Source organism: Coregonus lavaretus (assembly GCF_964263955.1).
Source record: "Coregonus lavaretus genome assembly, chromosome: 1".
NCBI classification, from domain to species: Eukaryota; Metazoa; Chordata; class Actinopteri; order Salmoniformes; family Salmonidae; genus Coregonus; species Coregonus lavaretus.
In genome coordinates, this window is record NC_139988.1 from 48504864 (window position 1) to 48576952 (window position 72089).

General features: G+C 40.9%; 1 protein-coding gene across 1 annotated transcript; it reads right to left on the bottom strand.

The window, feature by feature from the left end:
• Positions 1-16346: 16346 nt before the first annotated feature.
• On the bottom strand, positions 16347-53360 carry LOC311102523 (enolase 4-like; the record flags this gene model as incomplete). Its single annotated transcript, XM_084143895.1, has 13 exons — positions 16347-16411; positions 16949-17066; positions 19498-19559; positions 35860-36055; positions 36162-36287; positions 36378-36542; positions 38014-38082; positions 38526-38657; positions 38979-39148; positions 39655-39791; positions 45140-45339; positions 52493-52621; positions 53184-53360. 13 exons carry the CDS (start codon positions 53358-53360, stop codon positions 16347-16349), a joined length of 1746 nt encoding a protein of 581 aa, XP_084000021.1.
• Positions 53361-72089: the final 18729 nt, after the last annotated feature.

Genomic DNA, 72089 nt, shown 5'->3' on the forward strand with positions numbered 1-72089 from the left:
CTTTTCTTTTTCTTTATTGTTTTAAATAAACACCCTTGAAACTGAGGTATCACACTTGTGTCTAATCTGTGTAAACGTCTAGATCAAACCCCCTAGTCTGCCACACCAGTCATATGAAATCCATAGATTACGTCCTAATGACTTTATTTCAATTGACTGATTTCGTTATATGAACTGTAACTCAGTAAAATCTTTGAAATTGTTGCATGTTGCGTTTTATAGTATCAACGACTACGGCCAACTGATGCTTGCTCTCCTTGGAGCTGTTGTTTTCAGCCCGTGGATAGCTCAACAGCTCAGTGTTGAAACAGAGTCGATGACCTGGTCAATACCTTTCCCTGCTTCATTTTCAGCAATCTGCAGTCTGACATTGATTGACAAGCAGTAAACATTCTGCCGATCAGGGCGGCCATGTAATTACCCGGAGCCATGCTGTCACTTTTTTTGTATTTTGGTGAGAGCCATCTTTACCGTTCCCAATTTCTGTTGCCATCAGCCAATACAATGAAACGTTTTGTTTTCCCCCCCAGAGGGATTGACATATAGGAATCCCCTTTTTAGTGTGTTTAGGAAACACTCAATTTAGCCTATTGTGTAATTTAATTTATTTTACAAACAGAGTAATTGCCTGGTAGGGAGCCATGGCTGCTCAGGGCTGCTTTGTTTCTGCCCACTATGTCTGGCTAACCACACTCATTGATTAGAGGATGTCTGTAGATATCCTGTGTACTCCCTATCTCTCTCTTTCTTTCTCTCCTTCCTTGGTTTGTTTGGATGTTCAGTAGATGGCTGTATGAACAAAACAGAATATTCTCAAATGTGTATCAACAATTTCTATTACAGTTGAAGTCGGAAGTTTACATACACTTAGGTTGGAGTCATTAAAACTCGTTTTTCAACCACTCCACAAATTTCTTTTTAACAAACTATAGTTTTGGCAAGTCGGTTAGGACATCTACTTTGTGCATGACACAAGTCATTTTTCCAACAATTGTTTACAGACAGATTATTTCACTGTATCACAATTCCAGTGGGTCAGAAGTTTACATACACTAAGTTGACTGTGCATTTAAACAGCTTGGAAAATTCCAGAAAATGATTTCATGGCTTTAGAAGCTTCTGATAGGCTAATTGACATAATTTTTGTCAATTGGAGGTGTACCCGTGGATGTATTTCAAGGCCTAACTTCAAACTCAGTGCCTCTTTGCTTGACATCATGGGAAAATCAAAAGAAATCAGCCAAGACCTCAGAAAAAAAATTGTAGACCTCCAGAAGTCTGGTTCATCCTTGGGAGCAATTTCCAAACGCCTGAAGGTACCACGTTCATCTGTACAAACAATAGTATGCAAGTATAAACACCATGGGACCACACAGCCGTCATACTGCTCAGGATGGAGACGCGTTCTGTCTCCTAGAGATGAACGTACTTTGTTGTGTAGTGTCTAAACAGTTTATGACTTTGTTGATGTTTGCAAATGGTGTGTTAGAGGAAGTCTGTTAGGTGGCCTCCTGGGATTGGTTTATGGGAAAACACCCATATTATGTTACATAGGGCATAGGATATAAATACCATGGTTGAAACAAAGGACGGAGAGTAACAACATATTAGAGATTGGGTCAGTTGTTCTCCAGATGTCTGCAGAAGTCTGTAAATTGGGGCTGAAATCTTCGATGTAATAAACTATTATAATCGAGGACAGTGTCAGTGGATTCCTTGTCCTCACAGCATAATTAGCATCATTATTTAGATACCACAGAATGGCGACGAGGACCTTTGGGACGTGTTGCGTCTCTCCAGCGTTCCATTCATGAGCTACGAAGTGACTCCCGCTCAAGACGCCGGCACATAAGATGAGATTTCTCACAATTTTGTGCGCTGGTCGGTTCGTTTGCTTATGTGGGTGTGTGCGCTGAGGAGATGTACCGTTTGAAAGACTTATGTGTGCACTTTGCTGTTATTTGCTGTGGGATAAGAGTCCGTTCTACATTTCTAAATTTGTTTGCGCTGGAAACAATGCAAACAGGGGGGAGTGTCTATAGGAATTGATAATACTGGACACAGGGATATTTTGCTTGAATAAAATTCAAAAAGAATACAATGAAGGAATAAGGCCAAGGAAAATGTATACATATTAGGACGTCGTTGATCTATGGAAAGCCCTCAAACGAGGCGATCATTAGGATGGGCCGAAAATCCTGAAAACTCACTAGGTTGATTTTTGAGGTCAGTTCTGGGAATTGGGGTTTGTGGTAGATACATTCGGTTGAAAGTTACCCCTCGACTTATAGTTGACGAGGTATATGTTCGAAGTAACCTCTCATTGAATATCTGCAAACTCGAGGTAGCATAAATTTAGGAACTATGAAAAATAAGGAACGACGGTAGCATGCTTTAGAGGACCGTAGGAACGGATGCATTCCTCTTGAATTGTGTGTGTGTGTGGGGGAGAAAAATAATAATAAAATAAAGATGTCTCTGTTGTGTTTAAACTGTGTGTCGACTCATGTTAGGATAAGATTTATGTTAGAGATATATACATACAGTGGGGAAAAAAAGTATTTAGTCAGCCACCAATTGTGCAAGTTCTCCCACTTAAAAAGATGAGCGAGGCCTGTAATTTTCATCATAGGTACACGTCAACTATGACAGACAAATTGAGATTTTTTTTTCCAGAAAATCACATTGTAGGATTTTTTATGAATTTATTTGCAAATGATGGTGGAAAATAAGTATTTGGTCACCTACAAACAAGCAAGATTTCTGGCTCTCACAGACCTGTAACTTCTTCTTTAAGAGGCTCCTCTGTCCTCCACTCGTTACCTGTATTAATGACACCTGTTTGAACTTGTTATCAGTATAAAAGACACCTGTCCACAACCTCAAACAGTCACACTCCAAACTCCACTATGGCCAAGACCAAAGAGCTGTCAAAGGACACCAGAAACAAAATTGTAGACCTGCACCAGGCTGGGAAGACTGAATCTGCAATAGGTAAGCAGCTTGGTTTGAAGAAATCAACTGTGGGAGCAATTATTAGGAAATGGAAGACATACAAGACCACTGATAATCTCCCTCGATCTGGGGCTCCACGCAAGATCTCACCCCGTGGGGTCAAAATGATCACAAGAACGGTGAGCAAAAATCCCAGAACCACACGGGGGGACCTAGTGAATGACCTGCAGAGAGCTGGGACCAAAGTAACAAAGCCTACCATCAGTAACACACTACGCCGCCAGGGACTAAAATCCTGCAGTGCCAGACGTGTCCCCCTGCTTAAGCCAGTACATGTCCAGGCCCGTCTGAAGTTTGCTAGAGTGCATTTGGATGATCCAGAAGAGGATTGGGAGAATGTCATATGGTCAGATGAAACCAAAATAGAACTTTTTGGTAAAAACTCAACTCGTCGTGTTTGGAGGACAAAGAATGCTGAGTTGCATCCAAATAACACCATACCTACTGTGAAGAATGGGGGCGGAAACATCATGCTTTGGGGCTGTTTTTCTGCAAAGGGACCAGGACGACTGATCCGTGTAAAGGAAAGAATGAATGGGGCCGTGTATCGTGAGATTTTGAGTGAAAACCTCCTTCCATCAGCAAGGGCATTGAAGATGAAACGTGGCTGGGTCTTTCAGCATGACAATGATCCCAAACACACCGCCCGGGCAACGAAGGAGTGGCTTCGTAAGAAGCATTTCAAGGTCCTGGAGTGGCCTAGCCAGTCTCCAGATCACAACCCCATAGAAAATCTTTGGAGGGAGTTGAAAGTCCGTGTTGCCCAGCGACAGCCCCAAAACATCACTGCTCTAGAGGAGATCTGCATGGAGGAATGGGCCAAAATACCAGCAACAGTGTGTGAAAACCTTGTGAAGACTTACAGAAAACGTTTGACCTGTGTCATTGCCAACAAAGGGTATATAACAAAGTATTGAGAAACTTTTGTTATTGACCAAATACTTATTTTCCACCATAATTCGCAAATAAATTCATTAAAAATCCTACAATGTGATTTTCTGGATTTTTTTTCCTCATTTTGTCTGTCATAGTTGACGTGTACCTATGATGAAAATTACAGGCCTCTCTCATCTTTTTAAGTGGGAGAACTTGCACAATTGGTGGCTGACTAAATACTTTTTTCCCCCACTGTATATATGTTTTGGTTGAGAACAGGGGTTTTTGTTTTTTGTAAGGAAATATGTAAGTTAAGGTTAAAATCTTATGAGTCTCCGTTGGTGAGAACGTTAATAATTGTTAACTATATATGAGCCCCCTGGGAGGACGTTAAAGTTAAAATCTTATGAGTCTCTATAAAAAGAGAACGTTTAATAACTGTTAGAAAAAGATGAGCCTACAGGGAGGAGTTTCAAGAGTGTATAGATATATTTTGGAATGGATAAGAAAATAACTATAAATCTGCAGATTAGGATAAGTGAAGTTAAGAAACTTCAAAGTAGGATTTGTGTTTATGTTTTGTGTTGGTTTGTGAGTTCTGTTAAGTGTTACTGTTTGTCTGTGTTGGGGAAATAACGGAGGGACAGCTGGTCTGTCTACTTTCTGTTGTTTAGCTTGGAGAGAGCTGCTTGGGAGCTCTTCTCACTCTGAAATCGTACTGGTGAATGAACTGCGCATGTGTGGGATGTTATGAGTTTAGAGTTACATAGAGCAAATATGCCACTCCCCTGCCTGCACTGAGCTGCTGTGACATGCAGACAGAGAAGGAGGGGGAGACTTACACACGAATAAAGTATTCTGTTTGTTAAATCGGCTGTTGCTTAACGATGAAACTATTTGATTGAGATCTATTGAATTGATAATTGAGAGATATGTTGACGGATTAAAAATAAATAAAATAAAATGTTATTGAGCTATTTATAATATTCCTGAGTTAAGCTGTTTGCTTATTTCTTAGCGCGAGTGTGAAAATAAGTATGACTAGAGGGGTATTGCATGGTTGAAATAACCCAGTGAGTGCATAAAATACTAAATTCTTGTCTGTTCATTTGTTCTCCTGTGAAATGAGAGACGAGAAGGAGGAGACAGAGAGAGAGAGGAGGTGCTGACAAGTGCGTCACGCGACAGTGTGGGCTGCAACGGATCCAGTCAAATTAAGGCCAGTACTGTTCTGTTTACAAAACTTACCTTCCCATACAGGATATTTTGTGTGCCTAGCATATTTCATGTTGTGACAATTTGATAGGGACTTGGCAACAGACTGATCAATTGATGTCATTAAGAATTGCATATTGGAGTTTTTTGTGCATGAGTTGGTTTGATTAGAGTTGTGTTGGAAATCCAGCACTGACATTATTCTGTAAAATTAAGGTAATTGGGTGCTTATTAAGCAATTGGTTTGTGGGTGCTGTAGTGTTGCTGGATTAGAGGTCTTTCTTTTTTGGATTGCTCTGAAGTTGACTACTTTCCTTTACTTTCCTGATCGGATGTGGTAAGATTGCCACTAATTAATAATTTGGTAAAATAAATCAATTAATAAAAATAAAAAAAAAAATAAAAAAATATATTGATTGATTAATTGATTAATTAATTAATTAATTAATTTATTTATTTATTTTAAGGGAGGGAAACATAAGCTACATAGTCTAAAATAATAAAATAATTCACAATAAAGGAATATAAAAGAGTTGTTACAATGGGGAAAAAGGACATAAAAACGATGAAAGTAATTACTCATGTTGATGTAGTAGAAAATAGTAATCCTCTGGTTAATGGTATTGCAAGGTTATCTGGAAAATTGAATAAATGTTGGCCTGACATTGAACAACCATGGCCAGTGGAAGGGACTCTTAACCCTGACGTCATCAACATAATGAAAGTCCTTGTGTCAATTTATAAGGCAGATCAAAAGAAGGGAAAAAAAAGGGAAAAACGTAAAGAAAAGAGACAAAGAGAGCTGGGTGTTCTTAAGCTGTTTGAAAATGAAGGACAAAAACTGATAAAAGATACCAACGATAAAAGAAACAGATGTATAGAGAAAATGGTAAAAGAGGTGAAGGTGACAGAAAAACTAATGGCAGAAGTCAATACACCTTTCTCACATACGGATTCAGCAAAAAGACCCCCACCTTACGAGAAAGAAGTAGAGTTTAAGGACGTCTATCCTCAGCTTCCAATGATCATTCAGGAGGGTGATTATTGCATCAGAGATGAAGATGAACGAATAATAGAGAGAGGACAAGCAGAAACGACCATAAAGATGAATCCAAACTCCAAAAGTAAGAAGAAAACGAGATGTCTGGAAACTAAGGGTGGAGTGAGGTTCAGGAGGATGGAACTTGAAGATGATGATGAGAAGAGATCATGGCTGGATATGACTCTGTGATCAGATGGAGGTTGGCAAGAGAGGAAAGAAGGGGTGATGGAAGTTGGAAGAAGAAGAAGAGATTCGATCTCTGATGAAAGTGAAGATGGAGAAAGCGATGAAGATTTGGAGATTAAAGGTGCTTCATGTTCAAGAGGATTTTATTCTACAATGATTAGCACAGAAGAAATAGAAAGGGATATAGATCATCAAGTGGATCTGTACAGGAAAAAGGAACACAACCAGAAAGAACAGGACCAAGAAACTCTCAGAAAACTCAATCAAATACAACTGGTGGAGAATAAGAAGGAGAAGAAACAAGCTTTGGTTATGCAGAATCAGTGTGCACCAAATCAACAATCACTGCCACAGCTTCAACCGGACCAGTTCCAACCGCAATTGTACCAGCCACCAATAGCGGTAACAGTTGTTTCATATCCACAGCCAGTCTCTGGACAGACACAGAATTGGAGAGGAAGAGGACGAGAAGACTTAGAAAGAGGAAGAGGAGGAAGATTTAAGCCATACTTCCAGCAATCTTCAGAAGTGTGTTATAATTGTGGACAGGTTGGTGACTTTGCTATGAGTGTAATGGGCCAGGAGGAAACATCAGAGGGAATTTCAGAGGAAGATACAGGGGCCAGTCAAGATCATCTGGAGGACCGGTGAACCCCTATAGGGGCCCGGAGCAAGGATTCTAGAGGTGCCCAGAAGATCCGAAAGGGGGGTGTCAGCTGGTAGCATCAGGACCGGAAAAAGATCCAACAATTGAGGTGAAAATAAACAACCGACCATTGGAAGTGATGGCGGATAGCGGAACTGCTTTTATCTGTGTTGGGCCTGAAGATGTTACACATCTCACTATGTCCAATCAACTAATTAGGACAGGGATTTGAGGGAGTGAAACAGCTGATTCCTCTTACGGAACCAATTGAGCTCTGCTATAAAAATCAGAGAATTACAATACCCATACTGGTATCAGAACATACACCTATTGCATTGTTGGGAAGAGATGCATTGTGTAAATTGAACTGTACAATAAAATGTACACCAGACGGCTGTCTGGTAGAAGTGCCAAAGGAAAAGGTTTACCAATTGTTGATGATGACAGAGATGGATTCTTCTACAGTTTTCTGGATTGAAGCAGGCTAAGATATGGGAGAAATATATTGCGGCAAATATGCCAGATGCGAGGCTTCCGGAATATCCATTTCATTGTACGCTCAAGTATTTCAAGAATGCTGCCCAATCGAACTCAGAGGAATGGTTGAGTAATCAACCAAAGAAAGTTTAACTCAGCTCATGTTGAATAATTTTAGGACCACAAGGAGCAGCTATGAAGATAAACACAGACGATTATCTGGATAAAGAATTGGAAATTGAGAAGAGTGTGTTGGTTTCTGAAGGCTATGAGCAGAAGCAAATAGGAGAAATGATGACAGAAGCAGAGAAAGTTGTTTTCGTACCGATGAAAGAGAATTTGGGGATTTGGAGGAGTGAAGATCAGCGATTTCTCAAAATAATGATTTCGGCTCAAGGAAAAGGAGAGCCACAAGCTGTACGGATGACACATGAATCTATTTGCAGTGTGAAGATGGATTCAGACCCTATGAAAGAGGAGATGTTGAAACAAGTTCAAGAATGTTTGTTGTCTTTGGAGAAACCATGAGGGGTTGATAGTAGCGCCTCTAGACCTATTAGGTCTGATGATTCAGGAAGCACATGGGTTAGTTAATGTTGCAAGGGGGGAGGTTAGGAGAAAGATCACAAAGGAGTATGGGTTTTTGGGCACCATATTTGCTTGAACAGGTTGACTATGTCATAGGCAGGTGCACAATCTGTCTGAAAAATAATGTTTGCAGGGGTGTGACTGTTATTCTTGGTTACATTCCTACACCAAGAGGTGCATAGGATGTCAAACTAAGCTAAAATGTGCTCAATTGTTTGCCAAGTTATTGTGTAAAGAAGTCATAAGCAGGTGGGGTCTTCCCGATCAAATATCCTCAAATTAGTGGGAGAGAGTTTTGTGGATAAATCAGTGAAATGGATTTTGAAAAATTGGGGAGAAAAAAGTCAGACTAAAAAAGTTACGAAAACTAAGGTTGAAGTAACTCTAGGACAGTCAGCTCAGCTTCCATGTAAGTGCACGAGAGAGAACAGTGGTGAAGGGAAATTTAGAGTTCAGGAGAAGTATATTACAGTAGCCACTCCAACAGTAAATAATACACAGAGGACATCTGTCACTTTCCCACTGGAAATAATTAAGAGTGTTAATACATCAACTAAAGCAACTATTTTAACAGTAACTTTGAAAGAGATTAATGTTACGAAGGCAATAACAAATTTAGGAAATGTGACACAGACACCAACAACAACTTTTCTGAAACTAAAGGATGTAGTAAGAGTGACTCAGAAGTTTATGATACGGATGGAGAGTGCTGTGAATGGTAGTAAGGATAGTGTTGAAATAGGAGAGCAGATGGTAGTAGAAAATGATGTAGATTCATCTGAAATAGTGAAGAATACTATCCTGGAGGTACAGGATGAGTTCTTTGATTTTGATGGAAGACAAGAAGATATATCTGATCAATACCGCTCGTTAGGGAAGAGAGAAACTAAATGGAAGGCATATGGATTTGATTCTTCTGTTTTGCAAATTAAAGATGGCTGGGCAGGTAGGAATCTTTGGTTCCAGCAGTTAACTCATTCTGTAAGATCAGTGAGGAATCTTGAGGGTCCATGTCTATTGAGAATTCCAGCACCAGGCACATGGGGTTCAATCTTAGAGACGGTGGCTCAACCTCTATCAAGTCTGTGTCAATCTTATGCTTTATCATGTCTGTTGTATCAGCAACAATCATTAACAGATATAATAATGTCATTGTCGAAGCATTTGTTTAGGCCTAGGTTTAAGTGTTCTTGGTTAAATGAATTACCCTATGTGAATTTGTTAGATGGGAAGGAAAATCAGTTAACAGCGATTCCTGAAGCATTGAAGGTGAAACCCGTGAGGGCTAAAAGCTGTTTTTGTTCAAATAAAACATATGATGGAAAGGGTATGTTTATGGGAATATCAGATTGTGATGATTATATGATGACTTTGGGTAAGCATGAACGTAAGGTTAGCAATGAGAAATATAATGTAACTTTTTATGTTCCAGTTAGTAAGAAGAGCAGGACTTTGATGGTGAAAGATCAGCTTTTGCCTGGCAATGTGACTATTGGGAATTTTAGAGATATTTGGTGGGTTTGTGGTGATAAAGCATATATATTCTTACCCTATGGATGGACAGGATGTTGTTACATGTCGACATTGAAGCTTCCATATGAGGTTTTTACCATTAAAAGAGGGGAAGCACCGGACACAGATACATCTGATTCTAGGTTTGGAAATAGGGTGAAAAGGGACATGGCGAAATTTCATAGTCTGGAAGCCTACCATTGGAGGATAAGTCTAGGAGAGAAGTGGGGACTTGGACTTTTTCCATGGTATGGTGTAACATTTTTGGCAGATCACATTGATAATATTACCTATACTTTGCAGGGTTTTGCAAATGAAACGATAAGAGGGTTTAACCTTCTGTCAAATACTCAAAGAAGCCACAGACTGACGCTGTTGAAACATGACATGGCTCTTCACTATATTTTAACAAAACAAGGTGGATTATGTTTGGCTATGAACTTGACGGGGGATGATTGTTATACTTTAATACCCGATAGTTCCGATAATATCACTAGTGTTATAGATGCATTGAAGAATATAAGGGATGCGTTTGGTAGATCTGAAGGAGCTGGATGGTCAGCGAAGGCTTGGTTGCAAGATCAGTTAGGCCCAGTGGGAGCAGTGATAGTTCAGATTTTAGTAGCAGCTCTTATAGCGCTGTGTGTGATGTTTTGCTTTTGTACTTTGTTATTGACTTTTGCGAAGGCTATGATATTGAGATGGGTTGGAGTTGTGATGCCTGGAGAAAACACTCAGATCCCGTTGTTAACTGTTACTGATCTAGATGGAGATGAACAAGTGGGACTGGATGGAGTATTGATGGATAGATATCCATTTTGAATATCCGATCATTTTTCACATGTTTTTACATATTATTGTGATATTTAGTATTATGTTATGAATCAAAGGGGGGAAATGGAATGTGATTCATTTTATATATAATTTTTATATTATTGTTGATATTGATGTTTTAATTTGCATGTGTTGTTTTGCAAAATATACTGTTTGGTCTTTTCTTTTCTTCCAGAAGCATATGGGGGAATGTGTAGAGGGAATTCAAATACTCAAACATAGACAATATGAATGGACTGGAGGAAGTGGAACAAGGAAGGTGTGGAAATGTTCAGATTCCATCATCGACATTTCATTGAAAGTCGACACTGCTGAGGAGATGCAGTGTAGTGGACTACATTCCAGTGTCTGCAATGATATATGTACATATTTGCATGTGTAATACATAATTTGTGTCATATTCTTTGTTGGGTACATGTGGGGATCTCAGATGTTTTTGTTTATTTAGTGGATGCTTAGGGATATTGAGTCTATGCAGGGACAGAGAGAATCCACAGGAGGGTCCGATGGGTCGACCAGCCTGAATGTGGACATTTTTTGATTGTATTTTGTTTTCTTAGGCTTTCATGTGTATTCAATTGCATCATAGTTTAAAATGCATTGATAAAGATTTATGAATTGATCTGGAGTACTTAGATGGTTGCCTGGGGCAGAGGGGCCGTGAGAGAATTTTACTGTCTTGATTGATTGATGGATATTTGGAAAGAAAGCAGCCAGACAGGTTTTTCGCTCTCACACTCCATAAAGATTTGTTCATATTTCATATACATTTATTCACACTCCATAAAGATTTGTTCATATTTCATAGAAATGTATTTACACTCCATAGAAAAATGTGTTTACTCTCCATACATTTTGGTTTATTGCTAAAGTTACTCAATAAGAAAAATTGTTATTTGTCATAATCCTATTCTTTTTGTTTTCGAGACTTAATTAGTCTCGAAGGGGGGAAATATGTAGTGTCTAAACAGTTTATGACTTTGTTGATGTTTGCAAATGGTGTGTTAGAGGAAGTCTGCTAGGTGGCCTCCTGGGATTGGTTTATGGGAAAACACCCATATTATGTTACATAGGGCATAGGATATAAATACCATGGTTGAAACAAAGGACGGAGAGTAACAATATATTAGAGATTGGGTCAGTTGTTCTCCAGATGTCTGCAGAAGTCTGTAAATTGGGGCTGAAATCTTCGATGTAATAAACTATTATAATCGAGGACAGTGTCAGCGGATTCCTTGTCCTCACAGCATAATTAGCATCATTATTTAGATACCACAGTTGCGAAAAGTGCAAATCAATCTCAGAACAACAGCAAAGGACCTTGTGAAGATGCTGGAGGAAACAGGTACAAAAGTATTTACAGTGAGGGAAAAAAGTATTTGATCCCCTGCTGATTTTGTACGTTTGCCCACTGACAAAGAAATTATCAGTCTATAATTTTAATGGTAGGTTTATTTGAACAGTGAGAGACAGAATAACAACAACAAAAATCCAGAAAAACGCATGTCAAAAATGTTATAAATTGATTTGCATTTTAATGAGGGAAATAAGTATTTGACCCCCCTCTCAATCAGAAAGATTTCTGGCTCCCAGGTGTCGTTTAAACAGGTAACGAGCTGAGATTAGGAGCACACTCTTAAAGGGAGTGCTCCTAATCTCAGTTTGTTACCTGTATAAAAGACACCTGTCCGCAGAAGCAATCAATCAATCAGATTCCAAACTCTCCACCATGGCCAAGACCAAAGAGCTCTCCAAGGATGTCAAGGACAAGATTGTAGACCTACACAAGGCTGGGATGGGCTACAAGACCATCGCCAAGCAGCTTGGTGAGAAGGTGACAACAGTTGGTGCAATTATTCGCAAATGGAAGAAACACAAAATAACTGTCAATCTCCCTCGGCCTGTGGCTCCATGCAAGATCTCACCTCGTGGATTTGAAATGATCATGAGAACGGTGAGGAATCAGCCCAGAACTACACGGGAGGATCTTGTCAATGATCTCAAGGCAGCTGGGACCATAGTCACCAAGAAAACAATTGGTAACACACTACGCCTTGATGGACTGAAATCCTGCAGGTCCCCCTGCTCAAGAAAGCACATATACAGGTCCGTCTGAAGTTTGCCAATGAACATCTGAATGATTCAGAGGAGAACTGGGTGAAAGTGTTGTGGTCAGATGAGAACAAAATCGAGCTCTTTGGCATCAACTCAACTCGTTTGGAGAGGAGGAGGAATGCTGCCAATGACCCCAAGAACACCATCCCCACCGTCAAACATGGAGGTGGAAACATTATGCTTTGGGGGTGTTTTTCTGCTAAGGGGACAGGACAACTTCACCGCATCAAAGGGACGATGGACGGGGCCATGTACCGTCAAATCTTGGGTGAGAACCTCCTTCCCTCAGCCAGGGCATTGAAAATGGGTCGGGGATGGGTATTCCAGCATGACAATGACCCAAAACACACGGCCAAGGCAACAAAGGAGTGGCTCAAGAAGAAGCACATTAAGGTCCTGGAGTGGCCTAGCCAGTCTCCAGACCTTAATCCCATACAAAATCTGTGGAGGGAGCTGAAGGTTCGAGTTGCCAAACGTCAGCCTTGAAACCTTAATGACTTGGAGAAGATCTGCAAAGAGGAGTGGAACAAAATCCCTCCTGAGATGTGTGCAAACCTGGTGGCCAACTACAAGAAACGTCTGACCTCTGTGATTGCCAACAAGGGTTTTGCCACCAAGTACTAAGTCATGTTTTGCAGAGGGGTCAAATACTTATTTCCCTCATTAAAATGCAAATCAATTTATAACATTTTTTACATGCATTTTTCAGGATTTTTTTGTTGTTATTCTGTCTCTCACTGTTCAAATAAACCTACCATTAAAATTATAGACTGATCATGTCTTTGTCAGTGGGCAAACTTACAAAATCAGCAGGGGATCAAATACTTTTTTCCCTCACTGTATATCCACAGTAAAATGAGTCCTATATCGACATAACCTGAAAGGCCGCTCAGCAAGGAAGAAGCCACTCCTCCAAAACCGCCATAAAAAAGCCTACTACGGTTTGCAACTGCACATGGGGAAAAAGATCGCACTTTTTGGAGAAATGTCCTCTGGTCTGATGAAACAAAAATAGAACTGTTTGGGCATAATGACCATCAATATGTTTGGAGGAAAAAGGGGAAGTCTTGCAAGCCAAAGAACACCATCCCAACCATGAAGCACGGGGGTGGCAGCATCATGCTGTGGGGGTGATTTGCTGCAGGAGGGACTGGTGCACTTCACAAAATAGATTGCATCATGAGGAAGTAAAATTATGTGGATATATTGAAGCAACATCACAAGACATCAGTCAGGAAGATAAAGCTTGGTCGCAAATGGGTCTTCCAAATGGACAATGACCCCAAGCATACTTCCAAAGTTGTGGCAAAATGGCTTAAGGACAACAAAGTCAAAGTATTGGAGTGGCCATCACAAAGCCCTGACCTCAGTCCTATAGAACATTTGTGGGCAGAACTGAAAAAGCGTGTGCGAGCAAGGAGGCCTACAAACCTGACTCAGTTACACCAGCTCTGTCAGGAGGAATGGGCCAAAATTCACCCAACTTATTGTGGGAAGCTTGTGGAAGGCTACCCGAAATGTTTGACCCAAGTTAAACAATTTAAAGGCAATGCTACCAAATACTAATTGAGTGTATGTAAACGTCTGACCCACTGGGAATGTGATGAAAGAAATAAAAGCTGAAATAAATCATTCCCTCTATTATTCTGACATTTCACATTCTTAAAATAAAGTGGTGATCCTAACTGACCTAATACAGGGAATTTCTACTAGGATAAAATGTCAGGAATTGTGAATAACTGATTTTAAATGTATTTGGCTTAGGTGTATGTAAACTTCTGACTTCAACTGTATATACCATAGTAGATGAGGCAATGCTGAGCTAAGCACTTCATCATCAAGTCCATTTTATAAGTTGATATTTCAATTGAAATGCAATTTACTCACGCTAAAATGTTGTAATTATGCAGGTATGCTCGATAATAGGGGTAATTGTGCTTTGTGCCATGTGCTGCTATTACAGATAGAACAATAGGCCTACGTAAGTTACAAGTTCAGCCAAGTTAAGTAAAATATCTAATTGAAGTTTGGAAAATTTTGTTAAATCATAAATCAAGTAAATTCATAGGTGAAATACAGTAATTATTTGATAATCATGTCCCTAAATCAACGTTATCTTTAGAGTTGAGAAGAGGCATGAATAAAGGAGAACTCCTTTGCCAGGCTCTGTTGGTGCACAAAGCAGCTTTGAAGCCTCTACTTCCCACTGGAACAACTGCCCCCTCTGTTACCCTGGCGTAGTGGATGGCACAACTGTTTAGACTGGTGGTTTTGTCTAAAAAGTGTACTTAATTTCCTCTAGGAACTGTGTTGTGGGGTCGGATGAGGATATGACAAATTATGAAGGGGCCCTTTCTCAGTGTGTTGGCTTTACTTGGTGGTCAGCATTGAGTTGCTGTATGCTTTAGGCAGTTTAGCGTTCCTTTGCGTCAGCTCTTTCAGATCCATCCGTCATCTTCTCAACATTGCTTAAAAATAAGATGTTTCCTCTATAATAACTTATATCAGCACTAACATGTTACATAAAGACATTGAGTAATAGTGAGTGCGACTAATATAACATATTTTTCTGTCAGTATCAAACTATTCCGGTACTCCTACTTCCAGGATTCTTACTCGGGGTCCACCTGCTTTACGCTTAAAGGCCCAATGCAGCTGTTTTTCTCTCAATATTAAATCATTTCTGGGTAACAATTGGGTCACCTTATTGTAATAGATTTCCATTAAAATGGGCAAAAGTATATTTTTAGCAAAAAAACGATTTCTCAAGCCAGATTTTTGCTAGGACTGTCTGGGAGTGGTCTGAGTGGGGAGGGGAAAACTGAAAACTAGCTGTTATAGGAAGAGAGGTTTGGAACTCTTTATTGGTCTATTAACCAATTCACCGTATGGTGATGTCACCATGGAAAGCCGAAACTCCCGCCTATGCAAACCTGCTGATTAGAAAGTCCTGTGGAGATTGTATTTTCAATCAGCAACTATCAGGAAATAACACTGATCCCATTTTTTCCACACTTTTACAGTATTAGATTCATCAGCTGTTGTACAATATGATATAAAACACAGGAAAAACTGAATTTTGACTGCACTGGGCCTTTAAAAGCTTGTAAAGACAGTGTAGAAATCCTTGGTCATGCTCAGCGTCTCATCTATACTGAACAAAAATATAAACAAATTTGTGCACAAAATTTGAGAGAAATAAGGTTTTTGTGTGTATGGAACATTTCTGGGATCTTTTATTTCAGCTCATGAAACACGGGACCAACACTTTATATGTTGCGTTTATATTTTTGTTCAGTGTATATGCCTTTTTATCTATTCATCTTTATACAACAGACCTGCACCTGTCAATGCTGCAGACAGCTCTCTGGTGAAGGAAAGAAGACTGTTATCCCCACTGCACTATACCAATAATGGAAAAATTCATAAACCACACCAAAAACGATGGTTATTATATGGACAGGTTTATTCAATATAATGGTGACCACAGTGTCTGACATTGCATTTTTGGAATTTGAAAATATATGTTTAAAAATCATTTTCAGTTTATTTCAGAGTTTGCATTGCAAAAGTATTGATTCCTTTATGTGGTAATTTTGATCAATTCAGTTTTGTTGCTAGGGGAAAATACAGACGAAGGCTACATTTGGTTAGAGTGAAACCTATTTGCACTAAGTGAAGACTGAAAATCCATTCAAAAATGTAATGGTGTATCATTTAAATAGATTGTATGAGCTATTCATTTTAAGTCTTGGAATTACATTAGATTGACGTGAACATAAATAGAAAATGTCATTTTGGAATAAAAACATTATGGTTTTTGTTTAATCCCCAAGAATATTATGTAGATGACTGCCCCTCCGTTTCTCCAACAAAGAGAGGGGATGTGTGTTGTGTTCTTGAATCTGCAGACAGAAAAAAAAGTGAAATAAGTTGAATGGACAACAAAGGCTTTAAAAAGGCCAAAGAGAAACTAGCCCCTGTATGACAGTCTATTGAACGAGTTCTGTAGAGGTCTGTGTGCATTGAACATGTCCCTCCTCACTCCAGGCCCCTCTATTCTAGGTCTGTGATGTGTTCTACTGCTTTGACAGTACTAAAAATATATATTCCACAGAGCCAGAACCAAACGGTATACAAGAGTCCTGTATATGCAATTGGTGCACAAGTTAATTATTTATTTTATACAAAGATTAACTTGCTTTTCAGTAAGGGAGGGGGGGGGGGGCGTAATTAGGTGACCAATTAACAGAACCAAGGTAGATTTTTTTTTGCCAGCTCCTTCCCCCCCCCCCCTTCATGATTCCTGACACACAGTTTCCTTTCACGGGCAGGGAGAGATGTGTTCTCACCAGCCCAGCCATTACTGCCTCTCCTCCCCATAGCTTTGTCTAGCCTCCTCTTTCTACCAGCTGAAAAGACAAGAGAAGAAAAAGCCATACCCAGTATTCCCTGCTGGGCCAATTCTTCCTCTATAGAAATCAGACGGTTGTATTTAGTCAGCCGCTCTCCACGACTCAGACCTCCCAGTTTGACATACCCAACTCCCAGGCCTACGACCTGAGGGAGAGAGCGAAACACACAATGACAACAGTTTACAGGCACAGAGCGCCAACATGCGACTGCTCATCGGCAAGGGAAGGACAAGACGCCGTCAGTTAGCTTTGTTGTGGTGCGAGTACACAATGACAGGCAAACTGTTTATGATATCTCTTCAACAGAGGTTTTTAGGCCTTGTCAATACAGACACTTGTATTGTAAAACTCGTGCAGAACAGAATACATACATAATTGCTGAGTCACTGCAATTGATTGTGGGTCGTTCCATGAGTGCCTTTTGCGTCCCTTGGATATTTTAAGTAGAAATTGTGTGCAAATATTGAATTTTAAAATCCTGTTATATAAAATGAAGTGCCCTTTAATATAGACCACATTGAATATTCAATCAATCAGATTTTTTATAAATTAGACTTGCTAAAGAGCCCAAATTCTGCATTTTGACATCTCTCTGTACATCCTCTGTAACTTCTAGGAAGATTTTAACTTAATTAACATAAACACTTCTCCAAGTTTTCACCATCATTCTAAAGCCCTAGTTATTTTGACAGTCATTTATTTCTAAAGATTATTTATTTTGTGTTATTAGTGATTCATTTTAAGGACAACCCAATTACGTGAACTGAACTCTTATTTTTATATATTTTTTTTTTCAAAAGAGGCATTAAACATCTAATAGTCAAATCATAGTGTTTTGTGGTGATAAAACAGAGTGGGTCGAGCATAACACCTCAACCCTGTTACCCATTGATAGATGGGCTAGAAATGTTTTAACAACTAAATTGTTTTAGTGAAGCTTGCATTCAATTGTCCCTCCTGGTTGCACACAACAAGCTTCCATTCCCCATGTTACAAGAGGATTTATGGCTGTCAACCCTGTTATGGTCAACCCTGTTACTTTATTTGGCACTTATTAGGCACTTACTATAGTTCTTTTTTTATTTAACCTCTTGTGAAGGAAAAATGTTTTTTTCATTAAGTTGAACATGTGCTTTTTATGACAGAAAGTAAAAATTAGGTGAAATAAAATAAAAACATCTCCAAGTTCCACTACGTAGCCCTTTACACTCGTACCCGTATATGGGTTGAAAATGGTAGATTTTGGCACCGGTAAGCGGCTAAATTGGAACGCAGTGGCTGTACAATAACATGCTCTACATGACGTCAGAGCTCAGGCTCTGCGCTTCATTCACAGCATTGTTGGGTTTTGACTGACAGCCGTTCTGATCTTGAGCACTGCACGCGACAAGATGTTGCCCCAATCCCTCCGGCTAATTGGGCAACTTTTGCATTTTTTTGTAGTCTGAGTCAGGGAAATGCTGTAAATTAAGAGGACTCAATTTATTTTGAAAGATGAGACATTGAGGATTATAATAAACACCCCTTTGATGTCATACAAGCAAGCCAAACACCCGTGAGTCTAAATGTGCACTTCAATTTTTCCATATCATAAAACTCATGTCATATACAGTGTCAATATTTATGATCACTATGTTTAATTTACAGTTACAAGAGGACATGGTGTCATAACCTGAATACACTTATGACTCCTTTCTAAACGCACCAAAATAACTATATGTTTTTCTGAATTGCCCTGTAAGATCATATTTTATAACTTAGCTAGTCATGTTGGCAATAGAACAAGCTTTCAAATTATGCCCACCTGACCCAGATTGCGATTTATAATGGGCCGTTTTTGGACTGCGTAAGCAACAACAGTAATTATATGATGGCGGGACGCAGGGATGTGTTCCAAACAAAACAACTACAAGTGTGTTTGCTCTAGTTCCTCAACGGCACAGCTAGGAGAGCTCAAAAAAGCACCTTATAGTTGAAGACTCTTCTTTGAGTCATAAAAGTGCATTGAAATGACTTAGGAACTGTGCACACTTTGGAGAGGTGCGATGCCACTTGGAGACACCGGTTAGTTCTCTCACTCAAACCCTTGTAACTTTTTTTGTCTTATGTTGCACCTACCCCACATTTTCCAGGAATAAGCTTATCATGTTACTGACTGTATCCAGAATATTTTCAGATTGTGTTATTAACTAATGCGGCGAGAAGTACAGTAAATGTAAAATGCACATAAAATCAACAGTGTAATGTTTGGATTCAGTTTTGTGTCCCAGGTGAAATGTTTTGTCCTCAATGTTGGTCTAAAACTGTTCCCTTTCAATTGCTACCATGCTTATGCATATTCTTTTCATATTTCTTCTGTAAGAAACATTTCAATTTAGCCCTATCCATATATGCCAATTCCCACGAGTGTAAAGGGTTAAAAGGCACCTAATTGGTGGAATAACCCTTGTCAGTCTTACAGCAGATTTTCAGTCAAACAGATTGATAGATAAAGACAGACACTGAGAGAGATAGACATGTAAACATATAGATCTAAAGGGACACACAAAGCCAGGGAGTAGATGACTAAGCCTCACCACATCTGAGAGGGAGTCGTCACTGCAGGGCTCACCGCACGTTGTTCCAATTATCACTGCACCTGACATACAAAAGGACACACACACACTCAAGTCATATATATGACCAGGTCAATTAATCAACTCTTTACACTATCTGTCATTCCAGGGATTCGTTCCCTCTGAAATACACTGCATTCCCCAAAATAAACATGAACAAACTAACAAACCTTAGTTTCATATAGAAAAACATTCATTTGAGTGAGATCGTAAGAACAAAGGTAATCTCCGAAACCCAGAACTAAAATCTTGCGGAATTGCGTCAGATGCTCGGTTAAATCCTGGGGGGAGACATGTTAGAAAATATACTAACGAGACTAACGAAGCCTCTACCCCTCTAAGTGGAAACTCTCACGGTCAATCCCAAACAAGCCCCTCGGCCCTACCAGAGATACTCGATATAAAGGTTGCTTTCCCCTGCTCAGACATTGCATGCATCAACCAATGGTTGCATGCCACGTCATCGACTGTACCGTTGCTATAACATATGATGTGGTTAGCTGACTAGGGTTGAATGGCGGGAACCCGGTTACCGAGATTTACTAAGAATTACCACCAAAACCACTCCCTTTTCCCGGGATAAATAACTTTGAGAAACCGGTAAATTATAATAAATGATTTATCTGAACAGCATGACGTGAAATGGAACTGTTAAATGATATGCAATGTCTCAATCTGGATTCTCTAAGGCTTTCTCTCTGCTCTCAGCAAGATCAATCATCAACGCTCAGGGTGGGGACAGACAGCCCATCTCAGTATGGACCGCAGTTGACAATGCATGTAGACCTATCATCTCATCATGGTAACTTATTTTCTTGTGACAGGTAGGCCTACATTTTCTGCAGCATAGACTATGCTACAATAATATAAGGACCGAATGCGCCTCTAATTTACACATCTCCATCTGGCTTTCGGGGGTCACATTACTATTTTTATTTGAAATATGTTTTTTTTTACAGCCTATCACTTGAATATCTTTGCTTTAAATCAGTGCACGCGTGAGCACTCTCGCAGCATTTCTCTATCCATCAGTTCCATTCAAATTGCATCCAATATAGATCATCCTGTTCAAGATTGTGTTATTTATTTATATATATACTACCAGTCAAAAGTTTGGACACACCTACTCATTCAAGGATTTATCTATATTTTTTACTATTTTTTACATTGTAGAATAATAGTGAAGACATCAAAACTATGAAATAACACATATGGAATCATGTAGTAACCAAAAAAGTGTTAAACAAATCTAAATATATTTTATATTTGAGATTCTTCAATTAGCCACCCTTTGCCTTGATGACAGCTTTGCACACCCTTGGCATTCTCTCAACCAGCTTCATGAGGTAGTCACCTGGAATGCATTTCAATTAACAGGTGTGCCTTCTTAAAAGTTAATTTGTGGACTGTCTTTCCTTCTAGCCCTATATCCTTCTAGCCCTATTTGGTAAAAGACCAAGTCCAAATTATGCCAAGAACAGCTCAAATAAGCAAAGAGAAACGACAGTCCATCATTACTTTAAGACATGAAGGTCAGTCAATACGGAAAATGTCAAGACTTTGAAAGTTTCTTCAAGTGCAGTCGCAAAAACCATCAAACGCTATGATGAAACTGGCTCTCATGAGGACCGCCACAGGAATGGAAGACCCAGAGATACCTCTGCTGCAGACGATAAGTTCATTAGTTACCAGCCTCAGAAATTGCACCCCAAATAAATGCTTCACAGAGTTCAAGTCACAGACACATCTCAACATCAACTGTTCAGAGGTGACTGTGTGAATCAGGCCTTCATGGTCGAATTGCTGCAAAGAAACCACTTCTAAAGGACACCAATAAGAAGAAGAGACCCGCTTGGGCCAAGAAACACGAGCAATGGACATTAGACCTGTGGAAATGTGTCCTTTGGTCTGGAGTCCAAATTGGAGATTTTTGGTTCCAACCGCCGTGTCTTTGTGAGACGCGGTGTGGGTGAACGGATGATCTCCGCATGTGTAGTTCCCACCGTAAAGCATGGAGGAGGAGGTGTTATGGTGTGGGGGTGCTTTGCTGGTGACACTGTCTGGGATTTATTTAGAATTCAAGGCACACTTAACCAGCATGGCTACCACAGCATTCTGCAGCGATACGCCATCCCATCTGGCTTGGGCTTAGTGGGACTATTATTTGTTTTTCAACAGGACAATGACCCAACACACCTCCAGGCTGTGTAAGGGCTATTTTACCAAGAAGGAGAGTGATGGAGTGCTGCATCAGATGACCTGGTCTCCACAATCCCCCGACCTCAACCCAATTGAGATGGTTTGTGATGAGTCGGACGGCAGAGTGAAGGAAAAGCAGCCAACAAGTTCTCAGCATATATGGGAACTCCTTCAAGACTGTTGGAAAATCATTCCAGGTGAAGCTGGTTGAGAGAATGCCAAGAGTGTGCAAAGCTATTTGAAGAATCTCAAATATAAAATATATTTTTATTTGTTTAACACTTTTTTGGTTACTACATGATTCCATATGTGTTATTTCATAGTTTTGATGTCTTCACTATTATTCTACAATGTAGATAATAGTAAAAATAAAGAAAAACCCTTGAATGAGTAGGTGTGTCCAAACTTTTGACTAGTACTGTATATCAGATATATACAGTGCAAAGTATTCAGACCCTTGACTTTTTCCACATTTTGTTATGTTACAGCCTTATTCTAAAATGTATTCAATTGTTTTTTCCCCTCATCAATCTACAAACAATACCCCATAATGACAAAGCAAAAACAGGTTTTTAGAAACTTTTGCAAATGTATAAAATATCACATTTACATAAGTATTCAGACCCTTTACTCAGCACTTTGTTTAAGAACCTTTGGCAGTGATTACAGCCTCGAGTATTCTTCGTTTGACGCTACAAGCTTGGCACACCTGTATTTGGGGAGTTTCTCCCATTCTTCTCTGCAGATATTCTCAAGCACTGTCAGGTTGGATGGGGAGCTTCGCGTCACAGTTATTTTCAGGTCTCTCCAGAGATGTTAGATTGGGTTCAAGTCCAGGCTCTGGCTGGGCCACTCAAGGACATTCAGAGACTTGTCCCGAAGCCACTGCTGCGTTGTCTTGGCTGTGTGCTTAGGGTCGTTGTCCTGTTGGAAGGTGAACCTTCGCCCAAGTCTGAGGTCCTGAGCGCTCTGGAGCAGGTTTTCATCAAGGGTCTCTCTGTACCGTTCCCTCGATCCTGACTAGTCTCCCAGTCCCTGCCACTGAAAAACATCCCCACAGCATGATGCTGCCACCACCATGTTTCACCGTAGGGATGGAGTTCAATCTTGGTTTCATCCGACCAGAGAATCTTGTTTCTCATGGTCTGAGAGTCCTTTTGGCAAACTCCAAGCGGAATATCATATGCCTTTTACTGAGGAGTGGCTTCCGTCTGGCCACTCTACCATAAAGATCTGTGCCACCAGTAAGTACAGATAGTAGTATAAATCCCCTCGCACAGTCCCCGTAGCCGGACAATTTTCTCAAGGCTTCTGGAATGAAATGCTGTCGGCATGCTCAACCGGTGTCGCTCATTCAGCCGACAGAAACTTTAAACCGGTTCTCCCGATTAAGCAATGAGTCGGAGTCAGAGGCCGAGCCTTCTCAGGTCTCTCCTCCACCCGTTACGGAGTCTGAGCCACCAAAGCCCACCATTAGCTCTGACAAATTGAAAACCCTAGTCATTGGCGACTCCATTACCCACAATATTAGACTTCAAAAGAATCATCCAGCGATACTACACTGTTTACCAGGGGGCAGGGCTACCGACGTAAAGGCTAATCTGAAGATGGTGCTGGCTAAGGCAAAAACTGGTGAGTGTAGAGAGTATAGCGATATTGTTATCCACGTCGGCACCAACAATGTTTGGATGAAACAGTCAGAGGTCACCAAGAGCAACATAGCTTCAGTGTGTAAATTAGCTAGAAAGATGTGTCGGCATCGAGTAACTGTCTCTGGCCCCCTCCCAGTTAGGGCGAGTGATGAGCTCTACAGCAGTCTCACAACTCAATCGCTGGTTGCAAACTGTTTTCGGCCCCTCCCAAAATATAGAATTTGTAGATAATTGGCCCTCTTTCTGGAACTCACCCACAAACAGGACCAAGCCTGGCCTGCTGAGGAGTGACGGACTCCATCCTAGCTGGAGGGGTGCTCTCATCTTATCTACCAACATATACAGGACTCTAACTCCTCTAGCTCCACAATGAGATAGGATGCAGGCCAGGCAGCAGGCTTTTAGCTAGCCTGCCAGCTTAGTGGAGTCTGCCACTAGCCCAGTCAGTGTAGTCAGATCAGCTATCCCCATTGAGACCGTGTCTGTGCCTCGATCTAGGTTGAGCAAAACTAAACATGGTGGTGTTCGCCTTAGCAATCTCACTGGAATAAATACCTCCTCCATTCCTGTCATTATTGAAAGAGATTGTGATATCTCACATCTCAAAATAGGGCTGCTTAATGTTAGATCTCTCACTTCCAAGGCAGTTATGGTCAATTAACTAATCACTGATCATAATCTTGATGTGATTGGCCTGACTGAAACATGGCTTAAGCCTGATGAATTTACTGTATTAAAAGAGGCCTCTCCTCCTGGTTACACTAGTGACCATATCTCCCGTGCATCCCGCAAAGGCGGAGGTATTGCTAACATTTACGATAATAAATGTCAATTTACCCCCCCCCTCCAAAATGACTGCGTTTTCGTCTTTTGAGCTTCTAGTAATGAAATCTATGCAGCCTACTCAATCACTTTTTATAGCTACTGTTTACAGGCCTCCTGGGCCGTATACATAATTCCTCACTGAGTTCCCTAAATTCCTATCGGACCTTGTAGTCATGGCAGATAATATTCAAATTTTTGGTGACTTTAATATTCACATGGAAAAGTCCACAGACCCACTCCAAAAGGCTTTCGGAGCCATCATCGACTCAGTGGGTTTTGTCCAACATGTCTCCGGACCTACTCATTGCCACAGGCATACCCTGGATCTAGTTTTGTCCCGTGGAATAAATATTGTGGATCTAAATGTTTTTCCTCATAACCCTGGACTATCGGACCACCATCTTATTACGTTTGCAATCGCAACAAATAATCTGCTCAGACCCCAACCAAGGACCATCACAAGCCGTGCTATAAATTCCCAAAGATTCCTAGAGGCCCTTCCAGACTCCCTCCACCTACTCAAGAACATCGGAGTGCAAAAATCAGTTAACGACCAAACTGAGGAACTAAATTTTACCTTGCGTAATACCCTATATGCAGTTGCACCCCTAAAAACAAAAAACATTTGTCACAAGAAACTAGCTCCCTGTGTAGCTCAGTTGGTAGAGCATGGTGCTTGCAACGCCAGGGTTGTGGGTTCAATTCCCACGGGGGGCCAGTATAAAAAAAATATGTATGCACTCACTAACTGTAAGTCGCTCTGGATAGGAGCGTCTGCTAAATGACTAAAATGTAAATGTATACAGAAAATACCGAGCCCTGAAGCAAGCCTCCAGAAAATTGAAATGGAAATGGCCCTCCACCAAACTGGAAGTCTTCCTACTAGCTTGGAAAGAAAGTACAGCGCAATATCGAAGAGCCCTCACTGCTGCTCGATCATCCTATTTTTCCAACCTAATTGAGGAGAATAAGAACAATCTAAAATATCTATTTGATGCTGTCGCAAAGCTAACTAAAAAGCAGCATTCCCCAAGAGAGGATGCCTTTCACTTCAGCATTGATTAATTCATGAACTTCTTCGATGAAAAGATCATGATCATTAGAAAGCAAATTACGGACTCCTCTTTGAATCTGCGTATTTCTCCAAAGCTCAGCTGTCCTGAGTCTGCACAAAACCGCCAGGACCTAGGATCAATGGAGACACTCCAAGTTCTTGACACATTCATGAAAATAGTCATGGCCTCTAAACCTTCAAGCTGTATACTGGACCCTATTCCAACTAAACTACTGAAAGAGCTACTTCCTGTGGTTAGCCCTCCTATTTATGTTGAACATAATAAATGGCTCCCAAACTCACTAAATGTTGCAGTAATAAAGCCTCTCTTGAAAAAGCCAAACCTTGACCCAGAACATGTAAAAAAACTATCAGCCTATATCGAATCTCCCATTCCTCTCAAACATTTTAGAAAAAGCTGCTGTGGACCAACTCACTGCCTTCCTGAAGACAAAAAAATGTATACGAAACGCTTCAGTCTGGTTTTAGACCCCATCATAGCACTGAGACCGCACTCTTGAAGGTGGTAAATGACCTTTTAATGGCGTCAGACCAAGGCTCTCCATCTGTCCTCGTGCTCCTAGACCTTAGTGCTGCTTTTGACACCATCGATAACCACATTCTTCTGGAGAGATTGGAAACCTTAAATGGTCTACACGGACAAGTTCTTGCCCGGTTTAGATCTTATCTGTCGGAAAGATATCAGTTCGTCTCTGTGGATGGTTTGTCCTCTGACAAATCAATTGTTTTCACTATATATTTTACCTCTTGGTGATGTCATTCGGAAACACAATGTTAACTTTCATTGCTATGCGGACGACACACAGCTCTACATTTCGATGGAACATGGTGAAGCCCCAAAATTGCCTACCCTGGAAGCCTGTGTTTCAGACATAAGGAAGTGGATGGCGGCAAATGTTTTACTTTTAAACTCGGACAAAACAGAGATGCTAGTTCTACGTCCCAAGAAAAAAATAGATATTCTGTTGGATCTGACAATTAATCTTGATGGTTGTACTCTGGACCCTGATCTCTCTTTTGACGAACATATCAAGAATATTTCAAGGACAGCTTTTTTCCATCTTCGTAACATTGCAAAAATCTGAAACTTTTTGTCCCAAAATTATGCAGAAAAGATAATCCATGCTTTTGTCACTTCTAGATTAGACTACTGCAATGCTCTACTCTCTGGCTACCCGGATAAAGCACTAAATAAACTTCAGTTAGTGCTAAACACGGCTGCTAGAATCTTGACTAGAACCAAAAAATTTGATCATATTACTCCAGTGCTAGCCTCTCTACACTGGCTTCCTGTTAAGGCTAGGGCTGATTTCAAGGTTTTACTGCTAACCTACAAAGCATTACATGGGCTTGCTCCTACCTATCTCTCCGATTTGGTCCTGCCGTACATACCTACACGTACACTACGGTCACAAGACGCAGGCCTCCTTATTGTCCCTAGAATTTCTAAGCAAACAGCTGGAGGCAGGGCTTTCTCCTAAAGAGCTACATTTTTATGGAATGGTCTGCCTATTCATGTGAGAGACGCAGACTCGGTCTCTACTGAAGACTCATCTCTTCAGTAGGTCCTATGATTGAGTGTAGTCTGGCCCAGGGGTGTGAAGGTGAACGGAAAGGCAATGGAGCGACAAACCGCCCTTTCTGTCTCTGCCTGGCCGGTTCCTGTCTCTCCATTGGGATTCTCTGCCTCTGACCCTATTATGGGGGCTTACTGGTGACTGGCTTACTGGTGCTTTCCATGCCGTCCCTAGGAGGGGTGCATCACTTGAGTGTGTTGAGTCACTGAGGTGATCTTCCTGTCCGGTTTGTCGCCCCCTCATGCTCGTGCAGTGGAGGAGATCTTCGTGGGCTATTCTCAGCATTGTCTCAGGGTAGTAAGTTAGTGGTCTGTTGATATCCCTCTGGTGGTGTGGGGGCTGTGCTTTGGCAAAGTGGGTGGGGTTATATCCTGCCTGGTTGGCCCTGTCCGTGGGTATCGTCGGACGGGGCCACAGTGTCTCCCGACCCCCCCTGTCTCAGTCTCCAGTATCTATGCTGCAGTAGTCTATGTGCCGGGGGGCCAGGATCAGTCTGTTATATCTGGTGTCCTGTCTTATCCAGTGTCCTGTGTGAATTTAAGTATGCTAATTCTCTCTCTCTCCCTCTCTCCCTCCCATCCCGGAGGACCTGAGCCCTAGGACCATGCCTCAGGACTACCTGGCCTGATGAATCCTTGCTGTCCCCAGTCCACCTGGTCGTGCTGCTGCTCCAGTTTCCACTCTTCTGTCTGCGGCTATGGAACCCTGACCTGTTCACCGGACGTGCTACCTTGTCCCAGACCTGCTGTTTTCAACTCTCTCTCTCTACCGCACCTGTTATTTCAACCTCTAAAAGCCCGGCTATGAAAATCCAAGTGACATTTACTCCTGATGTACTGACCTGTTGCAACCTCTACAACCACTGTGATTATTATTTGACCGTGCTGGTCATCTATGAACGTTTTAACATCTTGGAGAAAAATCTGGCCTTAATGACCATGTACTGTTATAATCTCCACCCGGCACAGCCAGAAGGGGACTGGCCACCCCTTAGAGCCTGGTTCCTCTCTAGGTTTCTTCCTAGTTTTCTGCCTTTCAAGTGAGTTTTTCCTAGCCACCGTGCTTCTACATCTGCATTGATTGCTGTTTGGGGTTTTAGGCTGGGTTTCTGTATAGCACTTTGTGACATCTGCTGATGTAAAAAGGGCTTTATAAATAACATTTGATTGAAATTTGATTGATTGGTGGAGTGCTACAGAGATGGTTGTCCTTCTGGAAGGTTCTCCCATCTCCACAGAGGAACTCTGGAGCTCTGTCAGAGTGACCATTGGGTTCTTGGTCACCTTCCTGACTAAGGCCCTTCTCCCCTGATTGCTCAGTTTGGCTGGGTGGCCAGCTCTAGGAAGAGTCTTGGTGGTTCCAAACTTCTTCCATTTAAGAATGATGGAGGCCACTGTGTTCTTGGGGACCTTCAATGCTGAAGAAATGTTTTGGTACCCTTCCCCAGATCTGTGCCTCGACACAATCCTGTCTCTGAGCTCTACGGACAATTCCTTTGACCTCATGGCTTGGTTTTTCTCCGACATGCACTGTCAACAGTGGGACCTTATTGTGCCTTTCCAAACCAATCAATTGAATTTACCACAGGTGGCCTCCAAACAAGTTGTAGAAACATCTCAAGGATGATCAATGGAAACAGGATGCACCTGAGCTCAATTTCGAGTCTCATAGCAAAGTGTCTGAATACTTATGTAAATAAGGTATTTCTGTTTTTAATTTTTAATATATTTACACACATTTCTAAAAACCTGTTTTTTCGCCTTGTCATTACGGGGTATTGTGTGTAGATTGATGATACATTTGTTTTTATTTAATACATTTTAGAATAAGGCTGTAACGTCACAAAGTGTGGAAAAAGTGAAGGGGTCTGAATACTTTCCGAATGCACTGTATATGTATTGGATAACGGCACAATCATTTGGGCTTTTTTGGGCTTGTGCTCATAAAATGTATTTAATGTAGGGCTCATTAAATGTATTTCATGTATGGCTCATCAGGCTCAGGTAGCATCAGGCTTGAATTTTTTATCAAAGCTCTAATCAAATTCAGATATAGGCCTATTTATATGCTTAATATGCTTGTGAATGACACTTCCGGTTTTGGAGGGAAATACTGGGTTACCCGGGAGAAAAGTGATTTATTTTCGGGATGGAACATTTGTAAAATACCAGGAAAATATTCAACCCTAATCCAGACGTTGTAAGATCTGGCATGTGTCCACAACGCCTGGGCAGAGGAATGCACCCAATGACGAGATGCTTGTGTCTCCACCCTAACACTGGGATTCGTTGTCCACAGAGTATTATTTGTATACTTTTTTGAATATTCAATGAGGGGTGTTGATGTCAACCCCCTGTATTCTATGCTAGCCTCATGAACATGCATATACTATCTAGAATTTTAACAGGGACAACTCCGATAGTGTTTTTTCACGTTCATCACACTTACAGTACCAGTCAAAAGTTTGGACACACCTACTCATTCAAGGGTTTTTCTTAATTTTTTACTATTTTCTACATTGTAGAATCATAGTGAAGACATCAAAACTATGAAATAACACATATGGAATCATGTAGTAACCAAAAAAGTGTTAACAAAATCAAAATATATTTTATATTTGAGATTCTTCAAAGTAGCCACCCTTTGCCTTAATGACAGCTTTGCACACTCTTGGCATTCTCTCAACGAGCTTGATGAGGTAGTCATATCAGTACACTCGTAACAACCTAAGCATTATGAAACTTATATTAGATCCAATAAGTCTCATTTAACAAAATAGCAATTTATTTTTATCTTGACTAAATTCGACACTCTCATCGCCCCAATACAAAAACTCCACTTTTGTATAATTTCACCCAGTCGTTTTGAAAGTGGTGCTCATGAGCCAAAAGTGGTCCCCACGTTTTATGTACTATGTCATCAAATTGTGTACTACGTCAACCATTTCATATGATATGTTACGTCATGCAAAAATTATAATTATAATTTATATTGTTTATTCGTATGATATGTTATGAATCCAATTCGTACTATATGTTATGAATTTGTTGCGCTTAAGTTCCTGGAATGCATCTTTAACATGGACAGATTTTGGGCCCTTACCAACTCGTCGTCATGTGTTCCAAGAGTGACTTCAAGAGTAGCGAGGGGATCAAATAAACCCAGCAACTTCGCGACTTGAATGATGCAATTCATGTTCCACATTTAAATAATAAAATGAGCATGACATTCAAATTAACAAATTCCCCCTGTCGTTTTACAATATATAAACCTCAGTTACAGTTAAACATTTAATTTGGGATGTATTTTGTGACATGTGTCAAGCCTCGAAATCAGACACAAACAAAATACACGTGGCTCGTAGTTAGACTCGCATTCTGTTGTATTAAATTGCACAAAACTCCAAACATATCACAGTGCATGTTGTGATAGCACTTGGCTCTGGAGCCAGCAGCCTTGCTCGGTCGAAGTGGCTATCGGATGGTCTAATTAAACCCTACACCCTCAATAATGTTCACTCCCTCAGCTTTGAGAAACTTGTGCATACGGCAGAGGCGCGCGTGAACAAGCAAATGGAGGGTCGACAGGCGAGGGGAAGGGGAAGGGAGTGATTTGCAATTGAGCCTCAGCCAGTGTCGGGCAATTCTCTGGGCCAAATGTCCCCTCCCCTTCCGAAATTCGAAAGATACAAGCACCTGCGAAATCATGATTTGTCCAAATGATCAGTGACCAAAAATCTGCGTACCGTAAAAAAAGTTGTTAGTCGTCGCGTCCCAGTCTGTTGACAAATGCTAATACCATTTACGTTACGCACATCTGTCCACGAGAGATTAGAACAAAGGTAAACCGACGGAACATAATTTTTGGTCCCATGACCTATTACTGTATAAGTATCATGGGGTTGCATCATTTGACTGACAGCTGGCTCTCGTGGATGACATTGATTTAGCTCCCTGTGATCTAATGTTCAATTCGGCAGCATGCAAATGGGGAAATCTTCCCACTAAGCATTTACCAATGTATTTTTTATCCTGTCCGGAACGGACATCTTTTTTTGGTCTTTTTTTTAATGCAGTACGGACCGGCTTTGATTTCAACGTCCAAGGAGAGGTATGTTTGGTTCAGATTTGGTTAGGTCTTGATTTCAACGTTCACAGACATCCGGTCCGGACCGGCCTATTGGCCCAAACATAGGCGTCTATAATTGGTTCAGATTTGGCCTGGTCTGTACCGGACCAAATCTGAACCAATCATAGACATCTACAGATAATTGCCAAAATAAAGGATACACCAACATAAAGTGTCTTAATAGGGCGTTGGGCCACCACGAGCCATGACAGCTTCAATGCACCTTGGCATAGATTCTACGATGAGGATGTGCATGAGTTATCGAGTACTCGAGTACACCAACGGATGTCAAAACTCAATCTTTAACCAGAGATCACATTTTTTTCAAATACTGTAGAACTATTTGGCAGAATGTGCTCTGTGACTGGCCGGACAGGCAAGTGAAATTTGGTTCTGAAAAAAAAGGAATGTTGTTGTGAAGACAAGGCTAATTTGCTTTGACTCTAGTGTTCCATGTCTACATGTGCATTTGCAGGGCACAACAACAAAAAAGAAACCAAGCCAAGCATCACACAGTTCTTCTCCCTAAATTCCCTTTCCCCTCTGTCTCACTCACTCAGTTGTGTTCCGACTGCTCCCTCTAAACACACAAGCTCCCATTAGGCCTACAGAAATAAATGCCTATAAAAACGTGCATAACTGATGGAATACACAAGCTACATTCCTTGCCAAATGACGACAGTTTCATCACAAATTCAAAATGGACTGGTTGATTGAAGTAGGAAAATATGTGTTCCAACAACCAGCTGCAGTTTTGGAATAATTGCGTCCCGTCTATTTTCCGCTTAGGCTACTTTGCGAACTGCTAGTGCCATTTAGAATTGGTTAGCCTATAACCCCCCCTAAACATAGACAGGATCCACACTGAAGATATGCAAAAACATTAGTTTGATAAAGACAGAGCGTATTTTCATCAGAATCGTTAAGCCTAGGCCTACTCACCAAACAGATGTCATGGCCATAATTCATCACTATGCAGTGCTCAATGTAATATTGTTCATCCATTTGGAAAATTCCAAAGAACAGGCAGAATAAACTACATTGAATGTCTATATCGAAAAGAAGACCGTTTTTGGTTTGTAACCCTGATTATTTTTTTCTTTCAACTTGCCAAATTGAGTCCCATTTTAAATTATCACTCTTTGAGAATAACTTCCAGACACCAGATGTGCATTACTGGCAACTTTTCTGTTCTATTACATTAATGTTTTTTACTATAAAATAGGTGTGCCTTGACTGTGATAAGGGCTCGGGAAATAAGAGTGTCTTGTCTGCTAAATTAACAAAACAAGGTTAGGCCATTGCACAGCCATAGGCTTCTACAAGCATGTGCCACTGCTGAGTTTACTGCCTTTTTGAGGATTGTGTTCCACGATATAGGCTAATATAACCAGTTTATATAACGGTTTCAATAAAGGAATCTTAAATGGCACTTGTTTTTTATTGACTGAGTACAAAACATGACATAGACTCACCAGGTGAATCCAGGTGAAAGCTATGATCCCTTATTGTTGTCACCTGTTAAATCTGCTGGGTTTTTCACGCTCAACAGTTTCCTGTGTGTATCAAGAATGGTCCACCACCCAAAGGACATCCAGCCAACTTGACACAACTGTGGGAAGCATTGGAGTCAACATCCCTGTGGAACGCTTTCGACACCTTGTAGAGTCCATGCCCCAACGAATTGAGGCTGTTCTGAGGGCAAAAGGGGGTGCAACTCACGCTAAGTGTATATGGGACAATTTAGCCATTAGGATTTGTTATGTGTAATGTAATGGTTATGATAAATTAGGCATTGTTGGCATCTAGATAAATGAGCACACATTTTCTTTCCAGTGTTGGCCTTGTGTTAAAATATATATATTTTTTTTTTGAGTACTCAAAGAAAAATCATGCAAGTACTCTAACAGTCAAAAAATGTCAAATGCCCATCCCTATTCTACAAGTGTCTGGAGCTCTATTGGGAGGATGCGACACCATTCTTCCACAAGAAATTCCATCATTTGGTGTTTTCTTTATGGAAAACGCTGTCTCAGGCGCCGCTCAAGAATCTCAAATGTTCAACTGGGTTGAGATCTGGTGATTGAGACAGTCATGGCATATAGTTTACATCATTTTCATGCTCATCAAACCATTCAGTGACCACTCGTGCCCTGTGGATGGCGACATTGTCATCCTATGGGGGCATAGCCATGGTAGCAAAGATAATCGCCAAAATAATGGCCTGACCAGCATTTTTATACATGACCCTAAGCATGATGGGATGTTAACTGCTTAATTAACTCAGGAACCACACCTGTGTGGAAGCACCTACTTGCAATATGCTTTGTATTCCTCATTTACTCAAGTTTTTCCATTATTTTGGCAGTTACCTGTATGTTTTAAAAGTTTGGACAGCCCAGTACAGTAGAGCACAGCAGAGTACAGTACATTACAGCACAGTGCACTGTACAGTAAAGAAAAGTAGAGTACAGTACAGTACAGTACAATACAGTAGAGCACATTAGAGTACAGTAAAGTAAAGAAAAGTAAAATATAGTGTACTATTGTACCCTACTTTACTCTAATGTACTCTACTCTACTGAATTAAACTCTACAGTACTGTACCGTACTTTACTGAATAAAACTCTGCTGTCCTATACCGTACCATACCATACTGCATTGTACTTCACTGTGCTCTACTTTACTAAACTGTCAGGCACTGTACTGTGATGTTCAAACTTGTGAAACATAGCGTAGACATCTATGATTAGTTCAGATTTCGATCTGGTCTGCACCGACCAAATTTTGTTTGGGGGCGGAGCTCATTGCAATAATACCCAGCATGCTTTGCAACAGTTTTTTATATTTTGGTCATTCAGCACACGTTCTTATCCAGGATGACTTACAGTCAGTGCATTCGAATAAGGTAAATAAACAACAACATATCAGTCATAGCAATTAAAATAGAATTACACTACATGACCAAAAGTATGTGGACACCTGCTTGTCGAACATCTCATTCCAAAATCATTGGCATTAATATGGAGTTGGTCCCCCCTTTGCTGCTATAACAGCCTCCACACTACTAGGAAGGCTTTCCACTAGATGTTGGAACATTGCTGTGGGGACTTGGTTCCATTCAGCCACGAGTATCAGTGAGGTCGGGCACTGATGTTGGGGCGATTAGGCCTGGCTCGCAGTCGGCGTTCCAATTCATCCCAAAGGTGTTCGATGGGGTTGAGGTCAGGGTTCTGTGCAGGCCAGTCAAGTTCTTCCGCACTGATCTCGACAAACCATTTCTGTATGGACCTCGCTTTGTGCACAGGGGCATTGTCATGCTGAAACAGAAAAGGGCCTTCCCCAAACTGTTGCCACAAAGTTGGAAGCACAGAATCGTCTAGAATGTCATTGTAGCGTTAAGATTTACCTTCACTGGAACTAAGGGGCCTAGCCCGAACCATGAAAAACAGCCCCAGACCATTATTCCTCCTCCACCAAACACTACAGTTGACACCATGCATTCGGGCACGTAGCATTCTCCTGGCATCCGCCAAACCCAGATTTGTCCGTCGGACTGCCAGATGGTGAAGCGTGATTCATCACTCCAGAGAACGCATTTCCATTCTTAGGCTTGTTTGTGGCTGCTCGGCCATGGAAACCCATTTCATTAAGCTCCTGACAAACAGTTATTGTGCTGATGTTGCTTCCAGAGGCAGTTTGGAACTCGGTAGTGAGTGTTGCAACCGAGGATAGACGATTTTTACGCGCTAGGCTCTTCAGCACTTGGCGGTCCCATTCTGTGAGCTTGTGTGGCCTACCACTTGTTGCTCCTAGACATTTCCACTTCACAATAACGGCACTTACAGTTGACTAGGGCAGCTCTAGTAGGGCAGAAATTTGACAAACTGAGTTGTTGGAAAGGTGGCATCCTGTGACGGTGCCATGTTGAAAGTCACTGAGCTCTTCAGTTAGGCCATTCTACTGCCAATGTTTGTCTATGGAGATTGCATGGCTGTGTATGCATGGCTCAATTTTATACACCTGTCAGCAACAGCTGTGGCTGAAATAGCCGAATCCACTAATTTGAAGGGGTGTCCACATACTTTTGTATATAGTGTCTGTAACCTTTATTAAGAATGTTATTGTCCTTGAAGTGGTCTGTTGGTTTATTCTGTAGGTTTGACTACTTTGAACATCATCACTGCTTTTGAAAAAGCTAACATAAGTCCATGTGACAGATATAATAAATATTCTGTTGCAATCTTCAGTTGGCTCCTCTATCTTATATTAAGAGGCTTGAAAAAGTATTATTTTGATATAATGCTTACTTCATTGAGAATGTATGTGCAGTTGAAATTTTGCCATAGAATTAATGACAGAAAAATACGTATTTTCAACATCTGTAAATTATGTATTTTCATTCAGCACCTAAAAAGCACCGGATTTCAATGTCCAGAAAATATGTATTTTCCATGTCCGGAACAGACGTCTTTTCGACATCCGTAGAATACACCATTGCACCTTTCATTCAGCACCTAAAATGCACCCGACGTCAACATCTGGAAAAGACGTCTAAAAGATTCATCCAACAGAATCCATCAGAGCAACCATGTAAGTCAGCGTGAGGGTGAACTCACCCCATCTCTCAGTAAACATGTTTTGTTCCATCTCTGTCATATACACTGTGTCTATTCAGATTTGATGTTATGACGTCACATAATTTAGGTCAATCTGGCCAATATGTAGGCTAATTCCACTAGCATGGATTTGACATTCCATCCATAAAACTATGCATACTATACATTTGACTTACAATAGGACAATGAGTCATGTATTATTAAACAATAGCTCTATGTAAAACTGACTCCATCATTGGCTCCCTTACCTTTGTTCTCTGTGGTGACATGGATCAGGTCGGTGACTGTGGTCTCATTGCTCTGATTGAGTATATACCCTCTGACCCCTGGAAGAGATGGGGCATCATCCCGTGTGCTGTGACACTGGGGCTTGGAGGAGATGTCAGAGAGCAGGCTACACGAGGCTCCAACCACACTGCTCAGTCTCTCCCACTGCTCCACATCCTTACACAGGGGTCACACACCATGAGTTTCTACAAGCACATCTGTACTCACCAACACGTCTTTCGTTTACTGCGGTATTGTGTTCGGAGCTGTGTTCACGTCTTACCTCTTTTCGCAGAGGATCGATCAGGGCTACGACCGCTGGGTATTTACTAATCAAAGCCTCATACATGTCCACTAGTTCATCAGGAGACTTGGGTGTTCCTGTAATAACTTCATACTTTCCTTTTGGCTGTAGAGGAGCAAAGATAGAATTAATAAATATAATTGTACTCATTGTGCAAGGGCACACTCTTCATGTTTAAACATTCTGTTTACATACATAGTCCATTAGGTTGTGAGCAGCACAGTTTACTGCCAAATGGATCCCCTTTCCAAGTGCCAATCCAAGATTGTTAGATGCTTCAGTAATTAGATCTAGAGGCTGCTCAGGACGCTCATACCCAACAACTAAGGCTCCAGAGTCAGACACTGTTGGCAGTACAGGCTGGAAAGAGAGAAGGAATGTTTAGTCAGCCATCATAAATGTACACAAAGTGAATCGTTAATAATATACCTATATCTGTGGAGAGTGCTGGATCATCTTTGCAGTTTGATAGTGCAACTAGTGCTTAACCATAAACAGACGGCATTGAATTGATTGAAGTTTTCATGTAATGTATACAGTGCCTTCATAAAGTATTCACACCCCTTGATTTTTTCCATATTTTGTTGTGTTACAAAGTGGGATTAAAATGGGTTTAATTGTCATTTTTTGTCAAGGACTTACACAAAATACTCTGTAATGTCATAGTGGAAGAACGATTATAACATCTGTAAAAAAAATAAAAAAAATAAAAAATAAAACACTAATATATCTTAATTTAATCAAATCAAATCAAATTTTATTGGCCACATGCGCCGAATACAACAGGTGCAGACATTACAGTGAAATGCTTACTTAATTAGATACAGTGGCTTGCGAAAGTATTGGCATTTTTCCTATTTTGTTGCCTTACATTGGAATTGAGAGGTGTTGGGTTTGCGTTTTCCTTGATGTCCAAAAAGCTCAATTTTAGTCTCATCTGACCAGAGTACCTTCTTCCATATGTTTGGGGAGTCTCCCACATGCCTTTTGGTGAACACCAAACGTGTTTGCTTATTTTTTTTAACCATTTTAAAGTCACCATTGGCCTCATGGTGAAATCCCTGAGCGGTTTCCTTCCTCTCCAGCAACTGAGTTAGGAAGGGCGCCTGTATCTTTGTTGTGACTGGGTGCACATTATCCAAAGTGTAATTAATAACTTCACTATGCTCAAAGGGATATTCCATGTCTGTTTATTTTTATGTATCTACCAATAGGTGCCCTTCTTTGCGAGGCATTGTAAAACCTCCCTGGTCTTTGTGGTTCAATCTGTGTTTGAAATTCACTGCTCGACTGAGGGACCTTACAAATAATTGTATGTGTGGGGTACATAGATGAAGTAGTCATTCAAAAATCACGTTAAAAACTATTTTTGCACACAAAGTGAATCCATGCAACTTATGTGACTTGTTAAGCAGATTTTTACTCCTGAACTTATTTAGGCTTTCTATAACAAAGGGGTTGAATACTTATTGACTCAAGACATATCAGCTTTTCATTTTTAATTAATTTGTAAAAAAAATGCTAAAATTATAATTCCACTTTGACATTATGGGGTATTGTGTGTAGGCCAGTGACATAAAACGTCAATTTAATCAATTTTCAATTCAGGCTGTAACACAACAAAAGTTGTAAAAAGTAATATATATTCAGTCTTAGAAATAAATAAAAAGGTAACATATCTATAACCACCTAAATGTATTTGCTTTGTTTTCTAGAAGGTAGAGTAGGAAAAACAACATGTACTGTAGACCCTGACTCAACTGTGCGACAAATAGCACCCTATACTGTACAGTAGATCCACTATACAAGGATCTGCCGCAATGTTCCTTACCCCTGTTTTTGAAGCAGTGTTCATTATTTTCATCATCTCCTTTTGAAGCTCAAGGACCATTGTAATGATCTGTTGGGGGAGTTCACAGATTGTTTAAGATAAATATTTCTTTAAACTATGTAATACCAAAGCTTGGCAGAGAAAATGTGCTATGTTTGAAAACAATCAGGAACATTGGTTGACTTAACCTCGACACTCTCAAGACTAGTATTCAATTAGTCCTGTATGGTCGTGTGTGGCTTAGTTGGTAGAGCATGGCACTTGCAACGGCAGTGTTGTGGGTTCGATTCAAGCAGGGGACCAGTACGAATGTCTGCACTCACTACTGTAAGTCGCTCTGGATAAGAGCGTCTGCTAAATTTCTTAAATATAAGTGTCCAGATAAAACACAAAGAATAAACCTGAGTTTTGATAGACTCTCCCTGTAATACTGGGCACATCGAGGACAAAGTGTGTAACTTGAAATGGGAGAATAAAAGCTGAAAGGATGTTGTGGTTGTGAGTGTCAATACTTGTTTGAGTCTTTGTCCAGCTTTAGGGATGACAATGACTTCCTCCAGTAAATTGAGTTTTCCTGGGGACATCTTGCCACAGCTCAACAAAGTTACCAAGGGGACGGGGATGTGCATCTCTTTTGGACACGGCTGTTAAAGTAAAGAAAAAGCATAGTGAGACTTAAAAGACTTGGTGAGGTATTAATGAACACTTTAGTTACAGTAGCAGATTTTGGACATTATATGGCCGAGTCAAGAGAAGATGGTCAATAATCTTAGTCAGCGCTTCTGACACTTAAAAAAAAAAACGACCTACATGTTTTGTATGACAACTAGATGAAAGAGCCGCCCTACACCCACACATATAGTATCTGCCTTTAGGCCTATCATTCCTGATCAATGACCTACGTCACATTGCATGGTGTATTTCTGTGTGTGCAGGTGTGCGTGTTGAAAGGGGGGCTCACTGACTTGTTGGTTTGTCAGAGATTTGATGTACTTGTACAGGGGGATGCATTGTAGTAGAGCCCCAGTCTTGGCCACAGCCAAGGACACTGAACCAATGGCCATGCAGCCAGGCACGACCAGCTCTGAGGGCTCTGGAGGCGGGATGGGCTTCTCTGTGCTGTTGCCTTTTTTGCCTGGAAAACCAGAAACAAACTTTATCTGCCTCAATGTTGTTACACAACTTGAGAGGAAGAATAATTTCCCACAGTGACTGTCTGAGAGGCCAGGCCTCCCACAGGGACTCTTTTACAACACACAGTGGGCTTTATCTGTCACTAGAGAGGGGAGGAGGAGACGGTTTACCACAGGGGGACCACTACGGAAATAAGTAAGAGACATGAGTGCATTGGACCAGCGCTTCAACCGAGACTTCTCTGTGGAGCTCAGACCGAATACTGGCAGAGCTCTTAAAATAACACCTCTCAATGTGTCTCCCAGGTGGAAACTTCAGAGGAACACTTAACCTGCACATGACCTCTGAGCACGAGCACATTTCTTTATGCATAATTAAAACATACACATGGTCCCTCTGCTGTATTTTATCGAGAACAAGCTAATGTTTTGAAAGAAAAGCATCCAGTGGTAATATGATGTGATGTCAGATTATCTGGCAGGCTGGCCCAGGGGTGAGGTTCGTTACCTTTGTCTCCACCCTTCTTGTCTTTGGGGGGTGCGGTGGGAGGGGACGGCTCAGGCACAGACACACTAGGTGGCTGATTCTCCTTCTCTCTGTTCCGGATGTCCTGGTCCTCCAGGTAGCGGGCCATGAAGAAATCACTGCCACACAAAACAAATACCACTTGGCCTTCATCCACAGGAGCAGCATATAGTTATCAAAAGCAGCATGCATGACACTATGGGGTTGATCAGGACAAGGGTTTATTTTACCCTTGGATGAGCAATTGTATAATAGGAGAACTTGGACATCGAAAACTTGGACAATCCTTATGTGACACCAGAATTACCAGAGCATTGCATTTGAGAGAGGACAGCAAACTATGTTCAGTCTTTGCTATTACAGAGCCATCATAAAAAAATCTCAAAATGTTTATGATTTCTAATTATTTCTGAACTAGGCTTAATGGTATTTCTAGAGGTACAGAGTAAACAAGCTTCCTTGTTAAAAAAAAACATGCTTGATTGGGTATGTAAAAACAAAGCACAGGGTCTTATTTTCAGTTTATATGTTTGAAACGTGTAGGCTAATATTTTTGGAGGCAGTCATGTCGAGCTGGGAAGATAAACTGAAAATTATCGACACCAACCAAACCAACCACTTATCGTGGACATTTTATTGATATCGTTCATTACGATAAATAACCTCTTTAAATAAATAACCCTACTAGAGAAATGTGAAGTTTGAAATTAAACGAAAGTTTGCTAATATGGGTGATTGTTAATGGGACAATTGATAGCTACATCATTCAAAGTAGTAGTAGTAGTTTTAAGGGTAATATAAACAACATAACTGTGGTGCACAGTTATCGTTATAATTCAGTCAATTTATCGTGATATGGATTTTTGTCCATATCTCCCAGCTCTACTATCATGCTAATCCACTGTGTTTATGATCATAACTAACAGGAGGCAAAAGGCTCCAGTACATCCCAAACTATGTGCAAAGGCAACCCTGCTGTTACTTCAATTAAATAGAATAGGTTGGATGACATCCCCCCCCTCCCCAATAAATACTCACAGGCCGCATGGGCATCTCTATTGGTTTATGTAAGGATGGTAAAAAGGGGCCAATAAGAAAACTGTAACGATATGATTGGCTCTGACATGGCGGCAGATTGACAAGGGCGGCATTTTCTGAGCTAAACTGACCAAGACGCACCTCCAACAACACATAAAACCTCCCATAATTCTGCCCAAAAACAGACCATTTCTCTCAACCAGTGGCATGTGGGCTTTTTAAGTGAGCGCTGATGCCGCCCTGTGATAAGCAGTGCCCACTTTGTCAAAGAAAGGGATGCAAAATATTTATCATGTCCATTTCCAGCGTGCATCTCCAGTGTGCTGTTGGAGAGACGCATCACTGCAGCGCTCCACCAACATTCCATTAAAGAACGAATCTAACATAAATCATATAGCAGATATAGCATATGGTAGAATGAGTATGGGCCCTTTTCTGTAGCCTACAGGCTGGAGATAAAATGTATGACAATAGCCTTACCTAAATGACACCGAATCAAATAAAAAATTAGCGGACATGTTAACAAACAACATATCCTAAAAACAGGACAGGTCAAAGTAAAATGGACAATATGGAATGGACAATCAGGCTACTCACAACTGCTGTCTTGTCATCCCGTGGGCTAAATTGTCATGATCAGTGGTTTCAAGTATGTATCTGTAAATTTTTTACGAGCTGATCATAGCGAAAAATAAATACAAATACTTCTGCATTTCCCGCTGTGTAAACACATTGCAAATATGCTCAGGATAACTCCTCCTGATAAAGTTGGGTAGCTGATATTCAGAGCTTAAATAGACAAATTGATTAGTCACAGGAATCAGGACTAATAAAGCCAATGCAACAGCCTGTTTTACAAATGGTAGGGCTACCACATCCATGGGCATTCATGCAATCTATGGGCATTCATAAAATTCCATTGCTACACCCCAGCACGGGCAACGTCTTTTTTTGGTGTTTTACAAATGTGACCCGTTTCAAGAAGCAAGGCGTATGTCGCACGCCACTACTTCACAGGAGAGACATTTTAAGATTTTATTTATTTATTTTTTATGCGTTTGTTGGCTGAAATGCCTTCTGGAATATTTGAACTTTCATGTGCCTTAATAACAAACTTGTATGCCATCTGTAAATACAAATAAAATGGTTAAATTAAGAGCCTAGTTGGTTTAGCCAAGGAAAAAGACAGGAACCCTCCCGTTAGCCATGATTGGCTGAGATAATGGCTGGGCTGAACATGCCGAAAGATGAGTTCGGATTGGTCTGCATGTAACACGCTTTTGTCTATAACATGAGCTGCTCAGTATGTGTAGATAATCCTTGCTACTGCGGCTTTTTTGAAAGATATAATGTTAGCCATTGTGAACTGCAGAATTTAGCAGGCGCTACTGACAAAGATCAATGGGAAAAAAGTTGTGATGGACTAACGTTATTTTCTGCACATGGTTGACCGGAGTGACTTGACACAACACCGGGCCAAACAAGCTGTAGCTAGCTACAAACCAAACGGAAAAGACACGCTGCCGTGAAGCGTTCATCCATGTATACGGGTAAGAGTCTAGCTACATTTTCAGATATTATACTTTTCAAATTTTATCAGAAAGTCGTTTTCATTGCAAGTTAAAGCGGACTGTTCGCTAGGTAGCGAAAGTTAGCTTGGTGCCTCGCTAGCTGACATTACGTGTATGATCTGTGTAGTAATATTATTTTTATCTCAGAAAATCAATTTGCATTGCTAGTTATAGCCTAATGTTAGCTAGCTAGCTAGTTAAGATTGAACCTAGTTGGTTAGCTGTGTACCTGCAGATTCATACTCCAGCATTTCATGGATGGTGGCTAGCTATGCCAATCTGTTTGTACTGTAGCTATGGGTTGGGATTATGGTTCATTGTTTAGCTAGCTAACTATCTACATGTCTTAACAAAAGACTCCACTTGGCAAGAGAATGATTACATGACCCATCAAGTTAACCAAGTGTGTCTGGGGGTGACTACGGCCATCTATTGTATTTGATGAACATGTGTACATGTCTTGACAATAGTGACCCATCCACTTAGCTAGATGTGGCTGGGGGTGGTTATAGCATTTCTTTCACATTACCCATCAATTTAGACAAGTGTCTGGGTAAGCATCATCTAATAATTATATAATATTATACAATATTTTTATCTGGACACTTTAAATTTAAGTCAAATTATGATATAGGCCAAGGGCTAGATAAAGTGTTTTTACCTGGAGTTTTTCCTTATCGTAGGCTACTACTTTCACCACTTTTAGTTTAGACATTTTTGGTTGTTGATCTTAAAGAGATGGGTGGGGCTAAAGCTTAAGAGGGTGTGAACGATGCTGAATAGGTGTAGACAAAGAAGGGCTCTCCAGTAGGTGTACCAAAACATTCAAGGGCCATTTTCTCAAAAGCGGGGTTACAAGTTTATCAACTTTCAAAGCAGAATTACTTTACCATTGTTCCTCAACTGCAGTGTGTGATATACCGGCCTTGATTTCCACGTCCACGGACGTTGGATTTTGGTCCGGCCCAGAACAAATCTGAACCAATCATAGACATCCAGCCTTGATTTGGCGCAAACATAGATGTCTATAAATGAAGTCTTTTCAACGTTCATTCAGAACCGAAAATTTACCTGATTTCAACGTCTGGAAAATACTTATTTTCACCTTTCATTCAGAACCTAAATTTAACCTAACTTCAACGTCTGGAAAAATACGTATTTTAGACGTCTTTTCAACATCATTTTGCTTACTGGGACTATTGGCATTTTTTTTGGTCTGGCTAGGGGATATAATGGCCAGGACCGGCCCTGCCAAACAGACATAATGTTTGACTAAAAACATAATAATTTCAAACCTTGCTTACATTTGTATATGATAACATATACAGTATCTCTCTATTATGCGTGGGAATCCTTTGGAACAGATGTCCCTAATTAAAATGACTTGGAGCTGATTTCCTGGTGTTTTTAGTCTTTTATGTCCAACAATGAAAATTCACAAAAAGCTATTTATTAACTTGGGACCTTATATAGACAGGTGTGTGCCTTTCCAAATCATGGCTGTTCTGAGGGCAAAAGGGGTTGCAACTCAACATTAGGAAGGTGTTTCTAATGTTTTGTACACTCAGTGTATACCAAATCAAGACTTTTTCAGAAACAACCTAGCTGAAAATTGTATGACTTTCATGTTTGTATCATTAACGCAATACCCTTTAGGCAAGGGTATCTAATTCGATATTGCAGTTCTGCCAAGAGGAGAGAACGACAGCAGTTCAGCATAGGGCAATGCCATGCTAGGCTTTGGCATCTTGGCACAGTCTGCGCTAGGGTCAGGGGTAAAGCTAAGCAGTGACCACTCCTCCCTCTAACCTAGTGCCCTCATGACTCCCCAGGGATGCCAATCTCTGTGAGATCATATTATGTGATCATTACAGCTAATGCTGCCACTTGGAGAAACGCCATGTCTTACAAATAATCTAATATGCATGCACTGTAATACAAGCCTTGGCACTACAAGCTATGCCATCCAACTTGAGGAGACAAAGATGAAAAATATTCCACACACCCCCCTCCTCCCAGACCCACACACCATCAACCTAATGTTCTACCGGACCAAAACTTTAAACATGTTGTAGGCTAAATGTTCATGCCAAGTTTCAGTTCTAACGGGTCATTGCTGTAGCCTACAGAAAATGTCATCTTGGTTGTCAAAAAGTTAAAAGATAAAGGATTCACACACACGCGGAAGGACAATAGGACACACAGCGAGTATAAATATGTAAACAGTTGAGTCATCTACTTTATGAAATTACAGCCTGATGCACTTGCATTGGGTGAATTCAATGTCATTTGCGCTGCTTTCATGTGTGACCGGTTTACAACGCGCAGCAGAGGGAAAGTGTACACAGTCCTAGCTAGGCTACTAAAATGTTGCTACTCAACTACAAGACATTCTGAGTGCACCATATAGCAATGCTGCATTCAACCGCACCTGTGATCCATGCAGTGCCAAAAAATGACAAACATATTTTAAGTTTAAATGTTACAACCTAGATACGTTTTTGTTATTTGGAGTTATTAAAAACGTTTTTATTAGGGTCAATATTTTTGATTAGATTTTTCAATATGGCCCGTGCGCTGATTGAGTTTGACACCCCTGGTCTAGACTAACTCTGTTTTGATTATGCTATGATTCATCAAACATTGACCTTGACTTAATTTAATAGACCTGGGGGTATTTCGGCAAGCTTGTTTTTATAGTTATTAGTTAAATATCCAACAATACCTGTAAAAAAATATTTCTGCAGTCTGCTAATAATATCTGATAATCATTAATCACCAATATCTTGACTTTCAGTATTGACAACTACTTGTTTCACAAACATATCTGTGCACAGAACTTTAGAGAGGATGCGTACCTAAGTATTTTATCCACTCCTGTCTGGTCGCAGGGATCAGAGCCCTTTAGGATTGTGTTCAGTGATTCATCGATCCAGTGGAGAGCGGCCATCACAGAATCCCTCCTCTTATCATTGTTGATATTGGTCACACCACTTGGGTCCTGGAAACTGTTGTCGAGGACCTCACTGTGGCTTGATATCACCGCAGAACATGTTGTCTAAACACAAAGACAAGGGGGACATTTTAGCAAGAAAAAGCAATGGGTGGACAGTGAGGCAAAACCTACTATGACGCCTTTTAGAAGAATGATGATGCTGTCTACTACATAATCTACAATAGTCCTAGGGATACCATGATATACAGTAACGGTCTGTAACAACTTTTACCATAATGAACAGAGACTTTACTCAATCCTTGTGCCAACATCACATGGAAACCATAAAGTTCTGAATGTCACTTCCATAGTGATATTTTAAAAAATTGCACTATGGTCACTCCTCCAATACCAACAAATGATTACCATATGTCTATTCATATGGGGGGGAATTCCGACCCGAGTTAAGCGTGCGTAAATGGAACGTAGTTCCTTTTTTATACACTTTTATCTCCATGCTTCTGACCTTGAACTTAAGCATGAGAATAGCATGCTAACACCAGCTATTCATTTGGGGTGGAGATCAAATAAATGAAGGTGTGGCGGAGATGTGTCTACAGATACCTCCACCTTTTCCATTTAGAAATAACACCATTCTCCATGAACTGTAATTTACAAATTGATAACAGCTCTTGAAAAGAGCTAGGTGAATGAGTAAGCCGTTTGGATAATGGGATTGTAAATATAAATGACAATTGTTTTAGATCTATTTTAGGCCTATCTTATGATCGCTGGAGATAAATGTGAAACCAGTCATATGGCAGCAAACTGAAGCATATCAACATATTACCTTTTCCACTGTGAATTTTATGAAATGCTGGCCTTATAACTTGCAAAGATGAAGTTTGGAGACACAAGCTATATGCTTCTGTAGCCATGCGCAAATTACCGTATAGCGCCAAACCTACCGAGTTGATTTATGATTTCTAGAAGGTTTTAATTATATGCCCTGACTTTTCACTGTATGCTTTACAATTTGTATCGTGTTAAATATTAGCCACTATCGGTAGCCACCGTCAGTTATACCCACATACATTTATAACTGTCACTTTAGTGTTAGTTTCCTTACATTTTGCATCATTTCATTACATCGTTAGTTTACCTTTCTTTCCTCATTCATGTTCGTGTGGTAGTTCCTGAGGATCGCTAGCAATAGTGGATCATATTAGACTAACGTATTACAAATTGTGCAATAATTTGGGACATGTAGCCTATTTGAATCATTATGGAACGCAGACCATACATAGCAGTTTAAACCTGGAGCCTGGGGCACACAGTTCACGTCGACTGGACCGTTGTCATCACAGTTCCATGATTAGTGAGGATTATTAGGGTAGATTTATAGGGCTACTGTTCAACCCCTCTTGTACACTTTTCTCACCTTCCAATATTTCATGGTTGAACAATTGAATATGGCAACTTTCAGGATGAATCGAAACACCGTTTTTTGATTCACCAATATATTTTGTGCATAAAGGCTGTCCAAACCTGTTTTTTATTATTATTCATGAATACTTTCCTAACCTTCAATAATATAGATCAGAGTATTTTTTTATCTACCAATTGGTGCTGAAAAGGAGACGAATATGCATGTATTTAGGCATACATGGCTTTTCTTAATATGATCCCTAATATTCTGAACCGTTCTCTACATATTTTCTAAATCAAATCAAATTGTATTTGTCACGTGCCGAATACAACAGGTGTAGAGCTTACAGTGAAATGCTTACTTACAAGCCCTTAACCAACAATGCAGTTTTAAGAAAAGTAAGTGTTAAGTAAAAAATATATAAGTAAAAAAAATATATATATATATAATAATAATTAAAGAGCAGCAGTAAGGGGGTACAGGGGGTACCTGTACCTGCGGGGGCACAGGTTAGTCGAGGTAATTGAGGTAATATGTATATGTGGATAGAGGTAAAGTGACTATGCATAGGCTGGAGTCTTTGGCAATTTTTAGGGCCTTCCTCTGACACAGCCTGGTATAGAGGTCCTGGATGGCAGGAAGCTTGGCCCCAGTGATGTACTGGGCCTTACATACTACCCTCTGTAGTGCCTTGCGGTCGGAGGCCGAGCAGTTACCATACCAGGCGGTGATGCAACCAGTCAGGATGCTCTTGATGGTGCAGCTGTATAACTTTTTGAGGATCTGAGGAGCCATGTCAAATCTTTTCAGTCTCCTGAGGGGGAATAGGCTTTGTCGTGCCCTCTTCATGACTGTCTTGGTGTGTTTGGACCATGATATTTTGTGGACACCAAAGAACTTGAAATACTCAACCTGCTCCACTACAGCCCTGTCGATGAGAATGGGGGTGTGCTCGGTCCTCCATGTCTTGTAGTTCACAATCATCTCCTTTGTCTTGATCACCTTGAGGGAGAGGTTGTTATCCTGGCACCACACGGCCTGGTCTCTGACCTCCTCCCTATAGGCTGTCTCATCGTTGTCGGTGATCAGGCCTACCACTGTTGTGTCGTCGGCAAACTTAATGATGGTGTTGGAGTCGTGCTTGGCCATGCAGTCATGGGTGAACAGGGAGTACAGGAGGGGACTGAGCACACACCCCTGAGGGGCCTCCGTGTTGAGGATCAGCGTGGCAGATGTGTTGTTACCTACCATTACCACCTGGGGGCGGCCCATCAGGAAGTCCAGGATCCAGTTGCAGAGAGAGGTGTTTAGTCCCAGGGTCCTTAGCTTAGTGATGAGCTTTGAGGGCACTATGGTGTTGAAAACTGAGCTGTAGTCAATTAATAGCATTCTCACGTAGGTGTTCCTTTTGTCCAGGTGGGAAAGGGCAGTGTGGAGTGCAATAGAGATTGCATCATCTGTGGATCTGTTGGTGAGGTATGCAAATTGAAGAGGGTCTAGGGTTTCTGGGATAATGGTGTTGATGTGAGCCATGACCAGCCTTTCAAAGCACTTCATGGCTACAGACGTGAATGCTACGGGTCAGTAGTCATTTAGGCAGGTTACCTTAGTGTTCTTGGGCACAGGGACTATGGTGGTCTGCTTGAAACATGTTGGTATTACAGACTCAGTCAAGGACAGGTTGAAAATGTCAGTGAAGACACTTACTAGTTGGTCAGCGCATGCTCGGAGTACACGTCCTGGTAATCCGTCTGGCCCTGCGGCCTTGTGAATGTTGACCTGTTTAAATGTCTTACTCACATCGGCTACGGAGAGCGTGATCACACAGTCATCTGAAACAGCTGATGCTCTCATGCATGCTTCAGTGTTGCTTGCCTCGAAGCGAGCACAGAAGTAATTTAGCTCGTCTGGTAGGCTTGTGTCACTGGGCAGCTCGCGGCTGTGCGTCCCTTTGTAGTCCGTAATAGTTTGCAAGCCCTGCCACATCCGACGAGCGTCGGAGCCGGTGTGGTACGATTCAATCTTAGTCCTGTATTGACGCTTTAACTGTTTGATGGTTCGTCGGAGGGCATAGCAGGATTTCTTATAAGCGTCCGGGTTAGAGTCCCACTCCTTGAAAGTGGCAGCTCTCCCCTTTAGCTCAGTGCAGATGTTGCCTGTAATCCATGGCTTCTGGTTGGGGTATGTACATACGCTCACTGTGGGGACGACGTCACCGATGCACTTATTGATGAAGCCAGTGACTGATGTGGTGTTCTCCTCAATGCCATCGGAAGAATCCCGGAACATATTCCAGTCTGTGCTAGCAAAACAGTCCTGTAGCTTAGCATCTGCGTCATCTGACCACTTCCTTATTAACTGAGTCACTGGTACTTCCTGCTTTAGTTTTTACTTGTAAGCAGGAATCAGGAGGACAGAATTATGGTCAGATTTGTCAAATGGAGGGCGAGGGAGAGCTTTGTACGCGTCTCTGTGTGAGGAGTAAAGGGGGTCTAGAGTTTTTTCCCCTCTGGTTGCACATTTAACATGCTGGTAGAAATTAGGTAAAAGTTTCCCTGCATTAACGCCCCTGGCCACTAGGAGCGCCGCCTCTGGATGAGCATTTTCTTGTTTGCTTATGGCCTTTGTGGTGGTAAATAGACAGCTACGAAAAATATAGATGAAAACTCTCTTGGTAAATAGTGTGGTCTACAGCTTATCACGAGATACTCTAACTCAGGCAGGCAAAACCTTGAGACTTCCTTAATATTAGATTTTGTACACCAGCTGTTATTTACAAATATACACAGACCGCCAGCCCTTGTCTTACCGGAGGCACCTGTTCTATCTTGCCGATGCACCGAAAACCCCGTCAGCTCTATGTTATCAATGTCGTCGTTCAGCCACGACACGGTGAAACATAAGATATTACAGTTTTTTAATTCCCGTTGGTAGGATATTATTGATCGGAGGTCATCCATTTTATTATCCAAAGATTGTACGTTGGTTAATAGGACTGATGGTAGAGGCAGATTACCCACTTGCCGTCGGATCCTTACAAGGCACCCCGACCAAAGTCCCTGATATCTCCGTCTCTTCTTCATGCGAATGACAGGGATTTGGGCCTTGTCTGGTGTCTGAATTAAATCCTTTGCGTCCGACTCGTTAAAGAAAAAATCTTCGTCCAGTACGAGGTGAGTAATCGCTGTCCTGATATCCAGAAGCTCTTTTCGATCATAAGATACGGTGGCAAATACATTATGTACAAAATAAGTTACAAATAACGCAAAAAAACAAACACAATAGCATAATTGGTTAGGAGCCCGTAAAACGGCAGCCATCTCCTCCGGCACCATTATATGTGGGTCTTTCCAAAAAATTTAAACGGATGGCTTTAGATAAATGCACTGAAAACCCTATTGAATGAAAACTCCATGAGAACATCTGTTGTCCAGTAAGCGGGAGGGTTTTCAGCAGTTGAATTACATTTATACAGCACGCGCAAGGGAACCACGCCTGCAAAGCCCTTTATGCACTTTCACAAGGTAAGTCTGAATACCAACTACTAAGAAGTATGAAAGAAAGGCGTATGAAAGGCATACATTTCCTAAGTCTGAATCGGGCCCAATGTCAACAAACAATAGAGATTTGTTTTGGTTTAACCTAAGTGTCACTGTGTAATAAGTCAATCAAAAACAGCTGAAGTCAAAAGCATTGCACTCTGCACTGATTTAACATGGCCCAATGTGTGAAACAATTCAAATGTTGCACTGAAGCGGGAAAGTAAAGGATTTGGATTTGTGCCTCCCTCTGCCTCGGCTGCCATCTTAGAGCGGTCCCAGACTGTGATGAGTACTGAAGCAGGCAGCGCTGACACAGGCACCTCCCACTGACCTGAAGCCAGCAGCATGGTTAGAAGGTGGACTATCTGAGTTAATATCCACTCTCCTCTCTCGCTCTCTCTCTCCCTTTAGGTTAACCATTAGCCTCGCTGTTCCCTGTTATGGCAAATTACCATCAGCCATCTCACTGTATCTGCCAAATGGGCATGGTAATAATCCAAGAGCATCACTCTAAAGGCTGCTAAAGCCACTACTATGTCCCTTACGCCAAGTTTTTTCTCTGTTGACTGTGAGAGAGGGTTTCTGTGTCGGATCTATACTGAACAAAATATAAACGCAACATGTAAAGTGTTTCTCCTTTTCCAAGATAATCCATCCACCTGATAGGTGTGGCATATCAGCAAGAAGCTGATTAAACAGCATAATCATTACACAGGTGCACTTTGTGCTGGGGACAATAAAAGGCCACTCTAAAATGTGGAGTTGTGTCACACAACACAATGCCACAGATGTCTCAAGTTTTGAGGGAGTGTGCAATTGGCATGCTGACTGCAGGAATGTCTAACAGAGCTGTTGCCAGATAATTTAATGTTCATTTCTCTACCATAAGCCGACTCCAACGTAGTTTTAGAGAATTTGGCAGTACATCAAACCGGCCTCACAACCGCAGACCACGTGTAACCATGCCGGGCCAGGACCTGCGGGATCGTCTGAGGAGGGGGAGGGGGGGGGGGGGGGGTGCTGAGGAGTATTTCTGTCTGTAATAAAGCCCTTTTGTGGGGAAAGACTACTTCTGATTGGCTGGGCCTGGCTTCCCAGTGGGTGGGCCTATGCCCTCCCAGGCCCACCAATGGCTGCACCCCTGCCCAGTCCGGGACCACCCATACACAAAAAAAAAATGTATGCAAGCATGACTGTAAGTCGCTTTGGATAAAAGTGTCTGCTAAATGGCATATTATTATTATTATTATTATTATTATTATTATTATTATTATTATTACATGTGAAATCCATAGATTAGGGCCTAATTAATTTATTTGAATTGACTGATTTCCTTCTATGAACTGTAACTCAATCAAATCTTTGAAATTGTTGCATGTTGCATTTATATTTTTGTTCAGTATAAAACTGCTGGCCTCAGCACAGTCTGATGTAAATTAATACCCAGGCTTTGTAGAGGCAACTGTTAGTAAGAACTGATAGTTCATGATTATGTTTCTTTGGTAGCCTTGCTCTGCCCTCAATTCATGGAGTCACATCTCACTTCCCCAGCCTAAAATACTGAAAAACTGAAATGGCAAGGGGCAGGGGTCAGTGGCTGTCCTCTGATCACTACCCTCCTAGCCTGCTTGTTTCCCCAGCTGCCTCTTCACATTAGCGTTCCCTGTATGGCTGAAGAGCCCCGATACTGTCATGTCAAACATTACTATACTGTTATGTCTCAAATTCCAATGATTAGCAGGACAGAAAATTGTCGAATTCACACACTTATTATCAAGAGAACATCCCTGGTCATCCCTACTGTGTCTGATCTGGCTGATCAACTAAACACATGCTTAATTTGTAAATGATGTGTTGGAGTGTGCCCCTGGCTATCTGTAAACAAATAAAAACAAGAAAATGGTGCAGTCTGGTTTGCTTAATATAAGGAATTTGAAATGATTTATACTTTTACTTTTACTTAAGATACTTAAGTATATTGTACTTTTGATCCTTATGTATATTTAAAACCAAATACTTTTATATTTTTATTCAAGTAAGATTTTACAAGGTGACTTTCACTTTTACTTGAGTCATTTTCTATTAAGGCATCTTCACTTTTACTCATGTATGACGATTGGGTACTTTTTCCACCACTGCCTATTGCAACCTCTACACAAATTGATCACACATTTGGCTATATGAATTGAACATTTGGGAAGTGAGTCGGCTACTTCAATTTCCAACAAGGAGAGGATGCACAAAACTGAAAAGAACCTAGTACAAGGAAAACAGAACTCGCTAGCTAGCTTGCTAATGAACTTACCTTTTCTTCGTTTTTAATGATGCAGAGGACCTGTGCCTGGATGGATAGTTGACCCTTTCCATCATAAATTTCTTTCCCCAATAGTCTGCTTATCACAGGTGGCGTTGAGAATTTTGAGAAGTAATTTGCCTAGAAAATGTCATAAAACTTTTAATAATCACAGCAGAAAGAAACAACAACCTGGACACCAGCCGGTGCACTGCACTGCCACAGCCCAGCAGGATTAACATTACTGATTCAACTAGGCCTAATCAAGGGCATGATTTGGTCATCAGATGATTAGCAAATCGGGTTAACTAACACTAGTGCTCGGCTAGAGCCAACATCGATTAATTTTGGCTAGCTAACGTTTGATAGCTGTGTTTTGTTTTACAAGGTAAGCTAAGACTAAATAACGTTACCCTTGAGTCAGCTACAGAAGCTAACTTAGCTATCTGACTAAACTCAACTCCACGATTTACGATGGAGTTGAGCAGCCACTACTAGGGCAGACTTGAGCTCCGACATCACATAAAATTGAGTTTTTATCAAAAACTACGCATTTCAGCACCCAAACACTTGCCCGCATTTACACATGACTTCTGGCTCCAGTAAGTTAGCTGATTAACTTAACATTCACTTAGCTAGCTAGATAGCAAGCATGTTAATATGTTGGTCAGCAGTTCAGGAATCAATACATTGGCAGTCATACCAGGTAACCGTAAATATCATCGGGCTTATCAAAGAACATGTCGTTCAGGACACCCTCCATCTTCTGTGGGACGCCGTTTGCCCTATAATATTCAGCAGCTTTATTTTTTAAATCATAAAACTCCTGCTCTTCTTTGGAGACACGACTGTTACAGTTTATAAAGCCTTTATAAGACATAGCTATAACGTTCTGTTGGAGTGTTGTAGCGAAAAGAAGGCTTGCATTCGCAGTCGCCAAATCCAGAGACATGAGCTACCTAGCTCCTGTTCAGTTACATGGCTACTACACCAGGCAAACTGTCAACAGAGCCTTGTCTTTGTGTACAATACTGGTTGCTTAGCAACTTAAATGTGACATAACTTCCTACATTGAACGATATAACTTCAATGTTACATCAAAGACAAAAGAACGTAACAAGATCGTTAAGAAAGATCTGGTTAAATGTTCATCTATAACCTGAACTATGGAAATGTGGAGAGAAATCGCTGGTGGGCATTTAAGCCCTGAACAGGGCCTGACAGGCAGCCCTGTATCCCAGGCAGCGTCGCCAACTCCTCAGTAAGGAAAGTAGCTATTGGCTGTCCTAAAAGTAGCTAGAAGTCGCTAACTGACGTCATCGCCGAATTTGCATAATTGGCCATGTGCATGTAATTGTGATGGACGCTGTAGGAGAGAGGAATAACATCATGAGTGAGACAAAAAGTGAGTAAAAAGCTGCGCGAGGACTGGGCCGCCTGAAGAGTGCTTTGGGACAGGGGTGGGGCCCGTAGCACCCGCTGCTCGTTGAGAAGAGTAAGAACGATACATAGCACGTCAGAGTCTCCAATAACACCAGAAAATGACGTCATCACCTAATTTGCATAATTGCCCATGTGCATGTCATTGTGATGGACGTCGTGGGAGAGACAAAAAGTGAGTAAAAAACACCCTAAATATGGTTAGAACTACAAATTAACTTTCTTCTGTCGATTCTTGTTTTTTTCAACCACCCTCCTTTATACAGGCTTGGAACCAGCAAAAGTGACCCAAAAGAGACACTCTGGCGGAGGTATTTAGTTTTAAATATTTTTTTCGTTTTTTCGTTTAGTTTTCTTAAGTTTGGTTTTTAACCTTATGGTCCACTTAGGAGCTTACAACAAGTCACAGTATACAATCTACATTAACAATCTAAATGGACCAAAAAGAGACAATAGAAAAAACTGTCAATGGCAATGTGAGAAAAGGATGGTAACTAACTGTTTGTTTTTTCCAGACCCCCCTCCACACACACACAGGCTGTGCTGGCTCACAGAAAGAGTGGGTCATCGTCATTTTGGTCAAGGCTCTCTATGGCAGGTTCAGCAACTGAGGGAGCTGACTTAAATGAGTAAGCAGCTGATGTGCAAAAAAGCTGCAAAACATTCTCAGGCAGCTGGTGCTCATAGCAAGCCTCACCAGACAGCTTCAGTCCATATCGAATGTACAGGATGGAGTTAAGGGTCTGCAAGGACATCCGATTTTTTAAGTTTGCTTTTTACCACACACATCTGGCTGAATACTCTCTCGACTTCAGCATTAGAGTGTGGCAAGGACAACACAGACACAGCAGCCATGGCAAGTTCTTGAAACGGGTTGATATCAGCTGCATCCCTGAACTTCCAAATCTCACTCCAGAAGCCCAGTGTGTTTTTTGTCTCATTCCATTTACTAAGATGGATGGCACGCCATTGCTGGACAATCTTGATTATCTCTGCAGGGGAGTAGCCAAGGAGTTTGGCTATTTTTTCTATTTCTCCAGGGCTCTTATTGTGCTTTAGAGTTTCCTCCACATTGAAAACTGACATGTACTGCAATGCTTTGATGTTGCCCAGCAGTCTCACCCTCAACTCATTAGTGAGGGAGATGGTGAAGGCTACACACTGCTTTCGGACATTGTTTTCATCCTCAGGTGCAAGGTGGAGCTCAGCTGCCTTTGACTCAAAAAGGTAACCAAGGTACGGTTTGGGACTGATGTATCCATCTATTGGCCCTTTGAGTACATCAACATTTGCCAGTGGATTCAGCACCCTGCTGCTCACAGACTTGATCAAGCTAACCAAGCTGTCAAGTAGCTTAAGAGGATCTACTTGCTCTCCCTCAAAAGCCTTGATAGCCAACTGTACCTCACTCAGCACTGACTTACAAAAAGTCTGATACAATATGTTTTGAGGATCACTGTACATGGAGTATAAAACCTCAGCCATGTAGCAGTGTTCACTGGACTTGGTGACTGAGAAATGCAGCCTAAGCTCCTCCCACTGGTCCAAAATGCGTGAAACTGCGGATTCAATGGAGATCCAATGTGTGGCACACACCTTGGTTATCTGTAAAGGTTTCTCCCCACAGTTGATGGTCTCATATATGGCCTTGTAGGCCTCCCTGCGCTTTGGAGACACTGAAAACCAGTTATAAGTCTCTCGTACTAAATACTCCACAATACGGGGGATGGTGTCATTGGAAGCATGACTTACAGCAAGCTGCAGAGAGTGGCACACACAGCGAATAAGAACCAGATCTTTGAGGCCATACTCCTCCTTCAGCACTTTATGGACCCCATTGTTAATCCCCATCATAACAGAGGCGTTGTCAGTCCATATCCCCAGGAGTTTCTCTTTTTTAAGACAACACTTCTTGAGGAAAGCCACAACAGCAAAGGCTATAGATTTGGCATCTCCTCCCTCCAACTCAACAAGCCCCAGAAATGTTGATACAATTGTCTGCTTGGTGTCACTAAAGTACCTTATCACAACCCCCAGGTACTTAGAAACACTTACATCCGTGGACTCATCGAGGAGGAGGCTTTTTCAGAAAGTATGGTGCGAGAACACCATTAATCATTTCAGACTTTGAATTCAGGGTTTGATTCCCACTCCTTTCTGTATTTTTGAGTGTACAGTTTAGACTGAGACATGATGAGCTACCCAGCTAGATGTTTAGCTTATGTCACAGAGAGGCACACACACAGTGGACAAAGTGAGTAAGTGACTGAGGCTGTGTGAGTCAAATGCAGTGATCTATTTTTGTGCAGTGATTTATTTTAGACAAAGAACATTTAACATTTACATCCCGCCCTGAATGTAAGCCAGGGCGGGATCAGCCAGCGGCGGCTTCCCGCATGCGCGATTCATTTGCAGTCTGGATGCGGAGGGGTGAACATTTCCTGCTCTGACTGCAGCTGGGAGGGACTGCTGCCTGAGGACTGTGAAGAGTAAGAACAATATGTGCTTTCACGTCAGAGTCTCCAAAAGTCTCCAATAACACCAGAAAAAGTCACTAGATTTGTCACGTGTCGCTAGAGGGGTCTGAATACTCGCTAAATATAGCGACAAAGTCGCTAAGTTGCCAACACTGCTCCCAGGCTGCGTACTGCCCCAAGACCAGCAGAGGAACAACAAGCCAATGAACAATGAGCTATCAAGCCACATTCAAACAGAGCCAGAAATCTGAAGCCTAGAGGAAAGAAGTTATATAGCTAGCATCTTTCAAAATTAAGGCAATTTTATACTGATATGTCACTGATATTATATCAGACTGATTTGTTGTAGATGAACAATCTTTTTGTGTTTGTTCAGTAGCTTGCTTGCTAGCCTTGTGAGCCAGGGTTTCCCAAACTTGGTCCTGGGGCCCCCCCTGGGTGCACATTTTGGTTTTTGCCTTAGCACTACACAGTTCATTCAAATAATCAAAGCTTGATGAGGAGTTAGTTATTTCAATCAGCTGTGTAGTGCTAGGGAAAAAAACCAAATGTGCACCCATGGGGGGCCTCAGGTCCGAGTTTGGGGAACTAGCTAGGTAGTCTTGTGAGCTATCTAGGGGTGTGTTCATAAATTCGCTCTGGCTATCTACTCCGATTTCAGAGCACTCTGGTCTGAGTGTACCAGAGCGCAGAATAACTGATGAATTTACGAACGCTCAACAGTTGAATATGGCCGGTGTCAGTAAACGTCGGCAAAAAAACGTAATTAAATTGTTGCCAGCAGCACAGTTACAATCACCAACGCTCTAAATGAAAACAGCCTAACCGGCTCTGCTAGGGGGAGTAAAATGGTCAGAGTGAGGTGTTCTCTCATTTGTGTCTGGAAGTAACTTGCAAGCTAGCCAACGTTAGCCAGTTAGCTAGGGTGCTTGACTGCCGTTGTGAGGTCAGAACGCTTTGATCAACCCTGCTCCTCGGCCAGAGCGTCCAGTGTGCGCTCTGAATGCCCCAGAGAGCAAAACGCTCTGAATTTACGAACAAACAATCTGACAATGCTCTGAATTTACGAACGCCCTGAACGCACTCTGAGCACACTCTGAGCGCACTCTGGCACTCCAGATTGAATTTTCGAACACACCCTAGGTAGTCTTGTTAGCTAGCTAGCTAGTTATCTATGCTGGTTGTTAGCTTGCATAACTGATATGTGTATAATTATAACAGACACTTCATGTTTTGTGGATAATATTTACATTTACAGAGCGCCATTCCTGACAGGCTGATCAGATTAGCTTTTAGCCTCAGAGCTTGATCATATTGTAGGCTGTTTCATGAGCAAAGCTCCTTGCAGGCATATTAGTAGTCAAAGTGCCTTATAGGCGGATGCATATGTTCCAGTGGGTGAGCGCTATTCCTGGAAGGCTGATCAGATTCAATAGCAGCCTCAGAGGCTGATAAGTCAAGATGCTGCAGGCTGTTTCATGAGTAAAGCTCATTGCAGGCATATTAGCAGTCAAAGTGCCTTTTAGGCTGATGCATATGATCCAGTGGGGGAGCTCTATTCCTGCCAGGCTGTTCAGATTCAATAGCAGCCTCAGAGGCTCATAAGTCAGGATAATGCCATTCATGCTCCATGTTGACTCAATTAACCCCTTCCCTCCACACTCTGCCAGCTCTCTGTGCCACTCCAGACTAGCCAGGTCTCTCAACTTGGTCTCAGAGCATTTCATATTATTCTGTACGTAAATCAGAGACACTCCATTTAATATGATATGTTACATTTCGTATGGTTACATAAGACAGATGGTTACTTAAGGCAAAAATGTAAGTAGGGTGGTTGGTCAGGGTGGATGGGTGGGCGTATAACGCGAACATCTAGCAACCCAAAGGTTGTGAGTTCAAATCTCATCACGGACAATTTTAGCTAATTAGCAACTTTTCAACTACTTACTACTTTTTAGCTACTTTGCAACTACTTAGCATGTTAGCTAACCCTAACCTTAACCCTTTTCGCTAACCCTAACCATAACCCTTTTAGCTAACCCTTCCCCTAACCCTAACGCCTCGATCACACCGACAGCGTCATTGCGTTTTGGTACACCAGAAGTACATTCATTTCCAATGGAGCACTGCATTTGCCTTGCAGCATTGCGTTGCAGAGGCAGTTGCAGTGCGTTCTGTGTGATGCATACGTTGGATTTATTGAACGTATGCATCAAACTGTATGCGTAGACGGCTTGACAGAAATGGTAGCAGAAGGTGAACGTTTAACTTTTGTTGCACACAAATCCAGATGATGCTGTCGTTGTGATCGAGGTGTAACCCTAACCTTAACCCTTTAACTCCTAAACCTGCAAATCGTAACATATTGTAAGTTTTGCCAATTCATAGCATACATTGAACAAACTATAAACGTAAAAAGTAAAGTGTTGGTCCCATGTTTCATGAGCTGAAATACAAGATCCCAGAAATTTTCCATATGCACAAAAAGCTTATTTCTCACAAATGTTGTGCACAAATTTGTTTACATCCCTGTTAGTGAGCATTTCTCCATTGCCAAGATAATCCATCCACCTGACAGGTATGGCATATCAAGAAGCTGATTAAAACAGCATGATCATTACACAGGTGCACCTTGTGCTGTGGACAATAAAAGGTAACTCTGAAATGTGCAGTTTTGTCACACAACACAATGCCACAGATGTCTCAAGTTTTGAGGGAGAGTGCAATTGGCATGCTGACTGCAGGAATGTCCACCAGAGCTGTTGCCAGATAATTTAAAGTTAATTTCTCTACCATAAGTCATTTTAGAGAATTTGGCATTACGTCCAACTGGCCTCACAACCGCAGAGTACATGTATGGTGTTGTGTGTGTGTGACTGGTTTCTGATGTCAACATTGTGAACAGAGTGCCCCATGGTGGCGGTGGGGTTATGGTATGGGTAGGCATAAGCTATGGACAACGAACACAATTGCATTTTATCGATGGCAATTTGAATGCACAGAGATACCTTGACGAGTTCCTGAGGCCCAATTTTCATGCCGTTCATTCGCCGCCATCACCTCATGTTTCAGCATGATAATGCACGGCCCCATGTCGCAAGTATCTGTACGCAATTCCTGGAAGCTGAAAATGTCCCAGTTCTTCCATGGCCTGCATACTCACCAGACATGTCACCCATTGAGCATGTTTGGGATGCTCTGGATTGATGTGTACGACAGCGCGTTCCAGTTCCCGCCAATATCCAGCAACTTTGCACAGCCATTGAAGAGGAGTGGGAATACATTCCATAGGCCACAATCAACAGCCTGATCAACTCTATGCGAAGGAGATATGTCACGCTGTATGAGGCAAATGGTGGTCACACCAGGTACTGACTGGTTTTCTGATCCACACCTCTACCTTTTTTTAAAGGTATCTGTGACCAGCAGATGCATATTTGTATTCCCAGTCATGTGAAATCCATAGATTAGGGCTTAATGAATTCATTTCAATTGACTGATTTCCTTATATGAACTGTAACTCAGTAAAATCTGCCATAGAGACACAGTCAACAACACAGTCAATGCAGGCAGCCCAGTCAGCACAGGCAACCTGCCCAACATTAACATGCTGCAGGCCCCTCAGAAGGCAAGTCTACTTAGCCCCTACTCAACCCCTTTCTCTGGACTCAACCTCACTCTCTCCTACTCTGTGGGTCCTCCACACACCAAGGGGTCTGCCTGAGTTTTTGCAATCACATAAGCAAACATCTTCTGTATCTGTGTGTACTGCTGCTAGGCTTCCAACACTTTCAAGCTCCCTTCAACACTAAAGCTCAAACACTTGAACACTCTCTCCAACTCTTTACACTCCCTACGACTCCTTGCATGTTGTAGTTATAGCTTCTCTCGACTTTACTGCTCACACTGTATCCCCTTGCTTTCAGACATTGGCAACCTGTTATTGGCTTTTTGTGATTCCGCTGCATAAATCATTGTTCTACAAGGAGAATCACATAACGCTTTCCTTTATATTTCCCCCTCTTTTAACTTTTTAATTTCCCTCCTAACAGAATCATTGTGTCCAGAGGATGGAAAACTCTATGTTCTTTACGAGACTATGGTATCTATTTCCCTTCTCTCTCCTCTTTCATTGTTTGTCTCACTGCTCTGTTCTGTGCTGTTGTGTTTGTGTGCGAGATTTGTCTCTCGTCAATCTCTTCTCTTAGTTGCCCCCACATCATTTTCTTAGTTGCCCACATGTCCTTTATTAAGATTAGAATGGACAGACTGTATGCATAGTGAACTCTTGCTAATCCCTCTTTAGGGTTTTTAATGAAAAGAAGATAATGTAGTATTATTGCGGTTTTGTATGATCTGTATGTCCCATTTTTCTCTGCCTGGGTGAAACTGTGTGCATTTTGTCCCTTCAGTCAATCCATAACTAATGCTAGAGCTCCTCAACTGTGCTGAGCCTGGGGTTCCGGAATCCTAAAGGAGTTCTACATGAGTCCAGTCTACCTACAGCTCCTGCAAATTGAGATTTTGCTTTCATTTCTTAAAAGAGGATCTGGGTTTATTTTACTTGAACCAGTCCAGTCAATTGTTGATTAAGGGATGATGTTGAGGAAATCTGATGTCTCTAATTGGGAATGGGAAGAATTACTTGGCAGGTATGATGAAGATGTAAACCATGTTTGGTTAGTTTGCAATTCATTTGCCAACCCTTTAATAACAAGGCACTTATTTTTTATATTTCACTGTTCATATCATGGAACAAAAGTATAACATAAAGGGTGTGTGTGTCTTAAAACACTTGATTCCCTGGCCATAAGTAGCGGGAATAGAGTGCCATTTCAGATGTACATACTCGTTGCCTGCTTGTTTACGTACTAGTAGAAAGATGCCATAGCAACCCAGACTGATCCTGAACTAACTAACATGTCAATCTGCTTGTTGATGAAGGTCCTTCTGACCTAGGCACCGCTCAGATGTCTTCTTAACCTTTGTATGATTTTGATCAGTTCATGCCCAGTTGTTTGGGAGTTGAGGAGTTTGGTAGATTAAATAATTTGTGAAAAGCCCAAGTCGGCCCTCTAGAACAAGCACAATGTCTGCTCTGGGGGTATGCTCTTTTGAGAATGTTGCAGATGGAAATGTAATGCATAGAATAACTTCTACGATGCCACCCTCTTGAATAATCTATGGTTTGTCCACATTGTACATTCTTATTTCTATCTGTATTGTGCACTGTTGTGTTTCACTTAATATACTTGGAACCAGATTCTGACATGTGTCAATTATAAAAGCATGGCGACATCCTGTGCATGTGCTACACAAAAACCAAACTATATTTGCTGTTCATGGGCACCCCTCGCTTTTCACTACTCACAATTTTCCAAGCTTTGTTCCTTTAAAGTTCTATACTGTACAGCTGGATAGTGGTTGCTGATCACAGGAGAGTACATTTTTCCTGTTCTTTGGCTGTGTTTACACAGGCAGCCTAACAGATTTTTCACCACTGAGGGACATAATGTAGAACACCCCTAACTGTAACTGGTAAGACTCAAGTGTGTAAAGGACAAAACAGATCAACACAAACGTCAGCCGTGTGCAGTAGATCCCCTGCTGGGTGTCGACGAATGGTGGCCATTCATAGAATCATTGGGAAATTATCAGAAAATGACTGCCAATATTCTATGGTCTGAGGCTGCGCAAACGCTGTGCAAGGCCGACATTAGTGTATTTTGTATTTGTATTTGTATGTATTATGTATCCCCTTGGCAGCAGCTACTCTTCCTGGGGTCCAGCAAAGTTAAGTCAGTTATACATTTTAAAAGTTGCTCTTTGTGGCACCTGACCACACGACTGAACAGTAGTCCAGGTGCGACAAAACTAGGGCCTGTAGGACCTGCCTTGTTGATAGTGCTGTTAAGAATGCAGAGCAGCGCTTTATTATAGACAGACTTCTCCCCATCCTAGCTACTGTTGTATCAATATGTTTTGACCATGACAGTTTACAATCCAGGGTTACTCCAAGCAGTTTAGTCTCCTCAACTTGCTCAATTTCCACATTATTCATTACAAGATCTAGTTGAGGTTTAGTTTTTAGTGAATGATTTGTCCCAAATACAATGCTTTTAGTTTTTGAAATATTTAGGACTAACTTATTCCTTGCCACCCATTTTGAAATTAACTGCAGCTCTTTGTTAAGTGTTGCTGTCATTTCAGTCGCTGTGGTAGCTGACGTGTATAGTGTTGAGTCATCCGCATACATAGACACACTGGCTTTACTCAAAGCCAGTGGCATGTTGTTAGTAAAGATTGAAAAAAGTTAGGGGCCTAGACAGCTGCCCTGGGGAATTCCTGATTCTACCTGGATTTTGTTGGAGAGGCTTCCATTAATGAACACCCTCTGTGTTCTGTTAGACAGGTAACTCTTTATACACAATATAGCAGGGAACAAAGTATGATGAGACAAGCCATCAACTTCAGCAGCGCATTTCTTGTCACAGGCCTAATTGAACATTTCCCCCACAGTGCATCTATCAGAAAACAAGCCGGGAGGAGAAATAACACCAAAATGTATACAAGAGCCAGTGTGTTGGAATGGCAAAAAAACAAACATAAGAGTTAAAGTGCAACCCATTTCACCAGGAGGCAAATGTAAACAAGGGGAATCCTTTGTCGTCTTGGTAAGCTAAGCCAATGGGCACAGATGTCAATTCAACATCTATTCCACTTTGGGTCAATGTAATTTCATTGAAATGATGTGGAAACAACTTTGAATCAACTAGTGTGTGCCCAGTGGGAAGGCAAGGAAGTCCTCAGGGTGGTCTGTGTTTGGGGCTAGGACATACAGTGCCTTCGGAAAGACCCCCTTGAATTTTTCCACATTTTGTTAGGTTACAGACTTATTCTAAAATGGATTAAATCATTTTTTTACATCATCAATTTAAACACAATACCCCATAATGACAAAGCAAAAACAGGTTTTTAGACATTCTTGCTCCTTTATAAAAAAAAAATAACAACGGAAATATCACATTTACATAAGTATTCAGACCCTTTACTCAGTACTTTGTTGAAGCACCTTTGGCAGCGATTATAGCCTTGAGACGTCTTGGGATTGACGCTACAAGCTTGGCACACCTGTATTTGGGAAGTTTCTCCCATTCCTCTCTACAGATCCTCTCAAGCTCTGTCAGGTTGGACGGGGAGTGTCCCTGCCCAGATATTTTCAGACGTTGGATCGGGTTCAAGTCCGGGCTCTGGCTGGGCCACTCAAAGACAATACAATACTTATTTACAATACTTATGTAAATAAGGTATTAAAGTGTCCTGAAGCCACTGCTGCATTGTCCCTGCCGCTGAAAAACATCCCCACAGCATGATGCTGCCACCACCATGCTTTACCATAGGGATGGTGCCAGGTTTCTTCCAGATGTGACACTTGGCATTCAGGCCAAAGAGTTCAATCTTGGTTTCATCAGACCAGAGAATCTTGTTTCTCATGGTCTGAGAGTCTATAGGTGCCTTTTGGCAAACTAGGAAGAGTGTTGGTGGTTGCAAACTTCTTCCATTAAAGAATGATGGAGGCCACTGTGTTCCTGGGGACCTTCAATGCTGCCTAAATGTTTTGGTACCATTCCCCAGATCTGTGCCTCGACAGAATCCTGTCTCAGAGCTCTACGGACAATTCCTTCGACCTCATGGCTTGGTCTTTGCTCTGACATGCACTGTCAACTGTGGGACCTTATATAGACAGGTGTGCACCTTTCCAAATCATGTCCAATCAATTGATTTTACCACAGGTGTACTCCAATCAAGTTGTAGAAACATCTCAAAGATCAATGGAAACAGGATGCACCTGATCTCAATTTCGAGTCTCATAGCAAGGGGTCTGAATACTTATGTAAATAAGGTATTTCTGTTTTTTATATTTAATACATTTGCAAACATTTCTAAAAACCTGTTTTCGCTTTGTCATTATGGGGTATTGTGTGTAGATTGCTGAGGATTTTTATTTATTTTATCCATTTTAGAATAAGGCTGTAACGTAACAAAATGGGGGAAAAGTCAAGGCACTGGATGCCTGGAGAGAAGCACAACAGGACATATGAACATAGGATAGGATTCTAATACCAAAAATATTCATGCTTCTAGAGTTTTCTTCACCTCACAAAATTGTTAGATTTTTTTATGGTTGTCATTGTCATTATTGTCTTGTCTCTATTTCGTTTAATATATATATTTTTTTTTTTTAAGGTCAAAACCATGCAGGCCATGTTCACTTAAAAATAAAACAGGTCTGCCCTGTATAAAACTAATATAAAAACCCTCTGCCCTAATGTAGTTGGTTTCCAGCATCTTGTCTAAAGGAGAGGATACCAACCATCTGAGTCTTCTCTGCTCTCTCATGGCGACTAGTTGTTCCCCCTTCTCTCCATTTAGTTGTGAAATGTCATAACTTTTAAAACCATTAACAGAGAGAGACTGTCAAAGAATACAGCAAAGAGATGCTGTTTTTATGAGTGAGTTAATGTCTGAATATTTATTGAGCACTGTTAACAGTTTTTATTCAACATTATCAAAAAATATTAAACACACTTCTCCCTACCTCCACTTGTGCTGCAATGAATGAGTAGTGTCGTATCGGATGAGTGGTGGCAATTATTGCTGATGAACAAAAGGAGTCTGCTCATACGGAACATTGATCATAAGGTTTATTCAGATCACAAGCTTCAGCGTGAGTGACAGACTCGCGAGGTCTGGAGAGCAGTGTCCTCCAATTCTAATGGCTGCTCTGCCCTTTCTTCTTCGTGTACCCCTATTTATAAACAATGCAACAAGATGGGCTCCCTCTTCTGGCCAATCACCAGTTTACAACACACTTCCTGTCTATTGTATGTGACATTATACTAAACATTGCCTTTTGATACTAACATAACCAACATTCCATTTCTTCATGAAAAACATTTAACAAAGACATAATCTTAATACACTACATATTCCCCCCTTCGAGACAAAACTAAAAAGTCTCGACAACAATAGGATTATGACCAGTAACAATTTATCTTATTAAGTATCTTTAACCTTAAACCAAAAACATTCTCCTCTAGAGTGTAAATACCTTTCTATGAAATATGAACAACTGTTTATGAAGTATGAATACATTACTATGAAATATGAACAAATCTTTATGGAGTGTAAGAGCGAAAAACTGTCCGGCAACCTTCCATCCATATCAATCAAGACAGTAAAATTCTCTCACGGTCCCTCTGCCCCAGGCAACCACCTCGGTACTCCAGATAAACTCATAACCCATGTAAATGCATTTGAAAGTATGATGCAATTAAATACACATGTAAGCCCCTGCAAACAAAATCCTATCCAAAAACATCCACTGTAAGGCTGGTCAACCCATTGGACCGTACAGTGAAACTCTCCCTTCCTAGCCTCTCTGTCCCTAAACATTCACGAAATAAACAAAAACATCTAAGATCCTCACATGTATTCAATAACATCAAACATCATTCTACAAAAATTAATCCCTGAGAATATGACACAATTATGTATTACACATGTCTATATTTCATTGCAGACACTGGAATGTAGTCCACTACACTTCATCTCCCTGTAGTCTCCTCTTCCAATGGACTGTTGATGATGGAATCAGCCACACCCTCCTTGTTTCATCTCCTCCAGTCATATTGTCCCTTCATATTGTCTTTGTTTGAGTATTTCAATCTCCACATGTTCCCCCAAATGCTTCTGGAAGAAAAAGAAACGACCAAACAGTATCTTTTGCAAAACAAACACTTTCAACTTAAACATCAATATCAACTAAGAATATAACAATGATATATAAATGATGCATGAATCACATAAACCTATTCCCCCCTTTGATTCATAAATCATACCAACATCACCCCAATATTGAAATTTATTGAAAAATCATCAAATAATCAAAATGATATTTATCCATCAGTTCCACTTGTCCATCTTTATCCAGATCAGGAACAGTCAACACCGGCATCTGAGTGTTGTCTCCAGGAATCACTCTCCAACCTATCTCAATATCATATCTTTCTCAAAGATCAGTAACAAATTACAAACATCACAGTGTTATCAAAGCTGAAACTAAAATCTGACCCATCACTGCCCCTACTGGGCCTAACTGATCTTGCAACCAAGTCTTACAAATGCATCCCTTATTTCCTTCAATGCATCTATAACCCCAGTGATATTATCTGAACTATCTGGACTCAAAGTATAACTAATATTTATCAATATGATCTTCCCAAATGTTACATCATACCATGAATAAAGTACCCCCTTCTCCCTTAGACTTATCCTTCAATGATAGGCTTGAAGCCTATGACATGTCCCTTTTCATCCTATTTTGAACTCTAGTTTCAGATTGATCTGTGTTCGGTGCTACTCCTCTTTTAATAGTAAAAGCCTCATATGGAAGCTTCAACGTTGACATTAACAACATCCTATCCATCAATAGGGTAAGAATATATACGTTTTATCATCACAAACCCACCAAATATCTCTAAAATTCCCAATAGTCACATTGTCAGTCAAAAGCTAATCGTTTAACCATCAAAGTCCTGCTCTTCTTACTACCTGGTATATTAAAAAGTAACCTTATATTTCTCATTACTACCCTTAATGTCATGCTTATCCAAAGTCATCATATAATCATCACAATCTGATATTCCCATAAACATACCCTTTACCTCATATGTTTTATTAGAACAAAAACAACTTTTAGCCCTCAATGTTTCACCTGAATACTTCAGGGTTCCGTTGTTACCTGATTTTCCTTTCCCATTTAACAATTCCCATAGGGTAATTCATTTAACCAAGAACACTTAAACCTAGGCTTAAACCACTGTTCTGACAACGACATTATTTTATCTGTCAATGACTGTTGCTGATACCACAGTCATGACAAAGCATAAGACTGACCCATACCTGATAGAGGCCAAACGACCGTCTCTAACATGTTTGGTTCTGGAATTCTCACCAGACACGGACCCTCAAGATTCCTCACTGATCGTACAGCATGAGCTGCTGGACCTACCCATCTATCTCTAATTTTCACAACAGAAGAATCAAACCACATGCATATAGTTTCTCTCTTCCCTAACGAGCGGTACTGATCAGATACCTCTCCTTGTCTGTCATTAAAATCAAAGACCTCATTCTGTCCTCCATGATAGTATCACTATTCTCTCTACTACTATCTGTTCTCCTATTTTAACCCTATTCGTCTTGCTACCCCCTTTAATTTCAGAAAAGTTGTTGTCGGTGTCATACTTCCTACATTTGCTTATTGCCATCGTATCATTAATCCCTTCCAAAGTTACCATTAAAGTAGTTGATGTATTAACCTTAATTATTTCTAGTGACAAAGCTACCGATATCTTATGTGTATTATTCACTGTTGGAGTGACTACTATAACATATTCTTCCTGAACTCCCTTGGTGACTGTGAAACTTCAACAGATTTGAAATCTCCCATCATAAGCGTCACTTTACGAATTACATATCCTTTTAACCAATAATTCTTAACCGGAACAACTTCTAATGCTTGCACTAGATAAGTACACATATATTCTCCCTGACCTTTCTCTGTAACATTACGCAACATAAGTGAACAGTCACTCCTAACCCTCTTCCAAACTATACCTCCTTCTACTCCTGGTCCTGATAACAATACTTATCCTCCATAATTATCTCTCCATATGGGAGGAACGTCCCCATCCTAACCCTAATAAGTATTCTTTCCCTAACATTGGCGCTGTATTGGTTCCCTTATAACCAAATGCGATATATTTATGGCTTTAATAACTATCAATGTTGAAAGAGTTAAATTGCTTCTCCCTGTTGTTCTAATAAACTGAAGTGTTAATGTCCTTAGTTACTCCTAATTTTCCCCAAAGAAAAGTTGTCTCTGCTTGTACTTCCATCTATCACCACTAGTGTCACTTTTTCCCCAAATCTCAGTCCTTTCTCTAATCCCTGACTTTCAAACTTTTGATTACACAAAATACACCTATAATTACCTTGATCTCCCGGTTGGGAACTGTAACCATAGATACTCAATCACCCTCAATCTTCTCTTATCATTCAGCAACACATACTTTCTCAATGCATCTGCCCCTAACAGATCTAACCTCCTACCATATCTTCCCACTAAACTTTAAAATGTCCTTCACTACTGTTCTCTCTCTCTCACTACTAACTTTGAAACTTAGCTTACTGTCTCAGAGTTCCTTCAACCTAGTTCTCCTAACTTATTTTAATCCAATCTTTTCTCTCATAACATTTACAACTTTTTTTCCCTGATTTATTCACAAAATCCCTTACCACCAAATTTTTAGAATATGTGATTGGGAAAGTTCCCCACCTGCTTCTGACTCATTACACACAGACTTGGCAAACGACTAAACACCTTTTAGCCTAGCCTGAAATCTCTTAGTGTAAGAATGTAACCCAGAATAAACAGTCACCCCTTTTAACTTTTCAGACAGATTGTCTAATAGACAGTCGTCTAGTGTACATCTTATTGTACAATTCAATTTAAACAATGCATCTCTTCCCAACACTGCAATAACAGTATCTTCTAATATTAGTACCTTAAGAGTAATTAACTGTTTTACTACCTCAAATCCCTATCCTAATTAGTTATCAATTAGTGAGATGTTTAACCTCTTTAGGCTGAACCCAGATAAGTTTTTCCACTATTCACCATCACTTCTAATGGTCGGTTGTTTTTACTGTTAGCTATTTTCTCTTCTTCTCTAATTGATGCTCTCAGCTGATACCCCCCTTCCGGATCTTCTAGGCACTAACAGGTGATCTTCACTTGCTCCTATATCTTCCTCTGTTGTTTCCTCCTGACGCATTTTCATCACAGGTAAAGTACCCAATCTGTCCACAATTATAACAGTCTTCTGAAAGTTGCTGGAAGTGTAGCTGAAATCTTCCTCCTCCTATTTCTTCTCATCCTCTTCAATTCTGTGTCTGTCCAGAAACTGCCTTTGGATATGGAACATTTGGTACCCCCCTTGGCTACAATTGCATTTGATATTGTTCAGTTGAAGTTGTAACAGTGATTGTTGATTTGGTTCACTCTGATTCTTCATTTCTCAGAGCTTCTTCGTCCTGTTCTTTCTTCTTCTCCAATTCTTGGGATCCTTTTCTCAGCAGTTTCTCCTCTTCTGTATCTTCAGCTGTGTTACTTCTAAACTATTTGCTTTATCCAGGCATGATAAACATCGGTCTATATCTCCATTTCTTCTTTGCTAGTCATTGTAGGATAAAATCCTCTTGAACATAAAGCACCTTTAATCTCCAAATCTTCATCGCTTTCTTCATCTTCAACTTCCATCAGAGATCAAATCTCGTGTATCCTTCTTCTTTTTCCTCTTGCCAACTTCCTTCTGATCACAGAGTCATATCCACCCATGCATGACCTCTTCATCATCACTCTCATCTTCATCATCCTCATCTTCTTTAAGTTCCATCCTCCTTACCTCCCTCTTTTCTTCCAGACCTCACATTTTCTTCCTTCTGGAGTTTTGATCCATCTTCATCGTCGTTTCTGCTTGTCCTCTATCTATTATTCGTCTTCATCTCTGATGTAACAATCACCCTCCTGGATGATCACTGAAAGCTGAGGATAAACATCCCTAAGCTCTACTTTTTGCTGAATCCGTATGTGAGAAAGGTGTACTAACTTCTGCCATTAGTTTCTCCTAACACTACTTTAGTTAAAGAATTACTATTTTAGTCAATTTTCCCCTATATCAACCCTTTTATATTCCTTTATTGTGAACTATCTTATTTTAGACTGTATAGCCTATGGCTTCCCCCCTTAAATTATTAATATAACCCTAACAACCCCCCAAAAAAAAAAAAAATCAAATAAAATAAAATATGAATATTAAAAAATTCAATCAAATGCCTTATTCAAAAACCATTTAATTAAAAATTAAAAACCAATTAAAAACTCAATTAAAAATTATGAATAATTTAAAACCAATTTTTTATTCCTATATCACCAATTTATCAATTAGTGTTGGCTATCTTACCACAACCCATCAAATGCAAGTAAATGTAACCCTAAACTCCATTGTTTAATATGCACCCAAGTATCTTAATTGCCGAATAATGTCAGTACCTGATTTCCAACCTAATTCCAATCAAACCCCAGTTATGCACAGAGCCTCAAAATGCAATTTTTAATGAAATAGTATTTGCCAAGCCTATGTGAAATTGTCATCAAATATTTTGTGAACTAGCCTGATATCTGATCCGATCGTCTGACTCTGCCTCGTCACGTCACGCACACATTAGCCCCCCTCTCTCTCCTTTGCTCCGTTCTATAGCCTCATATAACAAGGGAAGAAAACGGTACAGACAAGCATTTAAAGTTTATACACTTAACCAAGTTATCCACATTCAATATTCCCCACTCACATTTGCTACAAAACTGAACTCAGGAATAAATAGATCGCTCAAAACATTGTAATTTTATTTTAATCCGTCATTTAATTCAATGCATTATACTTCGCCAACATATATTTAATTTATAAATTTACTACATCTCAACAACTAGTTTCTTGTTCGAATAACAGTTACTCTAACGATTTTAAAAGATTCGTGTCCACCTTCCTTTCTCTGTAGCTATTTCACCCCTGAAGGGAAACCCCAAAAACCTATGACCTTAAGCCACCATTTTGTTTTGTAGGCTCAGCGCGACCGCATGTCGTAGTTTTAGCCCTGTAAAATCAAGCGCATGCGCACATCCCCTTAAGCCCATGCTTACCACACAATAGAACGATAACATTACGCTACAGCGTCACTATTTTATACCTTATACTCACACAATTACACATAACAGAGCTCACATTTGCGTAGAACTTTCAGTTCCACCACATACAAACAAGTTTAAGAGGCTTGAATCCATCGCAGTGGACCTCTAAGGTTAAAGTTATCATGTAGCACGCAACACAATTAGCATTTAGCAATTAGCATTTAGCCGTAGCTTTAGGTACACTGTGACACCACACACATTTAGCATTTAGCATTAGCATTAGCCTTTAGCCAACTGCGGCCTTCAACATGTAACAAAACCCCGCATTGCGTCTTTAATTGAGTACTGTTTCGTTTGTCCTAAATTTATTCTGCCGTGGGTATGGCTATTTCTACGAGCGATCCCCCCCAATGCAAATATCCCGTCGGACAGAAGCTGAGCAAGCCATCCCCAAGAAAATGTCCCACCAACCCCAGTCCCAGACTGACCTGGAAACTCCTAATGCATTTCCAGGATTTTGGCCCACCCTTTGGTCGCCCCGTGTGTCACGAGGGCTTATCTAAACCTGCAATGCTCTAAAATTGTATACATATCTTGGCCCCGACTGTTCTTGACTTACTATTCAAGCAACACATCTCTATAAACAATCCCTAAACTCTAACCACTTTTGCGCTATTTTAAAATTTGTATAATGATTAGCCAGACCCCAGTCATCAGCAAAAACACCACCTGAGGCACGGTCATAATGGTACATTCCTCCAGTGTACACAAGCAGTAACAAAACTAACAACTTAGCTGTGTTTAGTCGGGTCATGACTCCAGACCGAAGTTAGCTTGAGTTAGCTTGGCGACTCCAAATGCAGCAAAGAAGGATTGC